The following is a 72089-nucleotide window of genomic DNA, read 5'->3' on the forward strand; positions in this document are numbered from 1 at the left end:
GAGGTGGTGCTGACTTGATTGACTGGCTTATGGAGGGGTCTTGATCCTAGAAAGCTTCCCCTCGATGAAGGCGCCCGCCCTGAGGAGAGAGCTTGACCTGCTTGAGAGCAAGGTGCCGAGGTGGGAGTTGTGACTGATTTTGAGGTAGTTGGGGGAACTGCTATTGGTAGTGGTACTAAGAAATGTGGTGTAGTAGTTGCTGCTGATGGAGTTGGTGTTGCTGAAACTATTGCATTTGGGCTTGCATGGCCCGCATGCATTGCATCAAGTCATCAAGCTGGTTCTGGCTGGTCGCCAGAGGGACAACGGTCGGTTTGACGAAGGTTGTCTCAATAGAGGGGGGAAGGGGAACATTCACAGGCACCACTATTCATGGTGCATTGAGGCTAGGGATTCTGTCCGCCGAGAGGGGGATGGTGAACTGCCCGATGCACATAGTGGCGGGCTGAGGGTGTTCCCCTACAACATTCAGGTCGATGTTACCTCTATCACTGCTGGAGGAAGCCATGAATGCTAAGTTTTCTTTGGAAGAGAGTTAAAGGTTAGGGGAGGCTTTTTGAAGTCTTCCCACAAACGGCGCCAAATGATGATGCACGATCCGGTCGGTCTTAACTGCCGGTGACCTTGCCTCTAATGGAGCTGAAGATGCCTGAAACAAGGAAGAAATAAGAGATTTCCGGGGAGGAACCCGGTGGGAATACTCCAAAGCTCAAGTTAATACTCTTGAGAAGGCAAGGGAAAATAAGAGGCTTTAGGACCAGAAAGCATAAATATCACATACCTCTCTCTAGGGGAAGAAGGCCTTTTATAACCACCTGGTGCACTCACTCCCAAGCTTCTGCTAGGTCAGGTATAACTGCCTCTGTGGGGGGCAGACCTAACCGCCACTGTCCTCTCTGTCAAGGCCATCTCTGCCACAATTGAGATGGCGGTAGCAGGTGGCCGTTACAGTGTGATTGCCATTTGTCAGATCCAGACCAGTCAGGTGTGCTGCCCCAGAGTACGGACTTGTCAGGTACGATTTCACAGTTGCGTGACCTGGACCCGAGTTGCCGAGGTGGTGCCCGAGGTGAAGTCTTGAGTTCAGATGAGAGTATGGCCTACTGTCCCGAGGTGTCGGGATATGACCCAGACTGACCCGAGGCTAGTCCGGGCTTCGCCCCTCGTGGGCTTGCTAGCTTCAGGATTCTTAGGGAGAGCTCGGGTTTCACCTCCCAGGAAGTGTGGGTTCCTTTTGGGGAGCTCGGGCCTCTTCTTGGGGAGCTCGAGAGCTTGGGCTTCTTCTTGGAGAGCTCGGGAGCTCGGGCCTCTTCTTGGAGAGCTCGGGAAGCTCGGGCCTCTTCTTGGGATATCGCCGTGCTATGTTACCATGTCAAGCTGGCGTTCTTGCTAGGTCACACCGGTTTCTTCCACGTGTCGCACAGCCAAGGGGTCGGGCCAAATCTACCTCCATCAGTTAGTATTGAAAATGGAAAATTATTTGGATTTTTGCAAAAAACATATTTATTGAACATAAAAAACCAATTATTCAAAGATAAGGTTGTTAACCAAAGAGTAATTAAAAATATTGAGTAAATAATAATTTTAAGAAATTAATTTTATTAATTAATAATCAGTTTGAATTAAAACGGATAGTTTCAACAAAGATTTTTAAGTAATTAAATTTTGCTATTAAATTATTATTATTATTATTAAGTAAATTATTTGTTATAATTAAGATTTTTAGTTAATTCATGGAAAAATAATTGCTCTAATAATTCTTTTAGTTTAACAATATTGAAGAATTCATAGTTTTATAATTTAATTTTCACTAAATGAAATATTGATTGGAGAATAATAATAGTATTAATTATTATCACATAATAATAATGTATATAATTAACACTAAATATATATAATTATATTTATGCTGATATGAACTAACTAACCTGATAGAATCAGTTTCTTTGAGATTGCAAGCTTGTATGAGTTGCAAATATAGAGAAGTTTAGAAAAGTTCAGTTGACCTTCACTCAAAGAAGTCCAGTTAACCTTCACTCAGAGAAGTTCAGGAATGACATTTGTTTAAGCAAAAAAATGTCTAATTTTTATTATTATTTCTTTATTTTTTGAAAGATTATTTGTACTATAATATTTAATTATTATTGTTATTATTAAGTATTTAACTAATGATTTTAAAATACTTTATCTGATGCCGAGTATTCAATGAGACTCTACTCCTAATTTACGGTATGAATTTAGAAAATGCACACAAAATAAATAATTATTGTTAATTAGCAATTAACAATAATTATTATTAGTAATTAATAGCTCTACTTAATTAATTAGAGGTAGATATTATTAGTAATCAATAGCTGGAATTAATTAATTAGTTTAGTAGTTAACAATAATTAATAGCACAATTTACTTTTCTTTTAGGAAAGGATTGAAAGTGGGAGCTTCCCACTTCTCACAACTCTGCATGGTGATGGGCTCCACTCTGCATGTTAGTGGGCCCTTTTCTTGAACTACCACTAATCAAAATTTGACAAGTATCCATTTTGTTTAAATCTTTGGAATGATAGGTGTTTGAATAGAGGAGAACCACATGTCTGGGGGAGGCTTTGGCTTGAAATCATCCCTTTTATATATACATATATATATATAATATTAGATATCAATAATTAATTAGTATTAGTAATTAATAAATTTAATTAATTATTATTAGTAATTAATAAATGAGAAGTGTATTTTGAATGTATATAAAGAATATATAAAATTAGAAGGAAGTGTGAAAACTATACATAAAATTTATGTGGAGCTCTATTTATGGATTTAGAATCCTTGTTTCTGATCCCATTTCTATTAAGATTTTTTGAAAGTTGTTTTTTTTTTTAATTCTATTTGCCTTATTGTCACTATCTAAATCATTGATATGAAGTAATTCTTTCAGTTTTTGGCTCTTCTGTCTGTTGTGGAAGTTGGTAGTTTTGGGTAGAGATCTCAACCTTTCGATTCTTATGCATTTAAACATTTCTTAGTAAATTAAAATGTGTAGGAAACCTATAGATGGTGTTGTGTTTTATGTTCTAAATATTGGAATTTTGTTTTGCTAGATCTCAAATAAGGTTCATCTCTTTTTGAAAATTGCTAGTAGTAATATTAGTAATTAATAGATTTAATTAATTATCAATAGTAATTAATAAATGTAATTAATTAATTATAAATCATTAATTACTATTACTTTGGTAACTAACAATAATTAACATTGCATCATACAACAATTAACAATAATTATTTTTTATTTAAAGACATTACTATTTGTAAAAATAATATATTTTTAAAATAGTAACTAAATGATTTTTAATAATAATGATAATTTAATCAAATTTAATTACCAAAAAATACATTTAGTTACATTTAACAGTAATTAATTAACAATAATATATAATTATAATATATATATATAAATACATATTTAATGAAGTAATAACTTTTGTAATTAATTTAGTAAAAAATAATGAATAATTGAAACTCTATTTTCTACCATCTATAAAATTTCCTATATTATTATATTTATTTTCAATTTTCTGTGTTTTTCTATAATTTTGGTGTTTATTCTACAATTTTTATTTTCTGAATTTGTTTTTCAAATTCTATAGTTTCTATAATTTGTTTTTTTTTTATTTTGAGTGCAATTTCAATTATATTTGTTTAATTGTAAGTAAACAATTTTTAAATGGTAAGTAGCAGTAATTATAGTTACAATATTTTAAAGTGTAATTAACAGAACTTTGATAAGTATAGTAATTTATTTTATATTACAATATTTTAATACATTATTATAAATACATGAAAAATAATGTAGTTATTAATTAACAGTATTTACGGTAATATTTAATTAACAACATTTATTAGAGTAATGTATTTATTAATTAACATTATTATAAACAATTACAATATTTTTAAATAAGTAACAATGTTTATTAAAAAATAGTATTATGTAACAGTGCATCATACAACAAATAACAATAATTATTTTTAATTAGGAGAAATTTTCATTTAATTAAAAAAATTAACAATGCATCATACAAAATGAAGCGAGATGACCTCAGACGCAAGGACAATTGACACTGATCTGGAATACTTGAGCACGACCTCAACAACTCAATCACACAATTTAAGGCGAGAAAAATGGGCCCCTTTGGCCCCTATTTATAGCCATCATAACTGAGGTTCAACGGCCAAGATCTACATGATCCAACGGCTCCTATGAAAATCGGCTACACGCCACTCAGGTAGAAATCAGTTGAGTGTGTGTTTTGACGTCCGTGGAGTTTATAAACAGTGTGATGTCCACGCGTACCTAATACGCAATCTGGGTCATTTCTTGGTCGAGCCAAGCAGTCATACAGTTCTGACCGAAGATCCGCCCTCCGTACCATCTAGACATTGTGCCAAATCCACTTGGGCCCGTCATGAACTCCCCACGCTGGGTCAGGACCCCTAGCACGAGGAGTGGGGATAATTGATGAGGGGTGATTTGGCACAACCTAGTAAGTAAAGGACACGTGGACACGACCTGCTAGCAGGATGACAACTCAGCAAGGAGAGCCGTTTCGTGAGATCCACGGCAGTTCAACTATATAATGGCATCGGCCCCCAAGACCCAGGTACGCACGATTAAGTGCATTCTAGTTCTCCTATTTCTCAAACTCTCAGCTTGCATATCACAATTACTGACTTAAACATCGGAACGACCTCACCGGGCTAGCCACCCTAGGTTCTCTGATCCTCCTTTTCTTTACAATTCGAGCAACCTATTCAACAACAAATGTTCGAGCTGCCCTACAACTAGGAGAATTCAGATTGCGCACTATCATTTATGATATAAACATTTATCTGATAAACGCCCCTCCAATAACCAGAGACGGAACCAAACACATACTAAATCTTCATGACTTCAGTTTGCACACTTGAGTTTGACAGCTTTTAGACTAGACGGAACCAAACACATACTAATCGCCTCTAGACTAGACTGATCGCCCATCGCCTCCCATCTTCTCCTCCAGACTGATTACCAGTGTGGTGTCTCTCCAATACAACCAGCTTTTAGAGTTGCGCATAAACTCCCCAAAGGGTCCCGACCTTAAACCCAAAGCTCTGCATTTTCGCCGAGCAACGGGGAGAAGAGGGTGAACGGTGAGGGAGTTTGATCGAGGATCTGGGAACTACGTAACACAGCAGACCGTTAGGCAAGCGAACAACTCTCGCACCCTCCAGCAAAATAAAAACCATGGGCTATCTTCGGAGAATCAAGCCATGGTAGTAAAACAAACTTACAGGCATATCCGCAAACGCCTCTTTCTCTTAACTTCATTGGATTTGGTCTGTGGTTACTCATCTGTTTCAACGTTTGGTTTCTCGAAGTCCAAACCCAGGATACCCATCTCTTCAGTAAATTCCAAAACCAGTAAATTTCTTATTTTCTGCAATTCTCGGATCACCAAACATGGAAGAAATGGTGACCTCAAAGAAGCTGAAGCTATCTTTAATCGAATGCCCTTTAAAAACGTAATATCATGGACAGCCATGCTCACGGCATATGCAGAGAATAGAAAAAGTGAGGAAGCCCGGAAATTATTCGATAAAATGCCAGAACGCAACACTGCGTCATGGAACGCCATGATCACGGCTTACATCCGAAACAATCAGATTTATAAAGCTTCTGAGTTGTTCTCACAGATGCCTGAGAGAAACCCCATCACACATGCTGCTATGATCACAGGTTTTATTCAGGTGGGAATGGTACAAGAGGCCGAGAAAGTGTACTTTCAAATGCCACCAATTGGGCGAGACCCTGTTGCTTCGAATGCCTTACTTACTGGTTATTTGAAGCTGGGTGAATTAGAAAAGGCAGTTAATGTTTTTGGTAACATGTATGAGAAAGACATCGTCTCTTGGAGCTCCTTGGTTGATGGATACTGCAAATGCGGTAGGATTATAGATGCGAGACAATTGTTTGAGAAGATGCCAGAACGAAATGTGGTTTCTTGGACAGCAATGATCGGTGGGTACCTGAAAAAGGGAGATTTCGAAGATGGGTTAAGTTTGTTTTTGCAGATGAGGAGGGAGGGTAGCGTAAAGGTTAATTCCACAACACTGACAGTAATTTTTGAAGCTTGTGCCAGTCTAAATAGATTTAGAGAAGGGATTCAGGTTCATGGATTGATATTGTCGATGGGTTTTGAATTTGATGTCTTCTTAGGAAATTCTCTTATCACCATGTATTGCAGATGCGGTTGCTTGGATGCTGCTTACAAAATATTTGAACTGATGGAGAAGAAAGACATTGTTTCTTGGAATTCACTGATTTCTGGTTGTGTTCAAAATGACAGAACGGAAGAAGCCTACATGCTTTTCAAGAAGATGCCAGACAGAGATGCTGTTTCTTGGACATCCATGATTGCAGGATTCTCGAATAAGGGGAAGATTGAGGAATCCGTCTCTCTGTTCAAAGAGATGCCTGAGAAAGATGACATTGCTTGGACTGCAGTTATTTCAGGATTTGTCAGTAATGGGGAATTTGAAAAGGCATTCCGGTGGTTCATCCAGATGCTTCAATGTTCAATCACACCAAATGCTCTCACATTAAGTAATATGCTTAGTGCTTCAGCATGTTTGGCAACATTGAACCAAGGCCTGCAGATCCATGCCCATGCTGTCAAGATGAACATGGAAACTGATCTATCCATCCAAAATTCACTCATTTCCATGTATGCAAAATGTGGAAATGTAGATGATGCATATCAAATTTTCAAGGGCATTGATGCACCTAATCTTGTCTCTATAAACTCAATGATTATTGGATTTGCCCAACATGGATTTGGGGAAGAAGCAATAACTTTGTTCAAGAATATGCAGATGAAAGGCTATGAACCAAATGGAATTACATTCTTGGGTGTTCTTTCAGCCTGTTCTCATGTGGGGCTTGTGGAAGAAGGATTGGAATTCTTCAAGTCCATGAGCACTTCATATCACATTCAACCAGATCTGGATCACTATACATGCATGGTTGATCTTCTTGGCCGTGCAGGATTTCTTAAAGAAGCAGTTGATCTCATCAACTCAATGCCATTCAAGCCTCATTCAGCAGTCTGGGGTGCATTGCTTGGTGCAAGTAGGATCCACTTGAATCTCGATATTGCAAAACTTGCAGCTCAGCAACTTATTGAGTTGGAACCCAATAGTGCAACTGCTTATGTTGTCTTATCTAGAATGTATTCCCTTGTAGGACAAAAGAAGAATGAGGAAAACCTAAGGATCGCCAAGAAATTGAAAGGGATAAGAAAGAATCCAGGTTGCAGTTGGGTCATAATAAATAACAAGCTTAATTTGTTTCTTGCTGGAGATCAATCTCATGTAGAATTCAAAGAGATTAAATCTATGCTGAGAATAATTGGAGAGGAAATAAGAACTCTGAGGTCATATATCATCAGTTAATTCCTTCTTTAAGACTTAACCAAAATAGAAATTGTCCTTCACTAATCATAGTAAATCATGAGAAAATATAGTTTGGAGCCACCCCATATTGATATATTGATTTCTTTTTTTTTTTTTTTTACTTTTCTTATGTGATTACCTTTCTATATTTTTTGTGCATTACTTTTGTGAAGGAGCATATGAAAAGTGAGTATGGATCTCCTTCCCACAGTAACTTCGCCCATGTCTACCCACATATCGTAGTCATACATGGGAACATCTTATCCTCATGCACGGAGAGATATTCTCAATACACGGAGGTGGTGTATTGTGGGTAGACGTGGGCAGAGTTACTATGGGCGGGAGATCGAGAGTGTTTGTTGACTTTAATCTTTCCTCTTGTACCCTACTCAGCGAGGCTTTTTTGGGTGATATAAACATCATTAAACAAACTGTGAAGAGAAGCACCAATACAGGAAATAACAGCAAGACATAAAAGAAAAAAAAAAACCGTAACAAAAAAAAAGAACAAAATAATCAGCAATTCAGGAAACTTTCAGAGTGGCCTTTGATTATCCAACAAAACCAAACCTTATTGCTTTCCATGGTCTTAGTTTTTATATTCCTATATCTTCAGTTAAATATCTTGACATTTTTATGAGAACTTAATTTCCATTGTGGAATCTGAGGAATCCACTCTAAACAGGAATACAGAATCAAGGATCAACGGGCTGAAATTAAGAGGCTTAATTATAGAATATTCAATCTATTGCCTCTTGATAAGACTCTACACTAACAGCAATGATTAAAGTATTGATATTGGGTATCGTATCGAACAACTTGGATATGGATACGGATACAGATACATTTTGAAAACGAATGAATACGGATGAAAAGATATGGAAACACGTGAATATGTTAGGAAAATACATATAAATTCCATAAATACATTAATATCATTACATTTAAGATCAAAATAATTACAAATAATATATAAATGCATAGAAAATGTATATTATAATTAATATATCAAGATGCATAGATATCATATAATTTTATTTATAATGCATTAATCAAGAGTCCAAGACACTAAACATATGCACCTATTATATTTTAATTATTATATAAATTATTTTTGTTTTACTTTTTTAACTTTTTTATCATTAACAAAAATTCAGCTAAATATTAAATTCTCAAATGTAAATTAAAATATTAATTAATGATTTATAAAAATATAATGTTAACTTAAAGTATATCAAATTTGTTAAAATTTATAATATACATATCATATAAAAATTCATAAATTTTATTTTCTAAAATAATTATTCCATTATTAATATTTTATTTATATAATTTTTTAAAATAAAAAATCATTTTTTGAAATAAATGCATATTAATGGATTTGATAGATTCAATTTAATGTTATTTTCTTAAATAATTTATAAACAATATTTTTATTTTTCATAAATAATAAATATGTTGTTCTTACTTATTAATATTAATTAATATTTTGTAAAAAATATATAAAATTTTAATATGCATATCATGTGCAAATTTATAAATTTAAAAATATTAAAATGATTATTCTATTCTTAATATTTTATTTGTATAAATTTCTTGATATTAAAATTCATCTTTTTATATAAACAAGGATATGCTAGATTATTTATTGTATTAGTTTATAAAACACTATTTTTGAATATTATTCTTTTGAAATTTTTGTTAAAGTTGTTAAATATAAACATAAAAATTTAAGTATTAAAATGATTACTCTATTCTTAATATTTTATTTGTATAACTTTCTTGATATTAAATTCATCTTTTTATATAAACATGGGTTTGATAGATTATTTATTGCATTAGTTTATAAATTAAATACTGTTTTTAAATATTATTCTTTTGAAATTTTAGTTAGAGTTGTTAAATATAAACATGTGATTTTTATTTAAATTGCATATAGAGACAAACGTTAATAAAATTTATTTTATTTTATTTATTTTCCCAAGAATAAACGTGGCTTAATAGTTTAGAATTTCATTTAAGGTACAAGGTAGCTAAACTGCTTTAGTTTATGGAGAAACACAGCGTATCAATGCATATCAGTCTGTATCAACCAATACAATCCGATAGAGGCTAATATACATTTGTATCACTACAATATATACGACTCACGAACACAAGTGTATCCCATACGCTATAGGTCGATACCAATTCGATATGCCCCGTATCATGTCAATATTTAAATCCTTGACTAAGTGGTAGGAAAGCAATCCCTCTAGTTTGATAGGTCGATACCAATTCGATATGCCCCGTATCATGTCAATATTTAAATCCTTGACTAACAAGTGGCAGGAAAGCAATCCCTCTAGTTTGTACCTTCTTTATATTGGGCATACGTAGCTAGCTAAACTGCTATAGTTTGTAACCACTCCGGATCGCACCCACAAATTGTTCCTCATCTCTACCCACAGGACACGACTGACATGTATTAGGAACATTAAATGATGGGGAGATATTCCTAATGTACAGCTGTAATGTCTTTGTGCACCTTCTACAAGTCACCTGCAAATCACACTGCTGAAAAGATAAAAGAAAAGAAATCCGTTGAACAATGAACCTTGCATGCATGGCATGGATTCAGGTTGTTATCACCTCCGTCCTAAAATGATCCAGATTGGAAGGTTCTAACTATTATACCATTGTCTGAAGAACTTAGAAGAACCACCGGAATAACCCACCAGATTCCATTAAAACTGCTGGCTTGTTATCTCCTACGTGAAAGCAATTGTGGTCTTCTCACCATGAATGACAGACATGCTCCTTAGATTTATTGGAGACCGAAAGGAAACCACGAGGATAATAAATATTTTGTATAAATGGCAAAATTTATGGTGCAGAAACTGCACTGTTAACAAATGTAAAGTGAAAGCATCAGTTAAAGTCTTATTAATTTGATGCAATGAGAAGCTAAGCATACATGTGATGTCTTTTATACTTATTTGCTTTATTTCTGCACCGCACTTGGACTCTGAAAATCTCAATTGATGTCTGAAATTGCACTAAAGAAATGGGGAAAATTCTTCACACTGCTGACAAAATAAAATTCTCCAAACACGAAGAAAACTAGATAGAGGGCATATATATATATATATATATATATATAGCAAAATATGACCAATCTCAGTACCAGATGTGTTGTCATGCTACAATATGTCAAAGAACACATAATTTAGGTGAAAGTACATGCTGTCATGTATTTACATCAAACAAATGATCCTGTTCTTGAAACTTGAGTTGATAGAGCATCTTCAAATTGCTCCCCATCATCGACTTTATCTGAGCTCAAGCAAGGTGGGATGTATGCCCTGAAGATAGATTCCATGTTTGGGGTCTCCTTCAAGTCCCGACAGGCTACTTCCAAAGGTGTGGATTGGAAGGATTTGTAGAATTTCTTTGAACAGACAAATCCAAACATCAAGGACAATACAGGAAGGGGTATCAAAATAGGTGTGTAGAAGAATTTCTTCACTCCAAAATAGCCAAGCATGGTAATTTGGTAGATGATCAAAGCTGCAAGAATACGTGAATGCATATGGGGCCACATCCGTCCATAGCTCTCATATGATGGGACATAAACTTTAAGTGCCTAGAAAAGAAATTGTGTCAGAAAAAGAAGGAACCAAAATAAACTTAGTAATCTTTTAGCACTACCAGGATGTGGAGGATCTGGTAAGCACACTAGGTGAGCACATTAAGTAAGGCACACAATCGGTATGTGATACCTGTCCCACAAGTGTGTCCAAAGCACATGGGTGGGCTCGGGGGCTCAAATGTGTCTTTCATTTCAATGATCCAGAAGAATGAATCTATCTAGCCCCACCTCTAATAGGACTTCAAAATATAATGTTCCCCATTAAGCAAGTGGTCAGCTTTTAATCCAGTTCTATCATACAGCTAAGAGAGTTTTTTCAGTTAGAATGACTATTTACAACAACATAATCACAGAACCATAATTAAGGTAATGTGTACATGGTTTTGACTCTACAATTTAGGACTTCTATTTTTGGTATAGTGCACTGAGTTATATACTCACCTGGTTCCGAAGAATAAGCCATCCAAGGCCAAAGTAAAGCACGCCAAAGGGAATGATGATAGGAGCTATTACAGAGTAGCAGAGGACAATTATGATGATTAGCATATCACTGGGAACCCTTGTTGCATAACCAAGGTCTCCAGGAGCCCAAGCTTCTTTTAACTCTGCTTCAGTTTTACAAAGAAATCTCCTCTTAAGGTGGTACATGACTAAAGGAACTAAGCGGAACAGCTCAAGTCCATAGCCCACGAAGAATCTGAGACCCAAGGACAGAAAATAATGGTCAAAGCAATAAGAAATTTTCGAATCTAACCAGAAAAAAAAAAAGAAAGGAAGAAAAAATCCATTAAGTGAAGCACCACTTGTGTCAGAACCTAAGTCTTGCTCTATAACAATACAGTACTTGATTTATGGATTTCGTTTTATAAATGGAACCAATAAATTTTTAGCAATAATTTGATATATGTAACTAAAAGAAATTAGCATAGCTAAATATAAAAGGTAAAATAATTACCACCAAGGATAATAAATGTCCATGGGATCATGGTATAGTGGGGTACCAGAGGTCTGTCATTGAAAACAAGGAATCTGCAGCCTCAAACTTTATAGGGGCCTTTTCATATATCATGAGTCATCTGATTTACAAACTGTAACTAATGCACATAAATCTTATACATGGGGCCATGTCATCATCTACCTATTTTTCACTATATGCCTGTTTTGTAATGATCCAATTATCTTCCCTCTACAATAAGGAACCTTTCATTGGCATCTTCGACCATTGCAGGTGCCTCTATGATGCCCAAATCAACATCATTTTTCATAGGAATGTATCCTAAAGCATTTGAACATGCCTATATGATGCCAAAATACAGATGTGGACATGGATACAGATAAGGGAAACAGGGATATGACACTTATATCCCATGTAATATGCTTATATCATATTTCTATATCTAGTTTTGAATCTAAATGACATTTTGCCAAAATTTATGTCTTGTCGGATTATGTCAAGTTCTTAACATGTATACAATTTTTTAGAGTATGATAATTTAAAACAAACTATAATTTTACATATTTTAATAGTTTTGATTCTATGGAATACAACTAGAAGTGTCCATGCAGTACCCAGTGCCGTATCTAGCTAGTAAGTATAGTGTCTGACATCTTGTACACTAGGCAAACAGGTATCTAGGTATCATAGAGGGTGGAGTGTATGGCCAACCTGGTAGATCCTGGATCAGCTACAAGATCCCACCACATGGGAGGAATAGGTGGATTCATGTAGGCAAGTACCCTATGTTACTGAACCAGTGAACAATTTTTCTATAGGCCAGGCCTATTTGGGGATGTGCTTCCAGGCACATTGGGCCAGCAGTAGCAAGTCCGGCCTATTTTTTAAGTAGGCTTCTATAAATTTTCCAAGCTTAACTCATGAGCCCATATAAACTATGCTGGCTGGGCCAGGCCTAAAAGCCCATTGCACCAGCCAAGCACATTTGTAACCCTAGATCATGTAGTCTACAATAATGTAGACCCAATACCACATACTAGCAGGGTCTTTGATGACCCACAATAAAAACAAGATCATCAACTGACTTTCTATCTATTTTGGTATGGGGATGTCTCTGCTAATCCCATATGGTATAACCCAGACAGAAATTTTCATAAAGAAAACAGAAAACTGATGCCCCCTGCTTGTATGTGTGCTTGGATCTCCTACCAACAAAAAAACATTCCAACATGATATGTTATCTGCACATCTCATACATGGTTGGTCCCACCTTGTCAAGTTTTGACAAGCATGACAACAAGTTTTGACTCTAAAAGCAGCCACCTTGTCCAACAAAAAAAAAAAAAAAATGCCAAAGGTTAACTAGTCTACCCCTCCCAAGAAACATTTTAAAAGGTGGAGGTGGCATGATATGTTATCTGCACATCTCATACATGGTTGGTCCCACCTTGTCAAGTTTTGACAAGAATGACAACAAGTTTTGACTCTAAAAGCAGCCACCTTGTCCAACAAAAATTAAAAGAAAAAAACACCAATGGTTAACCAGTCTACCCCTCCCAAGAAACATTTTATAAAAGGTGGAGATGTGGCATGAGGTGTTCCACTATTTGGAGGTGTGGGGTGTAGTTCAGAAGACAAGAGGTGTAAGCCTCCCAAGAACAAGGAGGGTGTAAGACCCTTTAAGAGGAGGAGGGAGAATAAAAAGAAGGAGGGTGGTCTCATCTTATTTTTCTTTGTTTCCTTTTTATGAAAGATTGTCTTGTATTAAGAAGAAAGAAGATGCATAACACTAGCTGAAAGGATGGAGGTCTTTCCCTTCCATTCCTTTTCTTTTCTTTCTTTCCTCCTTTTTTTCTTCTCTTTCTTTCTTTCTTTTTCTTTTCCTTTTCTTCCCTTTCTTCCTTTTTCTTTTCCTTTTCTTCCCTTTCTTCCTTTTTCTTTTCTTTCTTTTTGTATAAGGTGTATGTCCCTCTAGCACGCCTCATGCAAAAGGTGCTTGAACTTTGAGATGTACACATCAGAGACATCAACACTTCTGGCACCTACAAGTGTATGCTTCCCACGCCTTATAAAACATTGCTCCCAAGACTCTAAACAGCCTGGACCATCACTGGGTAATGGCCCTTTTATATACTCTGTAGAAAGGACACAAAATAAAGAGGAAAAAATAGATATAGGGAAATTAAAGTATAAAACTATAGGGCATCTGTGATACATCAAATTTGAAACATGTTGCATTTCAAACCTATATTTTAGACTCCTGATTTCTGAAATCTTTCAAAATTCAAGGTTCTTCATGTAAATTAATAAGAAAAAATTGAAAGTAGTTTCATTTCAGGTGCAGAGTAAACTACAAGGAAGAAAAGGATATAAACTTACTTCAAGGCCACAAAAGTCAGAAAGAAGGTCGCATTTCCAGGTAGGCCAGTCCCAAGCAAGGACACAATCTTGTTTGGATGCTTCTCAATATCCTTGAATGTTTGGAAGAGTGTTCCACCAACTGTTACTCCAATAAAAACATTTAATACAGTGAAATAGAAATACTTTCCTGAGGCAGCTCTCACAGCATGACTCTCAGAAGGGATCCCTTCAGCCTTGGATAGAATCAGAAGAAACTTTGGCAGCAAGGCTAAGAAAACTATAAGTGCAATCTGAGGCAGATAAGCTTCCAATACCGTCTTAATTGCATTTTGGTTCACAATTGGCTTCAAGAATGGTAGAAGCTTTCTCAGATTCTTCAGAGTTGTAAATGCAGAGATAAACCCAATTGGGATCATGTAGAAAAATATGGTTAATGCCACAATCACATAAACAATATCCTGCCGAATCTGTCTGTCATAGAACTTCATATTAAGATTACTCCATATTACTTGGCGGGGTTCAGGGGCTTCTGTCACTGTCCATGTGTCAAGCATTTGGGCATGAAGTGACTGAGCTGCAGAAGCTGCAGCCAACCTACTATTAAAGAAGACAATGGCAGCAGCTTGCTGTTTCTCTTTGAGGGTCAGCTTCTGTTCGGACTCTAATTTTGGGATAAGTTCATTGATCTTCTCATTGCAGTAATTTATCGTGTCTACCTTTTTACCTCTAAGACCAAGAAAACCAACTCTGTTTGTTGGTCTTGTTCCTTCTGGTTTGCCTGTTGTTTTAGATTCTGCAAATATGGCTTCAGTATGGGCAAGCTTCTTTCTGTACCCTTCCAATTCTTCCCAAATTTTGTTGACCTACAGAAAGTCAAACGAAGAAAAACCACAAAAGAACTTCAAGCAATGCCCAAGACACCAAATTAACAACTTCATCAAGCAGGCAAGCTACTGACTTAACAGATGATTTTAGATTGTCAGAATAAGCATGAAAACAAGATTAGTGATCTATTATCATGCTTACAGTCCTGGCTCTACTTTCAGACAAAATGATCATGGGCAGGGATGTTAGGGATGAACAACTTGTACTATCTAAGAAATAAATGCCTAAACTTGGTTTTGCAAGAAAGTTTAAAATAAATGTATAAGCTTCCAAAGTTTGTTGTGCAAGCGGAATGACAGACATTGCTACAGCCTTGATCTGAAACTCAAAACTACAATATCTCTTAGTTCAAGACACTACTTACATAACAAGTCAATTTTTTGTTCATAATCTTATTTTATAAACATTGCCTAGTCAAAAGATAAATCCAGGGATGACAAGTATGGGAACATGTATTTGAGTCTAAGAGCACCCTCTTTGTGAAAAAATGACAAAAGGTTAGGTTATCCAAATCCCACCCCTCTCATCCGGTGACCAGGACTAGGACTAGCATTGGGTAACACCCTTTTCTTTCTATGTTTCAAGCATGCATAAATTCCCTGATTTTCCAAAAATATATACCAAAACATATGATATCTACATGGGTATCTCTGCATTTTTTCTTAGACACTCAAATAACAGGTCAGACAAAGAAATATATTAGTATTCTTAATGCATAGAAAAGTAGTGCACAAAAGGGTCACAGTATCACACCTAACAAAATTTATCCATTTGCAAATGTTTGTATTGCAAGGTTCCTCAACCTCTTCACTTTCTTTCTCTCCATTGACAAAGTTACATTGTGAAGATATATATGCTTGGGATAATACAAACAATCAATATAAAAAATAACAAATTCCAGAAGGGTAAAACTGCGAAGAGTCCTGAAACAAAATAGTATGCACAGAAACACTGAACCATTACAAGCAAAATACCCAACATTTATTGAGAATTGAAGATTAATACCTCTTTATTGTCTGTGACAACCATTGATCTGTAAAATGTGTCTGGATGGATCATTTTGAAATATGAATCAACCTGTTCTTTGCGAGTTTGGCCTTCAGAAACTGGAGGTATGTCCCTCACAAGAATGGCAAATTGCTCAGGTTTCACATGTGGAGCCATCAAAGCAGCAGCTCTCAGCTCGGAAACATGCTTGTATGCCTTCCATAACATATAGAGTGTAACAAATGAAACCCAGTAGGTTCCAATGACAAATGCCCACAACCTTGGACTTTTTGCCTAAAATAAATAATAGTAAAATCAATAAAAAATGCTGGGGATGTGGTGAAATCTTGGAAAGCACTGTGTTTTCCAACGCAGGACCTCATATAATCCCACAAGTGGAGAATGCAAAACATGCTTTGATGTTTTACAAAATACACCAAAAACATTTCAAACATCAACCACCATGAAGTGCAGAATCCTTGGTGTTGAAAACTACAATCAAACCTTCATGAAGTAGTCCCTGTAGATATAACTTTACATTTACTTCCAGATTGAGGACTGATGATGGTTATGTAAAAGAACTCCATGCCAAAACAGATTGAAAAGCAAAAGACAAATCAAAAGCTAAGATCCTTATAAAATTAGACTTTAGGTAGGAGCACAGAATTTATTGACAAGTTGTACTTGTAAGGAAACAAATGTGGACTCAATGGTTTATATTACACAGAAAAATAATATGGGCTTTAACAGTCATTCCTTGGTGCCTAGATGTGGACATTAAAGAGTGCTTTCTCATACTGATGTGGAATCTGAATTATCAAATCAAAACAGTGAAGCTTGGCAACAGCATAACTATACTGTATAAATTGGTTACACTCTCTTCGGAATACTAGAAGTCTGTATCTTTCCACTAATGAATGAGGAGAATACAGAAGTTCATAGAGAAGGCCACATATCTTACTTTGACATTTCCCATGGATAGCTTCTCAAGGCTGCTGAAGTTCCTATTACCGGTTGTCTGACTTAAGCCCACACTATCATCAGTTGCAGCAACTGGTACAAGAGCCGGAAGCAGCACCAGGCCAGATAAAACCAATATACCCAATACTGGAACATAGATTTACAATTAGAAAGGACCAAATGACCATGTATACAATTTTTCAAACACAAAAGCATATCATATAAGCATTTATTTGGTATGCTCATAATTGTTTTCAAAATATAACTTCTTACTCTGCCCTTTATAACTAAACCACTGACTCCATAATACAGAACAGAAGGTATTTATTTCTAAAATATGTCTTTTGTCTTTCTCTAAATACTAATTTATTTTTATAAACATTGGTAAATATAAATTTTAACTAGATTGAAGAAAGCCTCCCTGCCATCCATAATGGTAGATAGCAGAGTACAACATAACAGCAATTAGCAGGCTAAACCTTTTTCTTTGATATTCCACACAGAAGCTGGTCTCTAATCTCTACAAATACTGATATTACTTTCGTATTGCTGAATTTTGGTGTCAATTCTTTTATTGCCCCAGATTTCCATGTAAATTCGTTTCCTATATCATTATTCTTTATTCCTTGTTGACAGGTGTATAGCTATGACACACATACATTTAAGGGCATGCCTGGAGGTGTAAAGCAAGGAATTTAAGCTACAAATTGAAGTGTCTGATACAACAGGGCACCAGGTACATGTGTTCAGATTATCAAACAAAGTAGGTCCATATATATGCTGTCTTACAATTGCCAGTCCCAAGCTTGGATAAAGGAGTGTTGTGTCAGGTTGGCAGTTGGCTTTAAAACTTTGGCAAAACTCTTATAAATATGGATGTTGAATTGTCTTTTCTTGCTCATGCTAGAGTCCCCAGAAGCAACCCGCTACACCTTAACCCAAGTATTGTAGAGATATAGTGCAGTAGTTGTGTGGTCCCATTTCATATTTATGCTTGTTTTATGTTATTTATTCTATTTCTTTCTCATATAGACAGCAGGGGTATTAGGAATCCAGATTTCCTACTCACTTTCTCTAGCCACACCCTACCCACAGTGCATCGCAACCACACATCTCACAATACAAGATGGTGACATGTGGCTGCAATTCAAGGCAGGTGGAGTGTGGGTGAGAGTAGTGGGCAGGAAATCCAGTTTGGGGTATTAATGGAATTGTACTCATGTTTTATTTACAAACATATAAATAGAAGAATGGAGCAGTATGACCCCTTTTCTCATTCTTTTTCTCCCCTTCTCCTCTCTTCTCCTCTCTTCTCCTCTTCTATTCTTTACTTCTATTCTTCTCTTCCTTACTGAATTCTCATCAAAACATAAATCAGATATAAATTCTTTCATCAGCCAAGTGTAAGAAATGAGCAAAGGTATGCTAGGGCATTCCTTAGAAGTGACACACCACAACAATGCCCAGTTGTGGTGAGAAATAGGCAAGAGCTTCCACACCATAATTTAACAATGGATATGGCACTGAATGGCAAAACAGGACTCATGTCACTCACCCCATATAGTTGGGACAAGGCTTAGATAATAATAATATGGGGATAATGAAATGAAATTATCCAAAATTCCAAGTATTATACAGAAATTCTAAGGCATTTGTAGATTATACAGTTTATTACTAAAAAAAATCATATTATTTGATATAAACGAACAAGCAGAGAAACCATGTGCATTACATGTGGTATAGAAAGACAAGAGCTGCTTTATGCAGCCTTTCTGCATGCATCAAAGCCTCCTATAGAAGTGAGATATCCACTCTACATAGATAACCTTATAATACTTGTTAAGCAAAAAGGACCTTCCTGAGGCTGAACTGATTTTTTCTTCTGTATATTTCCTTTATGCAATGAACAGTTGGAGTCCTACCATAATACTGAAGATATGGTTAACGCAATTTGCTGATAACCAATCTACTGGTATTCACGCAATTTGCTGATTGGTTAATTCTTTTTCAGGTATGATATCTTTATGGTACCATAGAAACTATCAAACAGTTGAGAACAAGAAAGTAAGGTCAAATTTGTAATTCCACAAGAGTAGCTATGTAACTAGAAGATAATAAATTGGGGCCATGCATATCTCTTCTCCAATGTAACTCCTACCACCATATCTGTCTCCCCTCTAATCTAACTCTCTCACATTGAGTAGTGCACTTGCCTCTTCTAGTCATTTATTCTACATGCGTCTTATGGAAAATATTTAAGACAATACAGGAAAATTAGAAAATATTTAAGATAAGTACATATCAATTTCTACTTTTCATTTATTCCAGGAATTTTTCAGAATTTCATCCAAAATTTTTCAGTCAAATATCTCACTACTTTGTTTATTAAGTTCATGGACCCAGTTGTTATTCTTAATTCTGTACTTCTTGTTCATTTTCTTATTTCATTTTTTTCTTGCTCTCTTTTTTCCTCTTCTTGTTTTTGTAAACCTAGTCCACCCTAGCACACAGAGGTTTATTAGAAGGAACAAGAATATCTGCAAATTGATCTTCCACATGGAAGACAACTTCTTTGAAGGAATTATATGCAACAACTATCACAGTTAAAAAAATCCCAAGGAAATATCAAGATAAGAACTGAATTAAGCACTAGAAACATCTTAATTAAATATCTGGAAATGCCTTGAAATGCATAAGAATAGCTTTTAAATTGCATAAAACATGTAATAAATTGGTACTTCAAAAAAAAAAAAAAGAAATATTTTAATGTTTTAAAGAAACAGTTGCCATTAAAAACATCTTATTTAACAATTGAAAGCCGCTTTTTTAATTCCCATCACGTCGTCAAACTCAGAAAGTCCCAGAAACGCCAAGAGAAAGAAAACGAACTACTAAGGCTGTGTTTGGTTTGATAAAAAAAAAAAAAGGAAAGAAAGAAAGAAAGAAAAAACAAGAGAGAAACAGAAAGTTGAAGAAAAATTCTCAAGATTTCATAAATTTTGTGAAGAACTTTCCCTCAACCTTATGTTTCTCTCTTATTTTCTGTCAAACCAACCATGGCCTTAGGAGAGGAGTGAAACACAAAAAGGGCTATTTTCATAAAAAAAAAAAAAAAAAAAAAAAAAAAACAATCATAAAAATTATAGGACAAAAGGGAATTCATTAAGAAAAAGACCCATCCTTAGAATCAACTAAAACAGAAAAGAAAACTGTAGGATATTTTCATAAAAATTATATAAAGAACAAATAAATAAATAAATATAAAAAAGGCAGGGAATCTCTAAAATCCATCTCCCAAAACAACAGAGCAAGTTAATACGTAATTTGGTGCTCAGAAACCAACACAAAAAGTATGGTAAATCTGCTCAGAAACCGGCAACAACCAGCACCTGAACCATAATAGAACAATTTCACCAAGAAGAAAAAAAAAAGTCATCCAGACCCATCAAATAAGAAGAAAAATTGCAGACAAACAAAAATAAGAAAGAGGCATGGTGAACCAAGGAAGAAACAGAGACTGACCAGTGCTCAAGAAGACAAAGTACACGGCTGTGTCGACGCCGGACATGGAAATGACGTCTGCTTCAGTGGAAGTAACAGCCTCTCGAATCCAAGTAAATGGGTTCCTCGACCTCGGTCCCTCGCAAGGCTCCAACCCTTTGAGAATCCGGTTTGGATAGTAGACAACATTGTTGGAAGGTTTACTGGAAAGCCATGAGAACAGTAGCATCAACACCACGAATATTATAAACGAAGTACCCAGAGACGTCAGAAATGAATTTAAATCCATCTCTTCTCTCTTCTAATCCCCCCTTCTTCTCTTCTCCTCTTCTCCACTTCTCTACTACAGTACAGCTTTAAGCTTTTGTTCAGTTGTGGTGGATGTAAACCTCGTAAAGCAATTCCTTTCTCTAAAAACCAGGAAAACTAGCCGTTGATTTGTCCATTAAAAGCAAGTAAAGTAACGGTTGGGTGTCGGGAAATTAAAGGAGGAGACCGAAGGGCCATGGAGATTGATGATGATCACTGTTTTTATAAGCCATTTTTTCTGGAGAAATTAAAATAAAAATAAATAAGAAAATATCTGTCGAGACATGATTGATGAGCTGTTCTCTGGGGCCTACGTTACCCTTTTCTTCTCTAATTATTTTATTTTATTTTATTTTTAGTAATCAAGAGAAGCCAGATCCAATGAATCACAATCTTTTAATTTTTGGTTTTAGGAAAAGGATCGAATTCGAACAGACTCAACAGGACACAGGAGTTGAGTGTGAAGTCCAAATGACGAAAATGTCCTCCATGTATAACTGTCAACACCTAATATGCTAGAAATGCCCTTCATTTTAAACTCAACTGGATAGTATTGCCTCTGGTACATTTCTTCTGAAGCAACCATACAAGGCCCTGAGAAGAGGAAGGACTAATGTCAAGAAACAGTTATACGGTCAAATTACCGGTTCATCCAGGGAAGTGAGCCGACCACTCTTGTCACTTGTGGATAATTGGATTTTAGCTAGTTTGCCAAATTAGTTAATTAGAAAGTTGGACAGACCGGGAGGAGGATTTGGGAGTTTTCTGAATTTTGAAGGATATTTATGTCATTTAATTAAGGTACTTTGTCCATTTTACGAGAGCTGGGGCTTGTCTTTTTCGCTGTGGCTTTGGAATGGGAGCTGTCCAGCAGTGTTACGTGGCAGTTAGAAAGCAAATCGCTTCCTTTCCGAGTTAAAAACGTGTCGCCATCTGTCTGCTCTACCGACAGGATATGCTCTGACCACGTTCCCTATCATATCGCAAGAATAAGTGAATAATAAACAAACGGTGCCTTTTGGTCTTACTATTTAAGTAATTAATTAGATTAATAATATGGTTCGAAAGACAGAATTACCCTTATGTCCCACCTTTCTTGCAATTATAACTAATGGTTCATTTGTCTTTTCGTTTGTCCAAAATGAGATGTGAATCTTATTTATTGTTGCTTTCTTTCAACTAATGATACCCAATAAAAAACGAACACGTGTAGGAACGACAACGTCAGGAGCAGGTACGTCACCGTCGAGCAAGACACGGACGCGACACGTGAGAAGATAGGGAATGGTAGTTGGAAATTGAGATATTTCTGGTGTCAGGTCCGGTCACTGACTCACTGTGTGTACATAATAAATGGAACCTACATAACTAACAAAAGTAAGAAAGGGACCACGTCAGCAATGTTTAGATGGTCGGCATGAGAATGGAACGAGCGACGGAGAGAATCAGTGTCTTCTCCTAACAAAACCCGTCCCAAGATCGAAAATCTCACCTTGAGATGAGACCGGGACTCAGTTATCATCCACCGTAAGAGTGTAAGACTGAGCCCACCCTTCCTGAGAGTCTGAGACGTAGGTAGCTCAGGTTGGAACCGTGTTGGAACGCATTCTAGTGGAAACAGATCCGGACTCTGCGAACGAACAGGAGGGCTCAGAGAGTGAACGCGAGTGAGAGGCCAGTTGTTAGTATCGCTGCTTGGTGCTTGCTTCGGATGATAATCCAACTGACAGGCCATCAACCAGGAGATGGAGACACGTGGCAATAATAATTATGTGGATAAGCACAGCAATTGACCAGTTGTGACTTGAAAAGGAGGAGAGAATGGTGGGCCAACGTGCCGAGGATGTGGATGTGGGAATGCCAAAGTTTCTCGTCAGGTGAGGGATAATGGATAGTGCCGTGACTGCCGTCTGCCGGTGTGCCGTGTCCTTATGGCCCACGGTCTGGACACGGGAGACGGAAATTTGGTTTGGTACGTTGCGATTCATGGGACCAGCGAACTTGGATTCAGTCCTCACTCATCAGTCAATTGCAGCTGTGCATTTAGGATATCTCCCCATATACAAATAGATATTTCAAGCACACGGTTGCAAGTGGCCGTGAGTAAGCAGAGCCTTGTAAGTACTGAATCTAATCTCGGGTCCAGCACACTGTTGCTGGCTGCTGGTTATACACAATAGGCTCCACATTGTTTAATGCAGTGTTTGAAAGGAACGAAAACCTATAAACGCTTTTCCTTCCATTCCCTAATTTTTTCCTTTAAACCAAACACAGCGGGTAGATATCAATGAACTTTTAGTTTGGCCGGATTCCAAATCCCAAATTATAAACCATAAACATAAAGGCTTAAAACCATTAAATCTTAGGCGCCTAAATCTTAAACTCTAAATCTTAAAATTTAAATTATAAACCTTTAAACCCTTAAGTTGTATTTAGTTTGAAGGAAAAAAAAAAAGGAAAAGAAAGGAAAAGGTAGGGAAATCATCAAAATCCAAAATTATTTTGGATTTATTAAATCTTAAACTCTAAACCCTAATCTTAAAAGTTAAATCCCAATTCTAAATCTTGAAATCCTAATTTAGAAAATAATACAACTTTGAACCCTAAAATTTAAGTAAGAATAAAATGCATTGGTGGAACACATATCTTAGGAGCAATATATGAGTTCAATTTTGCTAATATAGGGGGTTAAAAGAGAAAATCATGACTTTAGATTACTACACTGGCCCAACCAATAAATCACTTCATCTATTTCATGGTGAGACCATGGCAACAAGTTGGGATCTCTTATCAATAAAATGTGTTCCAAACCCCTACCAACTTCATCTAACAGGGATCCACTATAAAAGTAGGACCTGCCATAGATAAGATGTGTGGTGTTAAATCCAATTGGATTAAAGTATCATCGAATTTATATATAATTGTTATAAATTTATAAAATTAAATATAAAACAAAAATCACCTTAAATGGTGATAATTAGTTTGTTTGAATCACATATCCAACATAATTCTAAAGAATTTTAATAGCAAAAAGTTATCAGATCGGATTAGATCAAGCAATGAACTTAATAAATTTAATTGAACATATTTTTAGATCCAATTATGGATAAACAGATATCTGTGCCCAAATTTAAATGAATTGGATTAAATGTAATTATTTGTGGCCCTGCCAAAAATAGTTTTTTTAAAGGACAAAATTAGGGTGCAAATGAATTGACTGTAAATTCTGATTTATTTTTCTTAGTAATTTGACTTTGTTTTAATTGTTTGTGGAGTAATATGAGGCACAGAATCATGTTATCTCTCCACTATACATGAAAGATAATGAATAGGGGAGTAAGATGCAATTTTCAAAAATGAGGTTGAGGTATGCGCTTAAAATTTTGCTCTTGAATATCGAAATTAAGATGTGTCTCAATAACATTTTTGAATTGTTTAGGAGGTGATTTTGTTTTAGCTATTAGGCATTGTATGCCCACAATCAATCAATTTTATGTATATTATTGAACAAAATCAATACACTATTATTTCAAGTGTGTAATTGTCAAAATTACCCCTTAATTATACATTTATGAGAATTATGTAAGTTTAAAATAAAGAAGTTGGGAAATTTATCGTATTAAGGTTGACACTCCTATGCTGCCAAATTGGTAGAGCAATTTATCTCAACTATTTGGGTTAGGCCTAAGATATAATGAGTTGGTGTTTAAGATGTTGGATTTTAGTCTAATAAGAGATTAAATCCAATGGGTTTGATTGGTCAATTACATGAGAAATTGTACATGCACACTTGATTGAAATATCAGTTTTTCTCTTACAAAACCTAGTTTTGAACTTGTCCCACATTGGAAAATTATAAGTTTTGTTTTCAGTATTTCAATAGAAGTTGATTTACACTCCTTAAAATTAATAGATGAGAGTATGGGGATTCGATACCATGCAACGCGCGTGCGCGTGTGTGTGTGGCGCAATGAGGCACTTTAGAGGCGCACTTTGCTCGCACTACGCGCACACCCGCGTGGCTCGCGATGGGCGACTTTGGTTTTGGTGCGTTGCTGACCGTTGATCACCGTTGATGAGATCAACGGTCACGATTCGATCGGGTGTGATCAAGAGGCATAGTTCAAAGTTAACAATCACTAACTATTAACTACTTTTTAAACAATCACAATGTTTGAAATTGTGATTTCTTCATACCTCTTTACAAATTATTTAAGGAGCATGAATCAGACTCCAAAACACACAATTCGAAATTCACACACACTCTCTCTCTCTCTCTGTCCGGTCTGCTATAGTCTCACAGAAGGTTTCTTTGGAGACTCTTCAACTTTGCTAGTTGCAGATTCTTGCTCTATTGTATATTGGGAACAAATTTGCCTGTAACCCAACAACAAACTCAATGAAACTGAGTGGGGGCAAATAACGTTCTAAAGACAATGTCCTCAGACGCACCTCAGAGCTTCTCCTCCAAAGTTACAGTGACCCCATTTTCTCCAACATAAGAAACACTAAACGGGACAATTTCCAGTTTAACCTTCGACACTGGAGATAGAGGGGTAAAGCTGAAAAAAGTTGCACTTAATTCCCTAACTAGATAAATGAATTTGCATTGAGTGTTGAACCAATCTACTTTTGATATGCCAATTAGTGAGATCCTTATAGGGTCAAATGCGTGTACTTGAGTGAATGATTATTGTGATAGGATCAATTACTTTGTCAAATAAATAGAATACCATGTATAAGTGCACTTTCTTTGATGAAAACTTAAAATTGTCTATAGTAGATCTTAACTTGTTTTGAAACCAATTTTACAAAATATACTTATAATTATAAATGATTTATTTTAATGAAAACTTTGTAAAATAATTTTAATCCCAAGATCCATCTGAATAGAGGGTGTAACACTACATCTTACAATCAGGGAAAAGGTCATTCCCTGTCAACAGTGTTTAAGTATTATTGATTGAAATATTAGCTACAAATGTCTTGTTGGCTAAAGCGGAACTAGGGAGGACCCAAGGGAGCCATCCCCCCTAGTAGTGGATTCATACCTATAACATGTGTTACTAACCTATTATTTTGCAAAATAAAAGAAAAATAAAAACAAAATAAAAAACATAACTAAACCAAGATTCAATCAAAGAATCTGATACCTAATGCATAAAATCACGTGGAATCAATTCGAACATTGCCTAAAACAAAAACTTAGAACCGTGGAACCAAAGACTTGTATAGGTTACATGTTTGAACAACCAGATTTTTTTTTCTTGTTCTTGTCCACTGTTCAAGTTTTACTTTAAAACCAAGATTCAATCAAAGAATCTGATACCCAATGCCTAAAATCACTTGGAATCAATTCGAACATTTCCTAAAACAAAAACTTAGAACCGTGGAACCAAAGACTTGTATAGGTTACATGTTTGAACAACCAGATTTTTTTTTTCTTGTTCTTGTCCACTGTTCAAGTTTTACTTTGAAGATTGAACACTGCCCAACAATGCAAATTATTCATTAATTTGAACAGTTGAAGTTGAACTTATGATATTTTAAGGAGTTTGACTATAATGCAGAAAAGATATGATATTGAAAAACTTATAACCAATCAACCAAGGTCATAAAAGTGGTAATAAATTAGGTGGGCTTCATATATTTTACCTTTTTAAATTCTTGAATTGGATACAAAGGCTAGTAGACTACACAAGTGCATAGCAAGTAAATTGTGAAAGTTTTTTTTTTTTTAACTTTGAATCTCTTCCATTTTTAAGGTTATTTTTATCATGTATCTGATTAATTAGAGGAGTCTAAGAAACTAACTTTGAATTTTTTTCTAATTTTTTATTGTTAGTTCGTCATTGTGTGCATACTGGAATTCCTTCATTCAACATGTTGGAATATGGAGTACCAAAAAAAATTTTACATTACAGATTTGAGATATATTTATAAATTATTTGATTTTTTATAATTTTTATTTTATTTATTGGTATTTTTTATTAGTTTTCCTCTATGCATAGGCCACGACCTACCCAATGCACGCAAGCACTTACATGACTGCACTTGCACCCCCTACCCACTACCTAGCCCACCTGCCTAGACTTGACCAATGCCCAGCCCACCCACCTTGGCCTAGCCACCCAGCCCCCTTGTAATTAACAAGGAAAACAACAAGGAAAACCAATTTAAAAAAAAAGAAAAACATATAAAAGATTAAAAACAATTGCAAAACAATAGGAAACACTCAAAAAATGTTTTTTTTTTCTTTTTAATCAAGTAGTCAATGACAATAGAAAAACACTCAATAAAAAATGTAAAACTACTTAACATTTTGATGAGTGAAACACTTTTATTATTTTCAATATATCTTGAAATCAACATAACAAAAAATATCTAATGAAAATAAATGTATAAACATAATAAAAAAATAGAATTTAGTTAAATTAGAACTATTGAACTAATCTAGTAAGAAAAAAAAAACATATAATTTTGAATTAGGAGCTAAGGAGATCTTGAAAATATAAGAAAAATTTCTGGTATATTAACTTTAGAATTTTGGATTTTAGAATCATACATTATATTTTATTTTAATTATTAGCATTTTTATTATGAAAATTAGGATCTGTTAGATTCCCTCGCAAGAAAAAATCCAGACTCCACCCCTGCTTGTCAGACCAATTACTTAATGGGCATTTCTCATTTCAAACCATTAGGCTTGGGCTCATAAGATGGCTAAAACCTAAGTCAAAGTTACATTACTTATTGAGCCGAATTAGGCATTACGACCAAGATTGAATGTTCTAGTGCATTGTGACAAAGTGACACTCGACCATGCGGTTATCACCTTAATGACCCTGGCCTTAAAGACACCCGATGTGTTGAGTCGTTACGAGGAACTTCCCTTTCCGCTTTGGAAGAGACATCGACTATAAGTATGGATCCCTAACCACATGTACCCTTCTTACACACTCCAGTATTCCTATTTATACTTGGGCTTTCTAAGATCTTGACTAACTTGACTGTTGGAGTCCTTGTCTTTGGGACCAAACCCCCAAGGCCTCTGACATCTTTTTGTATTGATAGGTGGGACCCTCAGCCTCATCAACCTCAGGGATTACACTTTTGACCTTACTACAACATTTGGCAACATCAGTTTTGGGGCCTTTGGGCGTTTAAACACTCTCCTAGCCGATTAGAAAAACTAAAAATTAGGAAACAATCCTAACCAACTTAGGATAAGGGAGATCTAATTAGTTTCCTACTTTAACTCCAAATTCCAACAAACTAACTACTTATTCAAATTAGAAAGTTAGAAACAAGTTTTCCTCTTAAGTAATCCTAATTATCTCAAACTTTGACCAGCCACAAAGACATTAGCGGTGTCTTAGGAATATCGTAGTAAAAGCTGGTAGTGTGTCTTTAGCTAGGCCCTAGGCCTGGTTCTCAAAACATCATTTTACTGCATCGACTCTACATATACAAATGACCTAATATAGCTTCTCCAAACATCAATACAGCTTCTTGAAATACTTAACCATTTGCGGCGAGGTTAAGTAGTCTCGTATTTGAAATATCATCATTATCATCAACCAAGCCTTATCTATGTCATTGGCTACATGAATCTTGCTTTGTGGTCTGTTCTGGTTAATGCCATATCCTTTAAACCATTATCACTATTTCTACCTATGTCCTTTTAGATCAACCCTTAGCCGTTTTAGCCCCTTCAACTTGTGTATCAAATCACTTCTTGCGGGTGCTCCTGATGGTCTTCTATGCACATGACCAAACCATCTTAATCTATTTCTATCATTTTATCACCTATTAAAACCATTCTAATTTCCTACAATGGCATAAGTTTTGATCCTATAATTTCTAATTTTTTTGCTCATCTCCTATTTGAAGATTTGTGACATCCAACAAAATTTGAGTATGGATATAGAAATTCTAGACTCCAAGCCTTGTTGCTTTAGCTGATCCAGATTTGAATTTGAGTGGATTCATAAATAGGCATATCCAATCCATTTGAATATGGCTAGACCAAATCTAACCCTTTCATCCTGCAAATACATCTATATAGGTTAGATCCAAATATAAATTGATCCACTTTTACTCAATGTTTTCAACTTTTTAATCTGACAAGTATGAGTGGACAACTAATCACTGAATTGGGTTTCTAATTTAGGCCTTGTTCTTTTGGTTTGGTTTCAACCTCCGATGTCTTAAAAGCACTATTTTTTTTTAAATATCAGGATGTTCTCTAATACATTTTGTTTTTTAGATTTTATTTTATACATTAGACTTGACAACATTCTTATTATTTGCCCCCAAAATGCCCTTCTATTTTTTGGTCTGTGTTTATTAAAATCCCTAGCATGGATCTCTCTCTCATTTAGGTTGTATTTGGTTTGAAAGAAAAGGTGGGGAAAAGAAGTGGTGTTCAAACTTGAACACATTGACACAACTTGATAATAACAATGTAAAGCACAAAACAAATGCCTCTTGATAGGCTGATAAAAACAAATGCAAATATATCTATATCAGATGCAAAAGTATGTATAATACTATAGGCTCAAACACTTGAAGAGATTCAAGAAACCTCAATGGGAAACAAACTTTTCTCAGTACTAAGAATTGATTAAGCTAAAAAATCTCTTCTTTCTAAAACTCTTTTGCACACAATATGCTCTCTTTTCACTTATCAAATTTCTATTGATTAAGCTTTTTTTGTTTTCAATCTAAAACCACTGATTTCTAGTGGTAGAGAGCAAGTGACCATTATAGATCTATTGGAAAGGATTAAACCATATTTGAAAATGTTTAGAGAAAGCTCCCAATAACGTTGAAGGCTTAACAAAAGAGGAAATAGTTGTTATGCCTTCAAACAATCAAAATTTTCACCAAGTACTGGACTAACACGAGCTAGTGGTTGACTACTACGTAAGGAGTCTCTTCTCATTGATAGTTGACTACATCCTCCTATAGTCAACTACTAGCCAATACTCAGTCTTGGCTGTGAGACATACTTGACTATTGATTTTCTATAGTTAAATACCAAGCAATATTCAAGTGGTACTAGCATCAGCTATCAAAGATAATTGACTATAGCCTCAAGGGGAATGACTATTGAGTGACATAAGTCTTGACTCTAGCTTCAAGGGTTGTTGACTATTGATCACTCCTGACTCTAGAAACTTTAAGATTTTGATTTCAAAGATTAGTTGATTATATTTTACTATTATTTAACTAATATTTTAGTATTCCTTGGATTATTGTCACCTTTAATAGATCGGACCTTGGTTTCTGTGTTCTTGCCTACCACCTTGACTACCTTGTCACCCGGTTCTTCCTCTCGAGTGTCCATGAAGGGGTTAAGCTTGTTGGCATCAAAGTTTGGAATAATTGCTAGCAACTACCCCTGGCATAGATTGAACCCCTCTAATAAAGACTTGCCTTTGAAAGATCAAATTCGGATAATCTCCTTATCTGATATATATATATATATATATATAATAGTTGAAAAAATACATGTATTTTTTGTTTTACTTTATTTAAACTATTATATTTTCTTTTCCTTTTAATAATTTATTAATTTTTAAAAATGAAATCTTGGATCAAATTTGGGTATTTGACATCTTGATCATATTCGAATTTAAATCAATATTTATGAAATATGATCAGAACTTCAAATCAGATCTATAATGTACCAAATCAGATTTGAATATACCTTGATCAAATCCGATCTGATTTGTTTGCATCCCTTTGGCAATGAACACCTAGGCCTCGACTTTATGGACCCTAGATTCTGCCACCTTTGGAGAAGAAAGGGCATTGTGGCATTCCTCCATCTTCACTATACCTCTTCTTGTAGCCCATCCTCCTTTGATAGGTGGCTTGCCTCGGCATCGGCCTACTCATATGCTCGCTCTTGGGCTGGATCCGATTGTAAGGGGTGACTACCAACAAAAATTACATGTAAAAAGTTTCTCCCTACATCAGCTCCCTTGCCTAACACCAAGTCAATTAGGGGAGAGTTGGGTTTGGCCTCTAAAGACTGCATGTCTCTAGGCAGAACACTGCCACAAGTTAGCTCTTGTCCTAAAAGAATCATAGTGATGGAGTCTCTCAACTTCGTTGACTAACTTGTCCAAAAGTTGACATAGTTGGCAAAGGGCTCATGCTCTCAACTATCAGCTGAGCCATTGGGGGTATCAAAGAGAACCACTTGGGGAGTAAACTGAGGTGTAGTCATTAATGAGCCTTCACCATGGCCAATAACTTGCTTCTTAGGCAATATTTTCCCCTTCTATAGTGTCGAAAGTCCTCTTGTTGACTACTACTGCCTTCTTTCTATCCATGACAACTACCTTAGCTTTTTTCTTCTTCGAAGTGGCATCTTTCTCGGCATTGTTTTTCTTTGTGGTGTCAATAGCTACCACCTTGCCTTTGCAAACCTTACCCTTTTTCTTACTAGCCTTGTCCGTAGTCACCCTCATTGTTGCCTCAACATCGGCGTTCTTGGTCTCTAGTGCCACCTTCTTCCTAATAGATACATCCATGTCTATAAAAGCAAGAAACTCAAAGTTAGTACAATTCATGCATAAATCAAAATAAGTTAAGCAAGAACATGTATCCACCCATATTAGCTGAATCGAGGCCAGCCATCTACTTAGACACTCCCTCCATACCTAATACGGGTTAGTAACCCCTTCTCCTCTTCGGTGTTGTACAACTAGAGCTTCTCAAAGGTGATGTTTTGGTTTCCCCACCTCATCTTGAAGGACCAAACCCTAGGACAAGACAAATAGAAGTATTTTCCCTTGAAGTTGTGCATAGAAGATAAAGACCCCTTCAAAATTTTCCCATCTCAAGACTTGAAGTACCACCATCCCTTGCCCGAGGGGTAGCTCCTTGTAATGTACAAGATTCTAAACATATTTAGGGTAAGAGGAACACTTTGAAGATGAACTATGGAGTGAATTCTATTGATGGTCTTGATGGAATTGGGCACAATTTGACTCATGGTATGTTAGGAAGTCTCCTCTACCTCATCCTTGGATTCCTCCATGTAATCATCCTTGGAAGTGGAAAAGGAAATGTTGGGGTGGACCACTAAGGAAGATCATAAGCTTCACTATCAGAATCAGAAGACATGATGAGGGATGTAGGGACTTACTAGAGAGTTTAAAGGAAATACGAAGACAACAAAGACTTCGAAAAACATACACTAAAAAGCATACCAAGGTGATATGAAAGCACTTGAATGAAAACTAAAGCAACAAATGATAGGTCTCTCGTCCCCTTAACCCCTCCTTTTTAAAAAACTTTAACGGTTGAGATCCTTCTAATCCAACAACCACGATAACATCACTTCTGATGAGGGGTGAATTGGCCATCCAATAATATTGTGCCATGTGGCAAGTTTGAACCATTTTATTACACCTTGGCACCACATGTGGCTGAACCTCATCTAACTAGGTTGTCCTAAATTGGCCTCTATGAATCAGACCTCGACCAATGCGAGACTTATAAGTCGCTCAATGACAACCCGAACTACACCACCTTGAAGGCATAAGTCGATGACTCAAGCGACCGACCTGTCTCCCCGACCTAGGCCACTGACAACCTGTGTGGTTAACCGACCTCTAGCATATTGGCCTACGTGACGTATCCAACCTCATCTAGTCACCTCACCTATTGGTTCCAAAGCACATGGTGATACGTCACCCACCTGGTAGTGATGAGTCCGGTTCCATCTGCTTTGGAAGGAACCGAATGATGACCATCACAATGTTGATACGGCGTGCACCAAAGATAATAGGCTAATAAGGCTTATTGTTCCTAGATATCTAGGACATGCCACTTAAGCCCCGATGTCTATATAAAGGAACCTACAAACCTTCACAATGTATGCAATCTCGTGCAAAACTTGCACTCACTCTCTTTCTTTGCTCTCAGCAACCTTAATCAACTCAACTAACTTAAGCATTGGAGTGCCTTCTCAAGGTTAACCACCCTAGGTACTCTACTTCTCACTACATAGTCTTCATAATGTCTTCACCCAAGAATAAGGAAACTAACTCGACAAAACCTCTGATAAGGGAAATTATAAACAGCTGAGCCTTCAATGGTTCTTGTCGACATGGATCATCAATAGTTCTAGAAGCTGATGCATTACATGTGAAGCATGGCTCTGCGCATGCAGTCCTAGGAGCATCGATTCGTAGCTCTCAAGTCAATCATCCTTGAGTACCATTATAGGTACAACCACTACTCTAGAACTAGGACCAAAACTAGAACATGAATTCATCATGGCCAGTCACTTTGCTGGAGGAATAATGTCAACCTCACGACGTGACGGAGGACCTTACTAGGACCCGTACTTCCGAAGTGCAGGACGCTACTTATGCCCTTGACGAGGAGGGCAACAGAGCAACACTCCTCCGTTAAGTTGGACAACTCGGCTTTGTTATCAGGGTCTAAGTGGGACAGGCGAAGGAGGCGCCCTAGACGCGAGCCCGTCTAAAGACTGAGAAGTCAGTTGGTCAAACACCTTGAGCACGCTCTAGTTCACTCAAGCATCACCCCTATCAGTTGAGATCCTTGTCAAGCCTTGGCCCAAGGACTTCAAGGTCTCGAACCTAGAGACCTAAGATGAAACCAATGACTCAGTTGGCCATGTGGATAGCTTTCAGGAAATGATGCTATCTGCATGGAAAAAATGATGCTAGCCTATGCCTCACCTTCCTGACCACATTCTACCAAGTTGCTTGGATGTGGTATTTAGGTTTGGCACCAGGTTCCATTATGACCTAGGACCAATTTGTGAACATTTTCACCACTCACATCGCCACAAGCTAACATAGTCCAAAGACTGTCGAGCACCTCACAACGGTCTACCAGTGCTTCAACAAAGATCTCCGGGAGTTCATACGAAGGTTCAACCTAGAGTCCTTGCAGATCCAGAACCACAACCCTGCCATGCAGATGATCGTGACGATTTTTAGTGGTCGAGACCCACACCTGAGGCTCTCATTGGCAAAGAATCCCTTGGAGGACATGGGAAAATTTCCCAAGCAGGCCTAGAAGTACATGAACAATGAGGAGTCGTTTCGTGCATAGGAAGAGATAGCCAGAATGGGAAAGAGGAAGGAATGCAATGATGACCGAGGTGAAAGTAGCAACAAGAGAAGCCAATGAGACAACAGGTCCTCAAGGCGCTCTAGGCTTCTTGCCCATCATTCTAGGTTGTCTCCCCAACGCTCTAGGTCATCTTCGAGACATTGTAGGACTCCCCCTATGAAGTACAAGAATTACACCTCGTTAACGCAAGGATGAGGAGATTCTAGTGGAGATTAAGTCGATTGACTACCTGAAGTGGCCACCTCACTTAAAGGGAAATCCAATGAACAAGAACCAACATTGGTACTTTAACTTTCATAAGTAGAAAGGGCAAGACATAAAGAACTGTCAGAACCTCAAGTGTGAGATCGGGGAGTTGATCCAGTGAGGATATTTGAAGAAAATCAACAAGAAGGAGGACCAAGCTGCTGAGCCACCAAGGAACCCATCAAAGTACCAGCTCCAGTAGATTGAACAACCACTCGCCGGGGTCAATAGTGGTAGGGTGCAAATCATCGATCGGAAGAGCAGCAATGCATGACTTCAACAATGAAGAAGACAACCCTCTGAAGAGGTTGAGGACTGAAGAGGTGATTGACTTCACTGAATATGATACATGAGGGGTCCATTACCCGCACGATGATGCTCTAGTGGTGAAGCTGATCATCCATAATTATGAGAGGAAGCACACTCTAGTCAACAGTAGAAGATTGATAGACATTCTCTTCGTTAAAGCTTTTGAAAAGATGAAGTTGGATAGAAAAACCTCATCCCTACCAACGTACCATTGGTCAATTTCAGCGGGGGCATCATCTACCCTCTCGAAAGAATCAACATGTCAATTACAATGGGGACCGTGCCAAACAGAACCTCTTTTAATCATGATAGATTCTTGGCCACCCCATCCTACACACACTCCAAGTTGTGGTATCCACATACCACTTGGCCATGAAGTTCCCCACCGAGCAAGGAATTGGGGTAGTGCAAAGGAGTAGTTAGAGTCCTTGAAATGTCACGCAGTGGCCTTAATGGGCAAAGGCAAACGGTCATTGGTAGTTGACCTAGAACATCTCCCAGAGCTTAGCAAAGGTTGAGGTCACCTAGTGGAAGACGTTGTCTTGGTGCAGGTCTCAAATACTAAGCCTGAGAAGATGGTATAGATTAGGTCACGCCTCGAGGAGCCTCTATGCACTAAATTAGTAAGTTTTTTATGTTCTAGTAGTGATATTTTTGCCTAATCGGCTACAGACTTGCCCGACATAGACTCCTTTGTTATAACTCAAGCTTAACGTAAGTCCTTTGGTTAAAACTGTAAAGTAAAGGAAAAGGAACTTCACCCTAAAGCAGTGGACCATTGATGAGGAGGTAAAGAAGCTCCTCAATGCCATATTTATTAAAGGGGGATATAGATGATAAGGGAAACTTTTGGGCCCTAATATCAATAAAAATAATCTTTTTAATATAATTTCTAAAATAGGTTAACTTTTTTAAAAATATATCAAATAACTGCAAAAACACTGTTCATCTTTTTCCTCTTCCAATCACTATTCATCTTCTTATAACACCGCCGAAGAGGTTGCTATGTCCATCACCACAACCACCACCAGCCAAGAGATGATGCTGCTTCATCCCCGACTCAGCCCAAAAGAGTTTTCTGGCCACAAGAGGACAATTAGATACTACCACATCCACATCCTTTCCTTTCAAAGAGGAAATATTCTACAATCAACACACCAGTAGTGAAGTCGAACTAAAAGAGCGGATCTCTAGCTTGGAATCATTCCTGAAGCTTGAGCCTGAAGCAGCTGAGCCGATGGGGAGTGTGGAACCGGAAGCCACACACGGATGCCCTTCAAAAGAAGAACTCATAGCAACTCTGCTCCAAATTTAGATGCAGAGAAGAAGAAAAAAGAAGGAGGAGGAGGAGGGCAAAGAGAAAGATAGAGACCAAAGGTGGGGAGATTTGTTTGGTGGTCTTAAGGAGGAAGGAGATGAACAGTGTTTCTACCCTTTTTTGATATTTTTAAAAAAAGTTACCATATTCTAGATGTTAAAAAAATATTTTTATTGATAATAAGACCCAAAAGTTGCCCTTATCAACTACAATCCCTTTATTAAAGAAGTAGAGTACTCGAGCTAGATAGCGGACTTGCAAGCTTTTGAACCGAGCTAAGCTCGAGCTTAAGCCTCTAGTTCGAATCGAGCTCAAGCCGAATTTGAATAGCCAAGTATCTCGGCTCGCCTCGAATCCACCCCTAGTCTCAATTACTGTAACTGAACAAGGAAAAACCCACCGTTACATCACTGTTTGTTCAGTGAAAAATCAAGTTTTGAGTAATTCCAACTAGTAGTGACCTAAGAAAATCCTTGATGGTTTTGAATGTAGGACAAATGTAGAGGAACCTCTTAAAAGAAACACACTACTTTATCTCAGTTCTTCCTATCGTAACTTCATTGTTTTCTTTTCTTTCAAGACAAAAGAAAAAAAGGAAAAGAAAAGACAAGATTTCAGGCGAGTTTGGTGTGTCAATGACCGGAAGAATTGTATCTTGCTGAAAATTTTGCATGACATTTGGAACTGTCATTTTAAAAACTTAAAGGATATTTTTGTCATTTCACATGACATCTAACGTTGGTTAATGGTTTTGGCCTAAAATAGCAGTCTTTGAAAGCTCAAATACTGCAATGGCACGTTTTAAAGTTCCATTACAAAAATGAGACTAACCCCAAAGTACAAGATACTAATATGCAATTTACCATTTACCCTAAAGATATCAGGCATGAGTTTGACAAAAAATTGCAACTATGTTAATTTTATAAAAGATTGCCTGAGGCAGCGGGTCAAGCATATCTTAAATTCTATTGGTTTAGACTTCTGTCCTTCCTGCCAAGTCGTAAATTGTTAGGACCATCTAATTGGTAATGTTATTATTTCATTATTTGTTAGCAAGGTTCAAAGTTTTACATATGTTGTGTATTTATTAGTTTTTAAATCCACTAATGTTAGGAGTTAGAATGTGATTACTTTTGAAGGGTAATGCAACCTAGAGACGTCCTGAATCAATTTTTGAAATTTTAAAATAAAGTACGGGAGATGTTTCCAGTGCACACTTTTTTGACTTCTGTGGGCCCCATGTTCTATGATGGAACCCATGAACACAAATTACCAAAAGCATCTCAATCTACATTCTCACTTAATTTCTTTAACATTCATCCATCTACATCCATCTAAGCATTTGTAATTTTACTACTCATTTCTTAGCGGGGGCTCATATGCGGGTTTTTGTTAAGCAAAAGTGAAACAATAAAAATACATGAATAGATAATTTTTTATATTTGAATTTTTAAAATAATTAATAATTATTTATGTTTAATATACGTGTTTTAATAATTTTTACAATAAAAATTAATCATAATTAATTTTAACTAAATTAATAGTCTAATCTCTAATAAATGACAATACTTTTTTTTTTTTGTATTTAGTGATATGCACCACACTAAAACACCTCACCCAAGTCGATGTTTTTCTTTTGGTATTTGCCCAAAGTCTGATTGTGGGAATTAAATTCGCATCTATGCTGGAATGAACCATGGAACCAATTGAGCACCCTTTAGTTGACTAATAAATAACAATATTTTAATCTCTAACAGTTATTGAAATTTATTAGTCAAAATACATAATTTCTGAAAACAAATTTATAACAAAAATTCAATAAATCCAATAATTACAATAAATTAAATTTCAAAAATTTAATCTCTAATAAATATTGAAAATTCAATATTAACAAACAAAACAAAAAATATATTTATACATAATTACTTAAAATATATTCTTCACAAAAATACAATAAATAATTACTGAAAATAGAATAAATATAAATTTTAGTGTATGTATATATACATATTGTGTTGTGTGTGTGTGTGTGTTAGTATATATATAGATATATAGATAGATAGATATAGATAATGATTTCAAAACTACTATCAATAAATATTAGTTTTTCTGAAAATTATTCTCTATGATTATTAATTGATACAAGTGAAAGTATGATTTTATTATTAGTATAATAATAACTGTAATCATTATTTTAATTTTTAATATATATTAAAAATATTTTTTTTGAAAATTATTACATATTTTTGCTATTTGGAAACCTTAATACCACTGAATTATTTAATTTTTTCATTATTTCAATAATAATTAAATTTTTTAAATTACTTATACCTTTTATTTTTATTATCAAATATTATTAAATTTTTATAATCATTTTTATTCTTAAAAATTTTTTAATTTATTACATAATTTTGTTATTAAATGTATTTATTATTTAAATAATATTTAAATATGAATTAGTTAATAAATTTGTTATATTTAATATACTTAACTTTTTTGTCATTTAAGTTTTTATAATTTTAAAGTTATTTCATAATAATAAATATTTTGTCATACAATTATTTAGCTAATGTAATATTTTGTTATTTAAAATATTTACTTATTAAAATATTTAATTTTTTTAAATTTGTATTATTTAAACAATATTTAAAATTTTATTTAGTTATTAAATTGATAATTCGTAAATTTATAATTTATATTTTCATTATAAAATTTAGTTCTAAATTTTCTAAATATCTAAAATTATTAATAATCCAAATATTATTAAATACTAGCAACATTGAGAAATGCACAAGAAAAAGATGTTATTAAATACTCTGACACTGCACAACCTAGGTGTAGGGATGGCAATTTTCCCCATCCCTGTCGAATACCCAACCTCCTCGACCAGGTGGGTGGGGATGGAGACTAGCTTAACGAGGATAGAGTGGGGATGGGATTAATAAGAACACCATCACATGACATCAAGGGGAAGAAGGGTTATGAAACCAAACAGTTCATTGTCCAATAAAAATTGAACGAGGGAGCTTAAAAAGGGGAGCGGGAGCTTCAATAGTTGATCAGTGTTGAGTTTCATTACCCTTCTTCCTCTCTACAAAATGAGTAAAATGGTCAAAAAATATTGTAAAGGGTAATTTTGCCATTTTGAAAGTATTTAATGCACACCTGATGTCATGTGACAATGTTAACCAATAATAGAGACCTATTAAACACAATTTGAAAGTTGAAATATTGTTCAAGAATTCTCCCTATTAAATGTGCATATATTACATTAAATATATAATATTAATATTATGTGTTATATATCTATATATAAATTATTATTTACACTTTAATTTTTTCTTTATTTTAGATAAATACCTTTATGAAAACAATCTTTTAAATAAAAAGTTTGGGGATTAAGGTCCCCTATGAGGAACCCATTTCCATTAGGCTATGTTTGGTTTGAAGGAAGAGGTAGGAAAAAGAAAGGAAAGAAAGGGAAACCAATACAAGGTTTGTAAAGGTTTCTCTATATTTTCCTTCAAACCAAACATAGCCTTAGAGATCAAGGTCAGAGATGGAGAACAATTTAAAACTCAAGGTTGGGGACAGGGAGTGTGATCCCTACCCCGAACCCACCCATTCCCCTAAGCCCATAAATATAGTTCCAATAATTATGGCAATTACAAATGTAGTATGCAATAATTATGAAAACTATTAAAATTTCCCAATTATGTATCTAAATAATTGAAAGTTTTATAATTTAACTTTCACAAAATTGACCTACCAAAATACATGATTTTAGTAATTAAATTACCAAGATCACTAATTATTGCTCAAAAAGTATAGTAAATATCAAAATTACTGGAAATGTAAAAATAAAATTATATTTATTGAAATTAATTTTCCACAAACAAACTACTGATAGTATCATTAAATATTAATAAATTGACCAAATTTTCTGAAAATATCAATAACTAATTATTTCTAAAAAAATTACTGATAATATCAAAATTACTAAAAATGTCAAAAAAAAGTGTTATATTTATTGAAGTAAATTTTCCAATTAAATTTACTAATAAAATTTTATTATTAAAGTTGTATTTATTAATATTTTAATTAATCATTCATTTTTTAGTAATTATTGATTTCAATTACATCCCAATTTTTTAAATTAAATTACTAAATCAGTAATTTTCATCAAGTATTTTTTAATAATTAAATTTTCCAATTTACCAAAACTACGGAAAAGCATAGTTTAGGTGTTAATAGTTACTAAATAATATTCAATAATATTAGTAATTATTGAAAATATCAAAAAAAATCAACAATTAATTTAACCACATTTTCTAGTTTTTAAATAGTCTATTGGAAATGTAAGATTAAGAGGTGTTTTGTAGAAAATCCTTGGTGGGAGAGATAGTTTAGGACAAAATTTGGGAGGGATTGGCTAAGTGATTGGGAACATAAGAGAGGGAGTTGGCGTGAGCTGTCACGTACATGGAAAGGCTGGGAAGGGAGAAGAACGGAGAAAAGAGAAAAACAAAGGAATTAAGGAGATAACAATAAAGGGGGTTTGGAAAAATATAGTATAGATACTATAGTTATTTTTTTATGTTTTTAATAAATATTTTAAAGTTATTACATAATTTTGTTATAATATTTAAATAATTTTAAAATTTAAAATTCAAAAAAAAATTATATAGATATAGATTAGAAGGTGAGGGAGAGAATAGCAATGTAGGGCAAAAGACTAGACTTGCATTGGTGCTAAACACAGCCCGAGTCCGGCCAGGCCCATGAGGCCATGACCACCCCGATTTCTCGGAGAAACTAATTCTCAAACAAATGGAAGGATGGCGTGCTGATTACAGCCCTAAAAGAAGAAAAGATTGGTTTACTTGATAATTCATTATGTAAAACTAGTTTCACTCAGAGGTCTTACAGGAAATTTAACGAAAAATAACTTCTTAGAAAAAAGACATCTCCTAGAAGATGCATTTCCGCTGAAGCTATAGCTGCCATCAAATATTCCCCACACTGGGAAAGCCCAGCGCCCTCTGCAAAACAAAGAATACACAAAAACATTGATCAATATCATTGCCCAGCAAGAAAAACAAATGAAAGAAGGATATTCGCTCCCCAATGGTCGTAAAACAATGTTGTCTTAGAAGCATCTTGCTATCGTAACGGCGATATACTAGGATTAGAAGTTCAACTTACATATCTTGTTGAATGCTACAATGTCACAGCTCTGAATGTACTCGTTTGCTGGTTCAGCAGTCAGGTAATCCTCAATAAGGTTATCGATGGATACCAAATCATCCACAATTGTCAACATGATTTGCATTTTCTTTATACCATATCCAACAGGTACAAGTTTAGCTGAAATTACCAGGATACAAGTTAATTGAACATCCAAACATATTTTAACTTTTCTCTAACTTGGTTTGATGCGTTAATCACTGAATGGTAAACGTCAAAAAGATTGAGGTGGGCACTTACAGGCTCCCCAAACCAAGCCTTCCATCTGAACACTTCTCACTGCTTCTTCAAGCTTTTTCATGTCTGTCTCATCGTCCCAGGGCTTCACATCCAACAAAACAGAGGATTTTCCGGCTAAAGAATAAAAAAAGAGAAATAGTAACAAGGCTCAATGCAGAGAGAATAAATAAAACAAAACTACAATAATTGATTTGTTCTTCTAGATTGCAAATTTTCAACAACAAGAGCATCAAAGATTGTGATTTAATCAAAAGATGAATATTCGATATTTAACACAACTTAGGAACTTTCAGGAAAAAAAAAAAGAAAAGAATCTTAGTTATTTACATACGACACATGACAAAATATCACAAATCTTTTATGTAAAAGAAAGCAGAAACTCACACTCTTTCTTTTTGCCTGATGCTTTCATGGATGCAGCACGTTCTTCAGCAGCTTTCTTTTCTTCCTCAGTCTCTTCACCAAATAAGTCAACATCATCATCATCATCCTCAGCAGCTGATGCCTGAAACTCAAATTTCCTATTAATGCATGAGTATATAATTTTTTTGGTAGAACTTATACTATATCTTGAAACTAGAAAAGGAAATTAACTAACAGAACAAAGAATTCCATATTTCACACTTCTGAATGTAACAAGGATAAGAAACTCTTAAAAACACTAAATGCTCATATTTCCTTAACTGTTACTGTTAGAAATCAAGGCTAACACTAATAACTTAACAAGTTTTATGGCAACAACACCATCCAACATTACTATAGATTATAAATAAACAAGTAATTGGATCCAGCAAAAAGGAAAAATGAAATTTTGAGTAAGTTCACATGTATAAACAATGAACAAATACAGAAAAGTTCTAAGCTCACCTTTGTGTCAGCCACCGGAGGAGTTGCAATGGGCTCCTCTGTAATGGAAGCTGATCCTTCCACTTTAACTCCCTGGCCTTCTCCAGAAACACCACTGTAGTCAAACTTAAGAATTTTAAAAACTACGGAGAAATGGCAAACGAAAATATGACAAGGATTGTGTTGTAGTTAGACTTACGAAAGTCTTAAAAGAGCATCAATGTGGTGGTACCACCTACAAACATTCACATATTCAGTCAAAGGAGCTTTTGAAAGAGCAGAATAGACAGTAATATCATCTTTTGAAGCCTGGTACCTGAGATTAAGAGGGGGAAACATGATATTAAATGATGAAACCCAAGAAAACCAAGAAACAAGGAAATTTTAAAGCAAAATGATATACCCAGTAATGTAACTCCTAGTCAGGAGATACTCATCAAGTTTCTTTATGCCAGACTCCGCGTTAAGGTTGTAGAATGCAACTGCCATGGCTTCGACAGGCTTTAAATGATTTACTACAAGCACAACAAAGCAAAAGATAAGCTTTTTGTAGAGTACTGAAAAAGAATAAAATGTTGAAGTTTTAATTAATAGTCAATCCAATTCCTAGGCATTGGTTCTTCTCATAAATATATGAACAAATTAGAAATTAAGAAAAATAAATCCAAATTCAATGCTTTTTACAAGCATCTACATTTAATACCACTTTTGTTCAGCAATCCATATTTGATACTTATTTAGTAACAGAAGGCATCCTAAACATAGGGAGGGGCACCTAACATTGGCAATGGACCTAGCTAGGGAAGATGCATTCAACTTGTTTAAAAACATCTCATTCATGATTTGTATGGCAGATAACTATTAGCAACACCAGGCCAAATGTTGAAGTTTTAATTAATAGTCAATCCAAGTCCTAGGCATTGGTTCTTCTTAAAGAATTGCTACACATGCACTTGAATAAAGCAAATGAAGGCACTCTCATAAATATACAAACAAATTAGAAATTATGAAAAAAAATCCACATTTGATGCTTTTTTATGACTATCTACATTTAATACCACTTTTGTTCAGCAATCCATATTTGATACTTATTTAGTAACAGAAGGCATCATATGTGAGCCCAAACGTACCCAATGACCTCAGTGATCATCAAAAAAAAAAAAAAAATGTCCAATCAAGAACTTGCCGACCCCTTTCAAGACCCCAGATAGCCAGGGCAAACATTGGCAATGGACCTAGCTAGGGAAGATGCATTCAATTTGTTTAAAAACATCTCATTCATGATTTGCATGGCACATAACTATGGCAACACCAGACCAAATGTTGAAGTTTTAATTAATAGTCAATCCAAGTCCTAGGCATTGGTTCTTAAAGAATTGCTACACATGCATTAGAATAAAGCAAATGAAGGTACTCTCATAAATATACAAACAAATGAGGAATTAAGAAAAATAAATCCACATTTGATGCTTTTTTATGACTCTACATTTAATGCCACTTTTGTTCAGCAATAGGAAGGGGCACCCATGTTCAATCAAAGAACAAACCAAGAATCAGGAATTAGCCTCATCTGTGAGCCCAAAAGTACCCAATGACCTCACTGATCATCAAAAACAAAAAATAAATGTCCAGTCAAGAACTTGCCGACCCCTTTCAGGACCCCAGATAGCCAGGGCAAACATTGGCAATGGACCTAGCTAGAGAAGATGGATTCAAATTGTTAAAAAAACATCTCATTCATGGTTTATATGGAAAATTTCTATGGCAACACAAGACCAACAGTGGCATTAGAAATAATCAAGGTCAATCAAAGCAAGCCCCAACTCCCCTGCCCAAAACTTACAGGACATCCACCCCAACAACACAAACCGTGTATTTACCATGAAATTGAGAAAAAACCAAAATGTCAAAACAAATCATCTAAAATCAAAAGGTATAAAGAAATGAAAATTAGGAAATTTCATAAAAAAATGAAATCGGAGATTCAGAATCATGGTATTGAAACAAAAAAAAAAAAAAATAGAATCAATTTTTATAGAAGATGGCACATTTGGCTTCAGATCTGTAGGAGATCAAAGGTTGTCAATGGTTTGTCCGTCACAGTTAATTCAGAAACACAGACCAAAGAGATTACTCATCATCTCCACCCTTAACCCAACACCCCCAATTTAGGTGTTTACAGGGAAATTGAAAGAAAAAGCAAAAATAAGAGAACAAAGTTTCTAAAATCGATCATAAAGCAATGAGAATTAGGAAATTTCATTAAAAAAAGAGAATCAGAATCGTGGTAATTGCAACATACCAAACATAAAAATCAGTTTTTTAATAGAATATAGCATGTTTCGATTCAGAAACACAGACCAAAAACATTACTCATCATCTCCACCCATAGATCAGATCCTTTATTCAGGAACAAAGCAAAAAAATGAATTAAAGAACAACAAATACAGGGACAAGTGAAAAAATAGAATTCAGTTTTTAATAGAAGGTAGCATATTTTTCTGTAGGTACAAGGCAGATCAGAGGTTGGTAATGGTTTGTCGGTCACGGTTAAATCAGAAACATGGACCAAAAAGATTACTCATCATCTCCACCCACAGAAATAGTTACTTTTTCAATTAATCAAAGAAAAAGAACAAGGGTTCAATTGATTCATGGGAGCAAGGGTCTGGAATCAAAATCAGAATGGTCTGTTCCAATTCCAACCATTTGTTTGGGCAGAATCGAAATCTCAAACACATTCTTGGTGGAATGGCATAGCCCATTTGAGGGAATGGCCATTCCCTCCCCCTCCCTTGGAAATGAAAATCTATTCCAGCTGATTCCAATTCCCATTTTAAACAAACAGGCTGAGGGAATAGACCATTCCGATTCTGATACCGATTCAAACTGCAAACCAAATGGACCATAACAAATACCAGATTAGTAAGACAAGTTGAGAAAAATTAAACAAAACGAAACAATTTGAGAAAACGAAAAAACAATATTGTAAAAAGCACAAGACAAAGGAACTAAAGGGTTGTCCACAACATTATGTACCCATTTCTCATTTGTACTCAGATATAGAAACAAATAATGCACCAAATACACATTAAGATTCTATTCTGATTGCAGAATCAAAAAAATCGCTAAAAAAATTTATTGGCTAATAAAGAATAATAAATAACATAGCAGATTTGATAAATAAATTCCACACATTTTTCACTGAAAAAACCAAGGAACCTTTTCTAGAAATCAATTGGCCCAAAGAAATGGGATTAAAAAAATCTAGAAAAAAAAAAATCAGAATAAGAAGAGCTTAAAATTGCAACAGAAATGAAACAACTAAAAGAAAAACAAAATAGAAAAAAAAAATAGAAAGGAAACTTCGTTAATTTTTAAAGATGGGTGTAAGAAAAAGTTGGTAAGGAGCCACAAGTCAGCTAAAAGATTGCTCATCATCACCTTCAGAAATCAAAGGAATAAATTAGAGAGTAAATTAAGTTAAACAAAAGAGAACTCTAAGGGGTTTCAAGATATGAATCATCAGAGACTTAAATACAACGAATCATTAAGTATCATATTGTTGCAGTTTTCTCATCAGATGATCCTCCTCACTTTTAGAACTAAAAATATATCAAAAAAGAAAATAAAAAATATTATGCAAATTAATAATAACAATAACATAATGTAAGGAGAATCAAATATAAATGAAACAATTTATAAAAACAAAAGACAAAATTACAGAAGGGCCTACAGAATTATATTCCCAATTCTAATTAGAAGTACATTAATCAAGGAACCAATAAACAAATTAAGACTTTTTTTCTGATTTCAAAATTAAAATCATCACTAAAGAGCATTTATTGATCGTTGATGAGAATAGCTAAGTAAATTCAGTAGAAATTTTTCCGAAGAGCATACATCAAGACAAATTCTCTGGAAATAAAACAGCCAAAAGAAAGAGAGGACAGTTGTAATTTGAGAAACAAATCAATATCAGAATTATCATATAAATGAACACGCTTATTTAGAAAGAAAAACAGAAACTGTTTTTTTTTTGAAGAAACAATATGGTTTATTATAGACTAAAGGAAATCAGGTTGATAATGGTTGGTCAGTCAAAAAAGTTCATTCATCAGATCCTCCCCAGGATCTATTCCTTTCAGATATCAAAGAAAAGAACTGAGAGTGTAGTATATTCATTAAAACAACAATCATTATATGGAATGAAGATGAGATCATCAGAGACTTAAATACAACAAATCATGAAGCATCATATTGTTGCAGTTTTTTTCTCATCAGATGATCCTCTTCAGTTATAGAACGAAAAATATATCAAATCTAAAAGCACATAAAAAGAAGCAGCAAAACAACAAATAAAACAGAAGAAAAGCAAACAAACTATAATTAGTTCACAAAGTTCATCCAAAACAAAGACACAAAGTTCATCCAAAACAAACTATAATTGGTTTTGAGCTATAATGGGTGTGGGCCTTGGCCTAGGTTTGAACTTGGCTCCAAGCTGAAATGGACTTGGACTTAGGTTACACAAGGCCAACATGACCTTAGTTGAATTGCAATTACTTGAGTTTGAGTTTGGGCCCGTGCTAGGCCTATAATGGTCTATGCCAAATTGGGCTTGGACTATAGCTTGAGTTTGTGCCCAAGCTTGGTCTATATGGCCAAGGCCAAATTGGGCTTGGATTGGAAATGGGCTGGGCCTAAGCCTATTTGGCCTTGGCCTAAGTTAGGCTCCTAGGTTGCTATGTGTTCCAAACTGAAATGGGCTTGGGCCTAGCTTTGGCCCTTCCTCTTTAAAACCTTCTGACCCTCTACTTCGTTATTTGATCTTCTTTTCTCCATTTTTTTCTTCCTTTTCGATTTTTCCATTGTTTTTGGGGAATATCCTAAAGAATTAATCATGGCTGAATTTTAACATCTTTGATATGACTCTATGTTTACACATATTCCACCCCACACGCTAGCTAATTCCCTACCTTGACTCCCTACTTCACCATCTGATATAGATTTGTAAAAGGATATCGAAATTTGCTATTTGGGGCCAAAAGGGGATCTTTGCAAACCTAACGAGGCAAGGTGCCTATGGCCCTTGGGATGATGCATAGATCTCAAAAAGTTACCCAAAGTCAAAAAATCACCCCAGTTGGACATCTAAGCACAACGTTATGGCTTCTAAAAGTTTGCACATACATTGAGTATGTGTGGGCATCAAGAAACAGCTCACTTGGGCTGACTTGGAGTCACCACCCATCATTTGAAAGAATTGGAGGTAATGAGACCTCCAAGAGTTATTATCCAAAATCATTTTGTTTTATAGTGACTCAAAAACCCAAAGCAATGGTCCAACCAGTCCAGGTAAGACTCAAATGGGAAAGGGAAGGGGTTAGACACCCCTCTCCCGTTTCCAAATGAGTGGGGCCCACATGGGCATTCCCACAGCAAGCACAGTCACCAAGTATAAACAAACTAATGAGGAGCATTGAACCACATAGAGGCATTAGTCAATGAACACAACACAAAGATCAATCAACAAAGTTAATAACCTAAGAGGGACATAAACAACAACATGCAATGAAAATTACTAAGGCTGCATTTGGCATTCCTTATTTTAAGGACTTAGCTCCTTTTTGCAGTTAAAGACCCAGTGTTTACAGGGCATTTTAACTGCAAAAAAAAGGAGAAAATTCCTTAAAATAAGGAATGCCAAATGCAGCCTAAATCATATAAAAAAGGAGTTAGATAACAGGGGGTGGGAATTACCCGGTGGGATAAACAGACCTACCCAATGATGTAAAAAGCACAAAATCGTTAATATGAATACAGTATGGCACTCACGTAGTCTAAAGAGAAGACAATGTTGTTTGAATTATTCATTAACAAGAACAACCAAGAACGAGGAATATCATCTAGCATATAGCACTTAACAAATATCAAGGACAATGGAAATAGCAAAAGAACCTACCAATTTGAGGAATATTGATCATGAAGAGGCAGGCAAAAATCAGCTAGACTAATTAGCAAGAGAAGAACAATCTCACGATAAATCATACTGATTGATTCAATTAAAAATACTAAGGGTCAAGTAAATTGGCAAACTCTGGCAAGAAGCGAATTTAGAGAAAAAAAAAAAAAAAAAGGTTAACTAATTCCAACAATGAAGCGAGTCATGGCCACAGGAACTAAATTGGTCCTAGTGAAAATTAGAAAGCGATAACCAGAAATCATAACCAAAAGAAAAGGGACGGAGAAAGACAACTGGAAATTAAACAAATTCAGAGAATAACATATGTTGCAACGATGGAAACTAAAGGAGATTAGCAGATTTTAACCGGCCAAGCACTTGGTGTTAAACAAGTTGACTTAATAAAAAGGGTTTTGGCCAGAGGTTGGGGTTCCGCACTTGACATTAACTGGCCAAGCACCTAACAGTCTCGGTCGGTCAGGCCTGAGACCATCCTGTAACTAGTCCAGATTCGGGAATGAAAAACGAAACAAGAACATGTAAATGCCAACTTATTATAAAAAAAAAAAAAAAAAAGACATGTAAATGCCTAATTATTATCAATTAAAATACAACAAAACAAAGAAGCTAAAATAAATAGATATTATGGAGGATGAATGGGGAAAACGCTACCGCGGCTGTAGCCTATATGCTCGAGACTTCGACGGAGAAGATGATGAACTAGGCAAAGCTCCCTTGCGGTTGGATTTTATATTAGGGTAATAAGGTAGTTTCGTAATTTATGAAGTTTAGGGGGATTTTCGCAATTTCGAGTTTAGGAGGGTCAAATCGGAATGATCATTGAATGGTGGAGATTTTTAGGTAAAAAAAGGTTGAGATGGGCTATGTCTGTATATGGAGGTTTTGTGTTTTTTTTTTGGGTAAAGTAAGCTATAGACTAAAAGAATTTCATCGAGGAAGAAAGCAAGCAACAAAACAGGAAAGAAAAAATAGACTAAGAAAAGAAAACAAACTAAAACAACAGAAAAAACAAGCTAAACCAAAAAAACTTAAAAGACGAAGAAAAGCCAATCCTAGCTGCAGCCTGCAGCATTAGCACAACTGTTCAAGCTTCTTGCACACTGATGTAGGCGCAGATGCCTCCGTTGGTTATTAATATTAATTATTTCCAAATTTCCTCTTTGTCCTGTCATATCAATAACTATCTATAACGGGTGAAGCCCCCTCCACCGAGTTCACCTACCTCTAAGCGGTCTTTAACGACGTGACCCCTTAAGGTAATTTATATAACACCTGAGATCTCCTATTCTCCATATGGCGTCGTCTAAGCGTTCATGCCTCATGCCTCGTTCACACCTCACCCTTTCCTAATACTAACTTGACCATTGAAGTCTTCGCATGGTCTCTAACGTTTTTCTCTCCATAGGATCGACCCACAAGTCTTCGGCCAATTCGGACATCCCTCACCTCGACCTTAAGATCACTCAGTGGCACCCAACTTAGGAGCGAAAATAAAGTGTTGTCCTCGGCCCATTCCAAGTATCAGCAATTGGTGTCGTTTATGGAAAACGTTGTTAAGACTTCCCTCAATTCAACTTAAAATTAAAAGAATTAAACTCATAAGCCTAAGTATCAACCGACATGGTGAGAAACACTAGGAACACTCAAAACCTGGTCATGACAGAACAACTCCAATCTGTCATCGATCGGCTGGACCACCTTGCTCAACGGATTGACAAGGCATAACCCCATGCGGGAGGCCACCCCCAGGGCGCCCGCGCTGCTGGGAGCTCGAGCCACCAGGGCGAGCGCGTGTCCGCGGACCCCTTAGCCCTCGACCCAATCAACTCGTAATGGGCCAACCCTTCAGAGTTCGATAGTAGTCGGCATGCTAGCCAGCCACAGAGAACCTCCAAACCCCCAGCCAAAGGGGGGAGCAATCAACATAGTCCCGGGATCACTGCTAAGACCCCGAACAACATCACCACCACTGAAGAGAGAACTCCCGGGACAAAGGCGAGGCAGTCTAGCCATCACTACCCCCACTCGAGGGCTGAGGGCCGATGTTACGCCTCTCCCTCATGCATACCGGATCTCCTGGACCTCCTGAATGATAGGTGGGCCAAAAGGAATGGACATTGCCCCACTTTCGAATACTCCAGGGTCCAGGCCAACCCCCACTGAGTCTATGAGGACTAGGACGGGGCTCAGGCCCCCATCGACCAACGAATCATGGACCTGCAAACCCAACTCGAAGCCATTAAGGACGAGCTCTACCAAGCCAGAGAGAGCCAAGCAAAGGCCTCGGTTATCCAGAGCCATCAATCCGGAAGGATGGATGCCTTCACCTCGGACATCATCTCTGAGCCTCTCCCCTCACACTTCAAAGCACCGGCGTTGGAGATGTACGATGGTACTAAAGGGATGAGAGATCCATCATATGGATGCCTGAAAACCTGTAAGAAGGTTGAGTGAAATTTCAAAAATTTCTCTATCTCCCATGTGGGAATCGCATTCCCTATTTTAGAAAACTACATTTTCAAAAATCAATCTTGAAACCAAACCGGACCACATCTAAAACCAAAAGGGAGTAGAGGGATATACCTGATACGGAGTAATGGTAAACCCCCAATGAAGGTGTTCACGCCCAAGGAGAAGACCAAAGACTGTTTCCACTAAAGATGACGCGGTGTGAGGTGAAGCATAATCAACAGGATGATTCTTCAGCAAGAACCAAGTTCTTCAGCAAAAATATGATGGACGGCAGGTGAGCACGACTTCAGATTGCCTTTTCTACCAAAAGGCAATATCAAGAACTGTTCCTCATCACTCCCACTAGTGGAGATCGAACTGGTAGGGCGGCAAGAGCAGGAGAGAATAAGAGAAGAAGACAGTGCAATCAAACTGTGTTGTCTCTCTCTATAATTCAGCAGAAGATCTCCTAATTCCATTAAGAATTTCCTAATCCAAATCTTTTATTTGGATCTAGACTTTCTTTAAGAGATAAGGATAATCCTTTATCTTATCTACAGATAAATATCAGTCCTCATAATCTAATTAGGAGTTTTCTGATCCAAATCTTTATTTGGATCTAGACACTCTGAGTGGATAGGAATAATCCCTTATCCTATTAGTTTATCCAAATCCCAGAACTGCCCTCATTTAATTAATCTTATTAATCCAGTTCGAATTGAGTTTTAGGCCCATTAAGTCTATGTGCTCACTTAACCTCTTAATCTGCTGCCCAATTGGCTATCCTTGTATGGTGTGGGACCCAAACATTGATCTATACATCAGTCACATGGGTTCAACCCAGTCTCTGTTACAACGCCTGGCCGAATTCACTGTAGGAGACAGTGAACCCCTGAGTCCATCACCATGGGCTCTTAATGGGCCCAACATTTATACTAAATGGTCCTTGGGTCAAGCCACCTTATAAAAACCAAGGACTGTGGGCATATGCAAGATTAGCCCATCAGGTATTACCGTGAATGGTTTTACACTTAACCTCTCAGCCCATAATGATCAAACACTGCCCGACAAGAGAAGACCTCTCCCTCGGCTGTAAGGTACAGTGCTGCACTTTCTACTCACATGGATCCCGGGATGAAAACATTTTGCAAAAATTTTTAAACCATAATATATATATGTATGTATATCTCTATATAAATATATTTTGCAAAACAAATTTCAACGGTTGAAATCGACTGCCGGCAGTTTTGGTTTCCATCAAAGAGAGAGTGCATCCCCGATCATTCACTTTGTCTGACAAAGGGGTTGATCCTGCCACTATGATCACCCACTCAGATGAATTCTTGGACTATCCCAACATACTCGGGTTTTGATACCCTCTAAGGATCTCACTGGTTGGTATATCAAAAACAACTCAATCCGACATCTAGTGTAGTATCATAATCGAGTTTAGAGGTCAGGTGTAACATTCCAATTTTGCCCATCTATCTCCAAGGTCCAGAGCAATACTGGAATTTCGGTCCGGTTCAGGGTTTCAAGAAAGCCCACACTACATGTACCTCATGTCTCACCCTGGCAGCTAAGACAAATCACCCCAACCAACTTGGCGGCACATCAGTGTCAACCTTGGTAAGATAAATCTTCCTAGATCTATCAAAGGGCTGTGAAGATTCTAAACTAACACGAGTCTCATAAGTGTCAAGTTTAAGAGTATTACACAGAAACACACCATAATAACATGAATCAAATATGTACTTTATTCATTTACATTAAATGTCATAATGTACTTCATTCTGATTGGAGCTAAGGGCATACACCGTCTAACAACTCCCACTTGCACTTAGGCCTAATCGGGTATAAGCCAGAGTCTCATTCTTTCCACGTGTTTTTCAAACACTTTCTGTGTTAGTGGCTTAGTCAATGGGTCTGCTACATTTTCCGCTGACGCTACCTTTTGAATCAGGACATCCCCTCTTCCAACTATCTCTTGCATTACATGGTACATCCTCTCGATGTGCTTCGACTTCAAGTGGGCTCGTGGCTCCTTAGCCTGAGCAATGGCTCCAATGTTGTCACACAACAATGGAAATGGGTGATGTACTGGATGGAAGTACTCCCAATTCCTGAATGAACTTCTTCATCCATATAACTTCTTTGGCAGCTTCACTTGCGGCAATGTATTCGGCTTCGGTTGTGGAACCCGCCGTGGACTCTTGTTTGCTGCTTTTCCAGCAAACAACACACGATCCTATCATGCTTTAATGCCCTCAATCTCTTCGGGAATCTTGGGATACATTCCCTTTGAGAGAGTGACTCCATGCTTGAAAGGAACGATTCCTTTCTTAGAGTTCTCCATGCTATATTTCTTGACTATTTTATCAATATAAGCAGACTGGGTAATCCTATTATCCTCTTTGATCTATCTCTATAGAGTCGAAAACCCAATATGTAGGAGGCTTCTCTAAGATCTTTCTTGGAGAATTGTTGTGAAAGCCATACTTTCACCATAATTAACATTCCTACATTATTCCCAATGAGTAGAATGTCATCTACATACAGAACCAAGAATGTAACTGATGCGGCACGATCCAGACACTCCTACCTGGCTGCTGACTGGCTCCTTGTTGGCAATGGACGGCACCTGAGAAGATGAAAAAGAAGGATTCTCGGGGATTTGCCCGATGGGAATACTTCAAAGCTTAAGTTAGAACGCTAGAGAGAAAGAAAAGAGTGTAGGTTGTGCTAGATCACTATGCTTACAAGGTTAGCTCATGAGTAAGTAAGATAATTCAAGTTCATATGAGAATTTCAGAGTGAGTGAATGTGTCTCTCCCCTTCGCCTAAAAGGATTTTATAGGGTGTTCTTGTCAGATCAAGTGTAACCGCCATTGGGCTCCTGTCACAGCCGTTACCTGCCAGGTCTGCGCAAGTGATCATTATAGTGTACTATCCGCTCGGCTGAGTGACATGTCCCAAAGGGGCAGATACACCTCCATTTGTCGAGAGACGTGGGTGCAGACTGTCAAAAGGACAAGGACTGCACTGCTAGTCAGGAGACGTAGCGCAGTCTGACTGGTATGGTCTTGTCAGATGGAAGCTTCTTGAGAGCGTCGCATCACTCAGTCGCAAGTTACTTTGTAGTGAGCTACTTTGTAGCAAGCTCTTAGGGGTACTTCGAGGTGACCCTCATCAAGTTTGGTCTTTGGGGCAGTACTTCTGCCTAGGTGCTGGAGCGAGCTGGTTTCCCTAGCTCGCGAGATGAAATAGTCTTGGAGTATTCCCTTCTCAGTAGCTCGGGGGACCTAGAGCTCGTGTTGTAGCGAGCTCCCCTTATAGAGAGCTATGACATAACGAGCTGCTCTACAGGCTCGCCACTTAGTTGTGGTCAGGCCATGATGTTGAGTTGTTGCTTGTGCTGAGTTAGGTCCACGTGTCATCGTCTTAGTAGGTCGGGTCAAATCATCCTCCATCAATTGCCCCCCACTCCTCGGGATAAGAGTGCTGCCGTAGCGTGAGGAGTTCATGAAGTGTGACGGGTTGATTTGACCGAAATTCAAACTTGATTGACTACTCACATTAAATGCGTGCACGGGAATCAGGGGATTTTTGACTTTTTGAATACCGAAAATGCTCTGAAGTGGCTCTTAACTCCGGATGTCGTGCAACCGCCATTACCTCAATCATGGGAGACGTGCAGCTAGTCACATTTCGGTTTCAGAAGGCGTGTGGTCAGCTTGACTGTGAACTGTTAGATTTGCCTCAATCTGGGCCATTGATTCAGAGGCACAGTGACTATAAATAGGAGAGCCCCCTAGGCCGCATTTCCTTTCATGCTATCTTGCTGTCTTTGGATTCTGAGGTCACGCATCCATCTAGTCTACTCGAGCTCTTTCATTCACTTCGTTTCGTCTTTTTTGGTGATTCTCAATCACCGTCAATCATGTATGGGTATCTGTACCATACTTATTACCGGGACGGAAACCAGGATGATGACACTCCTTCGAGCTCGGGGGGAGCTTGGGAGCAAGTTCTGGAGGCTCGGGAAACCTCCGGTGATGTGGCCTCTACTTCTTGGGGGAGGGAGACTAACACCTTCGGTCCTTCCTCTATGACCGCGAAGAGACTCAGGTCTCTAATCCGCTATTTTCACCTTCCTGGGGACCTCGTCTACAGTCTCCCCATTGGTAACTTTCCTTGGGTGCATGGTCCCGATGATATAGTTATTTTCTAGGAACAGCTTGAACCCGGCCTGCGTCTTCCCCTGCACTCCCTAATAGTGGAGGTGCTAAACCACTTTAATGTTACCATCGATCAACTTCATCCCAACGTTATCCGGAACATGGTTGGGACCATTTCTTTGTGTTATGAGTACTACCTCCCCTTGAACCTTAACATTTTTGTTTCTATTCTCTATATAAAAAATGCCACTCCTGGAGTTCCTCCGGAAAAGGCGTTTTTACTACCTTTCTCCCCGCCACGGCTATAAGCTCTTGTACGAGCTACCAAACAAGATTCCTGCCTGGAAGTGGGATTATTTTGTGGTCCGTAACCTCGAGGGGTGGCCCTTCCCAACTTCTTGGAGGGGCGCCATCCAGGACCCCGGGGCCGAGCTGGACCCTGAAATTCAGAAAACGATGTGTCCTGGGCATCAGTAGGCTTCCTCTATTCGAACTACTTGACTGAGGAGAAGCTCGCACAGGCCGGCTTGAGCCTGGGTAGGTTGCCTTTTTAGGTCGCGTAGTGCCTTGTAATAATATTGTGTATACATACATTTTGTTTCTTACCGAACTAATATCTTGTGGTTTTTTGGCAACCATCATGTCTAGTGTTGACGCGCACCACCTCCTCTCAAGCAACTAGAAGCGCAAAGTGAAGAGATCGCATCCTGATCAGACCCCCACCTCTGGGGGTACTGAGTTCGGGTCTGCGGAGCCAGACTTCACTTCTCCACCGCCTGAAGTTCCGCTGCCTCCATCTGAAGGAGGTGCTGGTGGAGTTGGCCTCGAGGAGGGCGAGCTCCTGCAGTAAGGGGTGATTTCTCCTAGTCCTTCTCATCTGTTTCCCTACCCGCGGCTCCCAATGGGGAACAAGGAGGGTGTTAATGATTATGTAGTGGCCAGGCGGAAGAGCCGAAGGGCGATCTGCAACGAGGAGATCGCTAAGTGGGGGGAGATGGACCCTGGGGATCTCACCACGCTCGCCGCCTCTCACTGTATGGTGGTAAGTGGTCCTTCCCCTCTCCTTGTTTTTTGCTTCATTTTGCTACCTTCTGACCTTAGTCTCCTGTTGGCAAGTGAACTCCGCCATCCATGCCATGACCCTCCAGACGAACATCCACTCTAGCGACGCTCGCAATCAAAGGGTCATCGTTCAGAAACTCCAGGGCGAGCTCCTTCACACTTGCAAGGGGAACAAGTCCCAGGAGCAGCTCATCCAGGACCAGGAGGCACAGATCGCCAGGCTTTCCGAGGAGAGCACGCGCTACAGGGAGGAGTCGTCGAGGGTGGTCACAGAGAGGGAGCTCCTTCGCCAATAGGTTCAGGACTTGGAGTCCACACTTCTGGACCGAACTTGGAACTTTGACACCATGGTGGAGGCTGAGTGGGAGAGGGTGGTCTGGGACTTCAAGGACTCCTAGGAGTATCATGACCTCCAAGTGGAGTATGGCTCGAGCTCGTACCGCTTCGGATTCAAGCTCTGCTGCTGGTTGGTTCGAAAGAAATTCTCTGGGCTCAACCTTGATGGCATCACAATGAAGGGCCTGGCTCTTGAGACGACAAACCAGGTGGAGGAAGAAGAGCCTAACTCCCCGGAGGATGAGGATGAGGTGGAGGAGGTGGACCCCTAAGGCTGGCGGCTCTACTTTTCTGTTCTTCTGATTGCTGGTGGCTCTCGGGTGCCAGAACCCGGTCTTGTAAAGATCTTCTTGGGCGGTTGTGGCCTTTTATATCTCTTGTTGAACTTTCTAGAGCTATTTAGCTCGTTTTTTTTTGGAATGGTAATGAAATTTCTTTTTTCTTCAAAATATGGCGTGCTCCCTTTATTTTTTATAAAGTGATCTCATCACTCGAGCTATTAGAGCTTCATACCCGAAGTAGGACCTTTCGGTAGTCATTATCCTGAGCTGTCCCTTAACATTTAAGGCATCTCTATGGTATTACCGTGAAGTGATTACCATGTATGCCCGAGCTGTACATTCGTTGGTTATTCCGTAGTTCAACCAACGTATTGAGATGAGCCATGCTTCGTAAGGTTTAAACCTGAGCTGCTTACACCTCTAATATTTCATACTTTGCCTTCGCCACTGAAGCGACTGTCTTTCTTGATGCCGAGGTCTTTGTTAGCTCGGTATTTTAGCCCTTAGGCTGAGGGGGTGACTTATAGTCTGCCCTTGAAGTTTGCCCATGCCATGGAGGCGACTAAGTCTTATAGCGCCGAGGTCGTGGTAGCTTGGCATTTTGGCCCTGAGGCTCTGGGAGTGACTCATGGTCTACTCAGTAGTTTGCACATGCCGTAGAGGCGACTAGGTCTTATAGCGCTGAGGTCGTGATAGCTCGGCATTTTGGCCCTTAGGCTCTAGGAGTGACTCATGGTCTACTCAGTAGTTTGCCCATGCCGTAGAGGTGATTGGATCTTATTGTGTTGAGGTCGTGTTAGCTCGGCGATCTGGCCCTTAGGCTCTGGGAGTGACTCATAGTCTACTCAGTAGTTCGCCCATGCCGTAAAGGCGACTGGGTCTTATTGTGCCAAGGTCGTGTTAGCTCAGCGATTTGGCCCTTAGGCTCTAGGAGTGACTCATGGTCTACTCATTGTTGGCCAGTAGTATCCCTATCATAGTGCTTTTTGGGTAAGGGCCCTGCCCCCCAAGTGTCTGCCGCACAAGCCCTCATGAGTGTTGCGGAGCATGAGCTCGGCTTCGGAAGGTTGCAAGCAGCGCAAGTAGGGGAGCATGTAGGATCTTTGGTACAACTGTTCGCCTATCATGACGTATTTGGTTGCCTAATGCTCTACCCTTCTGGCGGCATTGCGATCTGCAGGGAGGGTCCTGTGTAGCAGGAAGCTCGCAAGCGGGTCAATCCAACTCGACTCTACTTGAATGACAGGAGCGACCTCCTCTGCCCCCCCACCCCCCAAGAATGCTAGGCTGAGGTAGGTTCTTTATGTACACGGTTCTCATCGTATTATCATTGGTGCTGGCTAACCGAGACAGGGCATCGACCTCAGCGTTTTCAGACCTCGAGACTTGCCTGATGAAGTGTGACTGGAAGTTGGGTAGAGCCTCTCTTACTTTGTCCAAGTACGCAATCATAGTCGATTCGCGAGCTTCGTATTTTCCTGTGACCTGATTGACCACGAGCTGGGAATCGCTGCAGATGATAATGTGCTTGGCTTTCATTTCTTTGGCTAGAGTTAGCCTGACGATCAACGCCTTGTACTCTACTTCATTGTTGGATGCCACGAACTCAAAGTGTAGTGTGTACTCCAATTTTGTGCCACTTAGGCCATACAGAACTATTTCGGCTCCGCTGCGCTGCTGGTTTGAGGAGCCATTTACGTGAAGGATCCAGGGCTCCTCATCCCAATTCGCTCTTGGCCTAACTAGGAGAGATGCTGCACTGGTTGCTACCTCAAGGTGCTCAGACTCAACCGGCCTGGGGACTTCGAAGCTGAAAGTGCACTCTGCAACGAAATCTGCTAAGGCTTGGGCCTTAATAGTAGTTCGCGGCTTATATTGGAGGTCGTACTCGTTGAGCTCAATAGCCCACTTCGCCAGTCGACCAGAGACCTCGGGCTTGAGTAAGACTTGCCTCAGAGGTTTGTTGGTGAGGATGATAATAGTATGAGCCTGAAAGTATGGACGGAGCTTTCGGGCTGCAACGACCAGTGCGTATGCCAATTTTTCTATATCTGGATATCTCATTTCTGCTCCCTACAACACTTTACTAACATAGTAGATAGGTCGCTGGACCCGATCTACTTCCTTTGTTCTTACCGAGTTGACCACTTCTCACTTGCCGAGAGGTACAACTCTAAAACATCGCCCTCCTTCATTTTTCGGGCTTAGGGCGGCTATTTGTGCATTCAACCTCTAAACCTCCTTCATTTTTCGGGGTGGTCTCATATCCAAGATGACCTTTATTTTGTCCGGGTTGGCCTCAATGCTACGCCAGTTCACAATATACCCCAGGAATTTACCCGAGGTGATGCCAAAGACACACTTATTCGGGTTCAACTTCATATTGAATCTACGCAAGATTTCAAAAACTAAATTCAAGTCTTGTACTAAATCACATGAGAACTGGGTTTTGACGACCATGTTGTCTACATAACATTCTACTTTCTAGCCAATCAATGGCTCAAACAATTTGTTTACAAGTCTTTGAAAGGTCGCCCTGACATTTTTTAGCCCGAAGGGCAAAACCTTGTAGCAGTACAGGCCGAGCTCGGTTATGAACGTAGTTTTCTCTTCATTAGTAGGCGTCTAGAAGCTCAGCAACTCATGTCTCGAGGTCGCGTCCACCAGACGGTCGATCTTGGGAAGTGGGAAGCAATCATTTGGGCAAGCTCGGTTCAGGTCGGTGTAGTCGATGCACATGCGCCATTTACCGTTAGCCTTTTTTACCAGAATGGGGTTGGCCACCCAGCTCAGGTAATAGACTTCCCTAATAAATTCGGCTGCAAGGAGCTTCCCAACCTCCTCATCGACTGCCCTCCATCGCTCTGGGGCTAGGTTGCATTTCTTCTGTCTAACGGGCCTAACTACAGGATCAGTACTAAGTTTATGAGTTATGATGCTAGGGTCTATGCCGAGCATTTCTGACGTAGACCATGCAAAAACATATAAATTTTCAAGTAAAAAGCGTAATAGTTTAGATTGCAGGGGCTCCTTAATGGAAGCACCGATCTGAAGAGTTTGGGCTGGGTCTTCCGCCGAGGCTGAGATGGAGACGGTTTTTCTGTGGACGTAGCTCGCTCCTCGCTTTGCTCCGTAGGTTGCTCCAACTCGAGGTCATCAGCCACCTTGGTTTTTCCCTTAAGGGTGGCGGCGTAGCATTTGCGAGACTCAAGCTGGTCACCTCACGCTACCCCAATGCCAAAATCCGTGGGGAACTTCATGGCCAAGTAGTAGGTGGACACCATAGCCCGTAAGGCATGGGTAATCAGCCGACCTGGAAGGGGTTTGCGACCACCAAGAAGTCGCGGTTGAGCCTCACTATGCTAGGCCAACTGCCGACTTCCACAGGTACTGTTACTCTTCCCAGGAGTCGAACTTCCTCTCCGCTGAAGCCTACTAAGGCCACGCACATGCAGAACTCGCTGAAGTCATTGATCTTCATCTTTATGATGAGCGCATCATCATTGGGGTAGTGGACCCCGTGCACGTTGTCCTCTGTGAAGAGGATGGGGTCTTCTGTTCTTGGTCGCTTCGGTGGGTTCCACTCTTCCCTGCCGGTCTCACGAGCTGATGCGCGAGCTGCTGCTGAGGTGCAACTCGCCACAATCGAACCTTTGACTATGACATGGATGGTCCCCTGAACTGGTCTCTCTTTGGGGAGCTGCTTCTGCGGTTGTTCCACTTGCCTGCTAGACTCGGGAGCGTCTCTACTTTGTTCCCCTTGTCGACCTACTTTATTATTATTATTATTATTACTTTGTACAAAATTCCTCAAATATCCGCGATGGATGAGTTCTTCTATCTCATCACAGAGGTTTTTACAACTTTTGATACTATGACCGTGATCTTTATGAAAGCTACAATACAAATTTTTATTCCTGGCGCTAGGGTATCTGCAAACAAGCGTCATTGAACTGCTTGATGTAGCTCTAGATGGACTCCCTTTCCTTTTGCACTATGCCGAGGAGGCTCTCCTGAGCTCACGGGCACCTTTTGTTGGTGATGAAGTGAGAGGTGAAAACTTGCATGAACTGTGCCCAACTTCTTATCGAGCCGTGCGCGAGGTTTTGGTACCAGGTGCGGGCTACCCCTTTGAATGTGGTGGAAAAGGCCACACACATGCAGGACTCGCTGGCTCTTGCCAGGTGCATCTAGGACTGGAAGGCGTCCACATGGTCATTTGGATCGAAAGACCCATCATACTTATCCAAAGGAGGGAGCTTAAAGTCCCTTGGGATGGGGACAACAAGGATTTCTGGAGATAATGGGAGGAAACTGAGAGGAGTGGGGTAGCTTTCACTTTACCTGAGCATACCTCCTCTTTTCCTTTGAGCTCGGGAGAGACTCGGGTAGCAATTCGGCGAGCTCGCCGGCGTCTTCATTGTTGCTTCGCTGGCTCGGCTTTAGTGCTTAATGCTTCAGTGTCGCCGAGCTCGACGGGCTTAGACTGCTGGTGGTGACTCTGGACTGAAGGGCCTTGCCTATAGTCCACGGCCAGGACCTCGAACGGATTCTCCATGAGCGGGAGCTCGAACTGCAAAGGCCGAGGCGATATAGGCTTGGTTGGTTGGGAGGCCCCCGACCTGCCCACAGGCTGTGAGGCGGGGGTAGTTGGCCTCTCCTTCTTGCTATAGGAAGAGGCCTGGCTCTTGGCGGGATCCTGGGCCTGGGAGGCCTCTTCCCGATGAGGTCGCTCACTCCGGCGAGAGGGCTTGGTCTGCTTTGTGGCTGGATGCTGAGGGGGAAGCGACGGCTGGGCCTGAGGCAGAGAGGGGAACTGCTGTTGGTATTGGTATTGGGAAACCTGGTACAACACTTGTTGTTGGTAGAGTTGGAATTGTTGAAATTGTTACATTTGAGCCTGCATGGCTCACATGCATTGCATTAAGTCCTCCAACTGGTTCGGGCTGACCGCTGGGGGCACAACTAAGGGTTCAACAATGGTTGCCCCAACTGTGGAAGGGAGTGGAGCGACCGCGGGTGCCACTGCAAGAGGCACGTTTTAGCTGGGGACTTCGTCCATGGAGAAGGGGACGGTGAACTGTCCAATACAGATGGTAGGAAGCTGGGGCTGCTCCCCAGAAGTGTTATGGCTGGTATCACATCCGACGTTACTAGAAGAAGCCATGAATGCTGAGTTTTTGGAAAAAGAAACTGTGAAAGCTTAGAGGAAGGCTTTTAGAAGTGTTTCGCACAAACGATGCCAAATGGTGAGGCACGATCCAGGCACTCCTAGTTGGCTGCTGACTGGCTCCTTGTTGGCAATGGACGACACCTGAGAAGACGAAAAAGAAGGATTACCAGGGATTTGCCCGATGGGAATACTCCGAAGCTTAAGTTAGAACATTGGAGAGGAAGAAAAGAGCGTAAAAGGCTAAGAGAGTAGGTCGTGCTAGATCACTGTGCTCGCGAGGTTAGCTCGTGAGTAAGTAAGATAATTCAAGTTTAGATGAGAATTTTAGAGTGAGTGAATGTGTCTCTCCCCTTCGCCTAAAAGGCTTTTATAGGGGCGTTCTTGTCAAATCGGGTGTAACTGCCACTGGGCTCCTGTCGCAGCTGTTACCTTCCAGGTCTACGTAGGAGATCGTTATAGTGTACTATCCGCTCGGCTGAGTGACACGTCCCAAAGGGGCAGGCATGCCTCCATTTGTCGAGAGACGTGGGTGTAGATTATCGAAAGGACAAAGACTATGCCGCCAGTCAGGAGATGTAGCGTAGTCTGACCAGTACGATCTTGTCAGATGGAGCTTCCTGAGAGCGTCGTATCACTCAGTCGCAAGTTACTTCGTAGCGAGCTATCCTTGCCGCAAGCTACTTTGTAGCAAGCTCTTAGGGGTACTTTGAGGTGACCCTCATCAAGTTTGGTCTTTGGGTCAGCTTTTCTGCCTAAGTGCTGGAGCAAGCTAGTTTCCCTAGCTTGAAAGCTGAAATAGTCTTGGAGTATTCCTTTCTCAATAGCTCGGGGGACCTGGAGCTCGCGTTGTAGTGAGCTCCCCTTATAGTGAGCTATGACGTAGTTGTGGTCAGGCCATGATGTCGAGTTGTTGCTTGTGTTGAGTCAGGTCCACGTGTCATCGTCTCAGTAGGTCAGGTCAAATCATCATCCATTAGTAACCTTATCCCCATTGGTTTTCTTGTAAGCACAAGGCTCATTCGAATTTTGCTCAAAGTCAAACTGTTTGATGGTAGAGTCAAACCGGATGTTCCAACTCATAGAAGCTTGCATAAGTCCATATATGGATTGGTTTAGTTTACATACAATGTGTTCTTGATCTACAGCTATGAAACCTTGTGGTTGTTGCATATAGATGCCTTTAGTAAGATTTCCATTCAGGAACATAGTTTTGACATCCATTTTCCAAATCTCGTAATCGTGGTATGTTGCTACAGCTAGCAGGATCCTAATGGATATAAGCATGGCCATGGGCGAAAAGGTTTCCTCATAATCGATTCATTCTTTCTGAGTGTATCCTTTTGTCATAAGACAAGCCTTGTAGGTCTCAACCTTACCATCGGGGCCCTTCTTCCTCTTATAGATCCATTTGCAACCAATTGCTTTTACTCCAAGGGGCGGATCTACCAAAGTCCAGACTCTATTGGTCTTCACTAAGTCCATCTTTGCTCTCATGGAATCTACACGTTTCAAGGAATTTATGTCCAACATAGCTTCTATATAAGTCATGAGATCCTCCTCACTGGTCATGGCTTCCTCCAAGTAACTTTCTTGGTCATACCCGTAACGAACTAGAGGCCTGGAATCCTGGGTAGATCTCCTAGGTTGGTTATTAACTGGAGCTTATGGGACATCTCCCACTACCCCTGAGCTCTCCTCATCAAAAACAACTTCTTGACGATGATTGTTCAGGATGTAATCATCTTCCAAAAAATGGGCATTTTGACTAAAGAACACCTTCTGTTCTCTTGGGTCATAGAACAAATACCCTACAGACCTTTTGGGTAACCTACAAATAGGCAACGACTGGTCTTGGATTCCAATTTGTCAGCACTCGTTCTTTTAACATGTGTCGGGCAACCCCAAATCTTCAAGTGTCTCACACTTGGTTTCTTACCAGTCCAAAGCTCATAGGGAGTATTCGGAACAGACTTGGTTGGAACCTGGTTCAACACGTATATCGCAGTCTCTAATGCATAACCCCAAAAGGATGTGGGTAGCTCTGAGTGTACGAGAAGTGATTGGACCATATCCAATAAAGTCTGGTTCCTCCTTTCTAACACATCGTTTAGCTATGGTGTAGCAGGAGGAGCTAGTTGTGATACTTTTCCATTGGCCTTTAAGTAGTCCCCGAATTCGTTAGAGAGATACTCGCCACCTCGATCTGATCGAAGGGTCTTAATTTCTCTACTTAACTATTTATTGACTTTTTGCCTGAATTCTTTGAAATTTTCATAAGATTCAGACTTATGTTTCATTAGGTACACGTAACCATACTGTGAGTAATCATCGGTAAATGTTATGAAATAAACGTACTGGTTACATGTCCTAACATTCATGGAACCACATATATCAGTATGTATAAGGTCAAGTGTGCCTGTCGATCTTTCAGATTTACCATTAAATGGTCGTTTTGTCATCTTACCCTGAAGGCAAGGTTCATAGGTTGGAAGATCTTCTACAATTAGAAAATCCAAAGGATCATCCTTTACCAACCTTGTGATACAATCTATGTGGCCAAGTCGGTAATGCCACAGGCACGTGGGATTAACTGTATCATGGGTTACTTTCTTAGGGTTATTATCTAGCATAGTTTCGGTTATATTTGTTTCTAGAGAAAGATGGAGAACATAGAGACCATTCTCAAGCTCTCCATATGCGAGGAATTTTTTATTTCTTTTGATAGTAATCATATTATTAAAGAGAATAGAATATCCATCCGTACACAGTTTTGAAACAAAAATCAAATTTCTTCTCAAATTGTGTACATAAAGACAATCTTTTAATGTAATTGATCATTCTCTGAAATATAATTCTATAGTTCCTATGGTTGTAGCTGTAACACTTGCAGAAGTCTCTAAGTAAAGAATCACTTCTCCGTCACTCAGTCTTCTGCTTGTCCTGAACCCTTGCAATGTATTACATGCATGAGTAGAAGCCCCAGAGCCAATACACCAGGAAGTAGAAGTTACCAACATATTGGTTTCTATGACAAAGGATTCAAAATTACCTTGTTTCTTGGTCTCCAGGTATTAAGGACAGTTCCTCTTCCAGTGGCCGGCCTGTTTGCAGAAGTGACAAGTATCTTATGCTTTGTCCTTCCTCTGCCTTTTTGGGGCTTGCTAGTTTTCTTCTAAGGCTTCTTCTTTGCCTTCTTCTTATTCTTGCCCGCTTTGCCACCCTCAACAAGCATGGCAATGGGTTCCATCATTCTTTATCAGTTCCTCGGCCCTCTACAATATATTGTTGAGTTCTTGGATACTAACATTTAGCTTATTCATATTATAGTTCATGATGAACTAATTGAAGGAAGGAGGCAAAGAGTTCAGGATGGCATCAACCTTGGTGACATGATCTAGCCCAAATCCAAGAGCCTCCAGTTCATTGATGTATCCCATAATCTTAAGACAATGGTCATGAACCAGTTGGTTCTTGGACATTTGTGCGGTCATGAATTGTTTCAGGACCTTCTGACAAGTAGAATTATTTGCTCCTCATACATTGTCCTTAGACTATCAAAGATATCCTTGGACAATTCGATCTGATTTAATTGTCGCTGCATCTGATTATCTAAGGAGGCTATGATATAGCTCCGGACAAGAGAATTTTTATCCTCCCATTCTTGATAGTCCCTCCTGTGGGCCTCAGAAGCCCTATCACCAGGATGTTTCGGAGCTGGGTTCTTAGCTACCTTGTCCAATTTCTCGGACATTAGGACCAGCATAAGGTTACGATACCAGTCAGTGTAATTTGGGCCCTTAAGCTTATTGTTGTCCAATAGTTTAGCAATTTGACCGTTTGCCATTTCTAATAAAGGGCAAAGCAAATATTAATCCACAACCTCATTTAATTCATGTTATTTACATAGATATGGCTTTTAATCTATGTTCCATTTCCATTTATTCATCTCTAAGATTTTCCTCCTATCTCAATGACAGAGACTGCGAATTATGTCTCTAGAAATGTGGGAAATCTACATAGGGTGCATGGATCCAACTGTTTCAGCTACATAACCCCACCACCTTTTGTGAATGATCATATCCACTCATCTTATGAGCTTTCCCTTTGGCCTCTGTCAAACAAGGTTCATTGCCATTTTAGGTCAAACCTTTCTGTCCAGTAAGTGCTTACCCATCATATTCGTGAACTCCAAGGTATTGTGAGAGAGATTTCCATTTTAGGATAGGCCCCGCCCACATCGGTCTATGACGCCCCTATCATCTTATGAAACATTCCAATAGATCCAACAACAAATGGATAACCCAATTTTATGGTGCATTTCCTCATTACCGAAGGACCCATCTTCATGTTAATGATGGAAGGCCTTTAGAGAGTTTATCATATGAATCTCCCTATCACATGCACTCATATTTCAGTGGAGGGAACGGAATATTATGCCCTAGTTAGGTCAAACCAAAGTGGCTCCCACTGACTTAAAAAAAGCCAGATTTAGATGGGCCCTAAACGGTTAGGGTTCCGCACGGTTCCTCTTTGGGAGAAAGCTGGTGTGGGGCCCACCACGAAGGGAGATCATCCAATGATCTTAAGGACACCATGGCAATGATGTTTATTCATCCATGGTGTGTGCAAGAGCCACTATCGAATCAACATGGGCCAAGTACTTATGGCCCATGAACGTTGCACATCACACATCCATACATCACATGCATGTAAACCATAATTGATCCAATCAATTAAATAACTGTAACACCCATAATTAAAGCCCATAAATTTTCATAATATTACTGATTAACATGCTGAACTGCAAAGAACAGTTTGGCCAATATAGCTTTCATGCTGGAATGAGCTAAAGCAATTTTAACATATTAAAACTGGGTTTTATAGATGTGGGCTGAATTGCATCTTGCAATTAACCATAAACTCTTGGACCCATATGTAAAAATTTAGGGCTGAGAACAGCCCCCATCGAACCACAGATTTGGTCCAACCAGTTTGGTCGAATCTGGTTCGAATGAGTCTAGGGTTTGATTTTTAATTCAAGATTTTAATTAAAAAAAGATGATACAAGAAAGAGTGCATCCCCGATCATTCACTTTGTCCGACAAAGGGACTGATCTTATCACTATGATCACCCACTCAGATGAATTCTTGGACTGCCCCAATGTACCCGGGTTTTTACCCCCTCTAAGGATCTCACTGATTGGCATATCAAAGACAACGCAATCCGACATCTGGTGTAGTATCATAATCGCGTCTAGGGTCAGGTGTAAAATTCTAGTTTTGTCCATCTATCTCCAAAGTCTAGGGCAATACTAGAATTTTGGTCCGGTTCAGGGTTTCAAGAAACCCACACTGCATGATAAATCTCACCCTGGAAGCTGAGACAAGCCACCCCAACCAACTTGGCGGCACATCAGTGTCAACCTTGGCAAGATAAATCTCCCGAAATCTATCCAATGACTGTGAAGATTCTAAACTAACACAAGTCTCATAAGTGTCCAGTTTAAGGGTATTACATAGAAACACACCATAATAACATGAATCAAATATGTATTTTATTCATTTACATGAAATGTCATAATGTATATCATTTTGTTTGGAGCTAAGGGCATACACTATCTAACAGGCAGGTACCACTGACCCGAATGACCACCTTGATTGGTGACGAGGATGAATGAGTTCCTATTCATGAGGATCGACTCCCCCTACAACGCCATCATCAAGTGGCTGACCCTCCAAGCACTCAATGTAGCCATCTCCTTTTATCGCCTTACCCTCAAATACCCCACCGAGCATGGCATTGAAGTCATTTGGGGGGACCAGCAAGTCGCCTGCTAGTATTATGTGGTAGCACTAAAGGGAAAAAACAAGGAAACATTGCCACACGAGGGCCTCGACCTCAGGGAGGAGCCAGTGAGTTGAGGCCAACCAGCTGAGGACCTTGTCTCGGTTCCCCTAGATGAGGTCGAGCTCGAGAAAATAGTCTGCATTAGGCCCAATCTTCTCTCGGAGAGCCTATACTAACTAGTAAGTTTCCTCATAACTAATGCCGATGCCTTTGCTTGGTCAATTGCTAACATGCCCAAAATTGACTGGTCATTAGTCACAGTTGAGCATGGACCCGAGCTCTAAGCCAATTCGGTAAAGAAAGAGGAACTTTGCACCGGAGCGTTGGAAGGCCATAGGAGAGGAAGTTGATAAGCTATTCGATGCTAGCTTTATTCGAGAGGTACACTATCCTAACTGGTTGTCAAATGTGGTTATGGTAAAGAAAGATAATGGGAAATGGTGAATCTGTATTGAATTTATAGACCTCAACTGAGCTTGCCCCAAAGATAGTTTTCCTTGGCAGAGGATAGACCACCTCGTTGATGCCACCGCAGGGTAGAAGCTACTCAACTTCATGGATGCTTTCTCCAGATACAACTAGATCAAGATGCACCCTAAGGACGAGGAGAAGTCCTCCTTTCTCACCTAGCTTGGCACATACTGTTACAAGGTCATGCCCTTCGGCCTCATGAACATCGGGGCCACTTATTAGAACCTTGTCAACAAAGTTTTCAAGAACCAGATGGGGAGGAACATTGAAGCCTACGTGCATGACATGATGGTAAAAAGCCTGAAGGCCGACAAGCACACCTTGGACCTTGCCGAAACCTTCGACACCTTGCAGAGGTACAACATGCAGCTCAACCCCAGCAAGTGTGTCTTCGGCGTCACATCAGACAAGTTCCTAGGCTTCATCATCACCCAACGAGGCATAAAGGTCAACCCAAAAAAGATCCAAGCTATATTGGGCATGACACCACCTCGGACAGCCAAAGAAACTCAAAGACTTTTCGGCCAAGTGGCCACCCTCAACCGTTTCATGTTGAAGTCAGCCGACCGCTGACTTCACCAAATGGGTCAAGGCTGAGCCCTTGGCCACCATCATCGCTAAAATGATACAAAATTTCTTCTAGAAGAACATCATATGTTGCTTAGGCCTCCCCCACATGCTAGTCACCGATAACGGGAAGCAATTCGATGACATGAGGTTCCGAGAGTGGTATGCCTCCCTCAACATCAAACAATAGTACACCTTGATAGGCTACCCTGAAATGAACTGCCTAACCAGGGTCACTAACAGAACTATCCTAGAAGGACTGAAGACTAGGCTCAACAGGGCCAAAGGCCTATAGGGCGACGAACTGAACAACGTCTTGTAGGCATACTGGGCAACACCTCAAACAGCCACGGAGAAACCCCATTCAACCTAACTTATGGTACCGAGGCCATCATTCCAGTAGAGATCGGCTAGTTGATACTTCGAACCGAGGCGTACACTGAAGCCGAGAATAGTGAAGAACTTAGAACAAATCTATACCTGTTGAAAGAAGTTCGAGAGCAACTATAGATAAGAGTAGCATCTTACTAGCAGAGAGTAGCTCACTACTACGATTTAAGGGTGAAAGAGAGATACTACCAAGAAGGAGACCTTATCCTAGAAAAGTCATGGTGCCCGAGCCCGGTATAGGCAAGCTTGGCTCCAACTGGGAGGGTCCCTCCAACTCAAGAAAGTCGTCGGCCCTGGCACATTTTGGCTCGAGCACTTAGATGGAAGACTAGTCCCTCGGACATGGAACTCGAAGAATCTCCGAATGTACTACCAATGAATGTAATTCATATTGACTGAATAGTGAATACTAGTGCAAAGTTCCTCCTCCTTGGCTCAATGTTTTAGTGTACAAGTTCTCATTTGAAAAGTGGCCAAGACCCCTCAGCCACACGATCGATCAACGCATACAGCCTCCCTCGAGGCCCCCACGCTTAGACTGAACTATGGTCGGGACACACGGTTCTTACGAACCAAACGCCTGCCTAGCCTTTATAGTTAAGGCAGGGATAGGCATGGGCTTCAGCTAGAAACATCGGCCAATATTCTCGGCCTATAACGAACAAACATTTAAAATAGTCTAAGTACTTGGAAAAATAGGAAATAACAAGCCAAGTCTTCGGCATTAGTAGGCCACCTTGGCACCACACACTTACCGCGACAAAGGCCAGGTGTAGCACAGCCTCGAGCACTTCGGCAACACAGCTCAGCCACAACCAATGCCATTTAACTTCTTAAAGTGAGTGACTAAGTAATGAGCCACTTCAGGTAGTGACTTTTGCTACTTGTGACCTCTCGGAGGAGGGCATAGACCCCTCAGTAAGAGAGAGAGAGAGAGAGAGAGAGAGAGAGAGAGAGAGAGAGAGAGAGAGAGAGAGAAGAGAAAGAAGAGGCAATAAAGGCACAATGTATGCAAAAAGGGGTATTCCATTAAGTATTCATTGATCTAGTGCTTACAGTTGGACTGATGCCATCTTCTTCTCTTGTCTTCTCCTGCTATTTCCGCCATTGCCAGTTCGATCTCCATCTATAGGAGTGATCAAGAGGGGTTCTTGATATCACCTTTTGGCAGAAAAGATGATCTGAAGTCATGCTTACTTTCCCTTCATCAGATTCTTGGTGAAGAATCAAGTTCTTGCTGAAGAGCCATCCTACTGATTCTGCCCCACCCTACGCTGTGTCATCTTTAGTGGGAACAGTCTTTGGTAATCTCCTTGGGCGTGAACACCTTCGTTGGGAGTGACTGTTACTCCGTATCAGGCATATCCCTCTCCTAACTTTTGGTTTTAGATCTGGTTCGGTTTATGTTCAAGATTGATCCTTGAAAATGCAGTTTTCTAAAATAGGGAATGTGATTCCCACATGGGAGAGAGAGAAATTTTTGAAATTTCGCCCAACCTACCTATAGGGTTTGGCCATCCATATGACGGATTTCCCATCCCTTCACCCTCGGTAGGAGGGGCAACAAAATCCTCGGCAGTGCCAGCGCCAGCAAGGGCCTGAGGCCGAGGTGTCCTCTTGGCAGGTGTTGATGTCCTCTCGGACGGTGCATGCATCATTTACATGGGCCTCCTTGGCGTCTACCCCCGGACTTGTGATGGGTTGTTGAAGCCCTCAAAATTAGTACTAGTCCCACAATAAAATATTTGTAGTAAAAGTGGTATTAGGTCAAATCCCACAGGGAGATAAACAATAATCTCTTAGCCGAATGGATAATATAATTGAGTAGGAAAATTTAATAACTAAAATTAAAAGAATAAGAAAACAATAACAAACTAAACGAAAAAGAGAAAATCAGTCTTACCGAATTCTGGTTCAAGGGTTCGGGTTGAATCGATTGGTCATCGATCCTAGGTAAATTTCAGTATTCTTGCAATTCAAGCATTTAACCTTAGAATTATTAGGATAGCCATAATAAACCTTGTGTTTTCCTAATTCAGTTGACCAAACCCAGCATTTGATCAACACTTATCACCACTCAACTGGGTACGATAGCGTCCATGTTAAATAGTGATAGCATTAAGATTTGTGAAAACATTTAAACCAAAATAACAATAATTGAGATAGCTGCAATTACTGAATCTTGTTCCATCGATTCCTTTAGGTAGAACCATATTAAAACATTGGTCAAAGGCTGTCATGAACAGTTGACCCAAAAAGATATCAACCTAGTTGCTATTTGTACCATTATTTGTGACAATTACGGATCACCGAAATCATGGATAGCAGTATAAAAATCAACATTAATTCAGTTTGTCAAACTAATTAACATCAACATCCAATAAAAATATGCACAAGAATCAATGAATACTTGAATTAAAAGGCAAGAAAATAAATTAACTACTGAACCTCACAATGACACAATCGAACCTCCCCCCTTGTACCAGAAAAAGAAGCTTAGCTGCTCATGATTTGCGCAATCTCCATGCTTTGCTTCTCCATAGCCGAACTGCTTTCTTGAGCTTCTTGGTCTTCTTTGTGATCTATTGGATCTTGGAGTGAGTGATGCTAGAGCTTGTCCGCCCCCCTCTTTATATAGCCAAAGGAGATGACTGTTTTCCAACTCCTTCTAGGAGATCATCTTATCTTAAGGGAGTCCTGATATTCTTTGAACTAATCATATCCCATCTCTTATTTAATCCCCATCCTTCTTATCTTTATAAGATTACATTCAGAATTTAGATTTAATAAGACTCTCTCCCTCCTTGGAGGTTACATTTGAATTAGGACTTTAGGCTCTTGCATTCGAGTCGGGCTTCTCTGATAACTTGGGTTGCTTCCATGTTCTTCTGCGAGTTGGGCTTCAGCTGTGAAATGGACCCGACTACGAACTTGCTCC

At 38.7% G+C, this 72089-nt stretch overlaps 3 protein-coding genes and 2 non-coding genes across 6 annotated transcripts; 1 reads left to right on the top strand and 4 right to left on the bottom strand.

Moving 5' to 3' along the window:
* The first annotated feature begins 4895 nt into the window (after positions 1–4895).
* Positions 4896–7567, top strand: LOC148865939 (Tetratricopeptide repeat (TPR)-like superfamily protein). The gene has a single exon (XM_088976885.1). It carries the CDS (start codon positions 5302–5304, stop codon positions 7480–7482), a length of 2181 nt encoding a protein of 726 aa, XP_088833011.1. The 5' UTR covers positions 4896–5301; the 3' UTR covers positions 7483–7567.
* Positions 7568–10482: 2915 nt separating this feature from the next.
* LOC148865940 (hyperosmolality-gated Ca2+ permeable channel 3.1-like) lies at positions 10483–21302 on the bottom strand. The gene is made up of 6 exons (XM_088976886.1): positions 20784–21302; positions 17263–17408; positions 16320–16595; positions 14448–15292; positions 11555–11810; positions 10483–11107 (listed from the first exon to the last, which is right to left on the bottom strand). Exons 1-6 carry the CDS (start codon positions 21049–21051, stop codon positions 10724–10726), a joined length of 2175 nt encoding a protein of 724 aa, XP_088833012.1. The 5' UTR covers positions 21052–21302; the 3' UTR covers positions 10483–10723.
* Positions 21303–40949: 19647 nt separating this feature from the next.
* LOC148865941 (elongation factor 1-delta 1-like) lies at positions 40950–49505 on the bottom strand. 2 transcript variants are annotated; one of them, XM_088975612.1, is made up of 8 exons: positions 49046–49505; positions 42812–42923; positions 42608–42724; positions 42430–42523; positions 41947–42067; positions 41563–41676; positions 41281–41442; positions 40950–41117 (listed from the first exon to the last, which is right to left on the bottom strand). In XM_088975612.1, coding segments are annotated over exons 2-8 (696 nt in total). In that variant the 5' UTR covers positions 42898–42923; positions 49046–49505; the 3' UTR covers positions 40950–41115. The 2 variants fall into 2 exon arrangements, with proteins under 2 accessions (XP_088831738.1, XP_088831739.1); XM_088975613.1 differs by having other exon boundaries at positions 42608–42643; positions 49046–49439.
* LOC148865942 (small nucleolar RNA Z199) lies at positions 45929–45998 on the bottom strand. Its single transcript, XR_016111736.1, has one exon. It is a non-coding gene; the product is annotated as a small nucleolar RNA Z199 (small nucleolar RNA).
* Positions 46627–46699, bottom strand: LOC148865943 (small nucleolar RNA Z199). The gene has a single exon (XR_016111734.1). It is a non-coding gene; the product is annotated as a small nucleolar RNA Z199 (small nucleolar RNA).
* Positions 49506–72089: the final 22584 nt, after the last annotated feature.

The sequence above is a fragment of the Nelumbo lutea genome, chromosome 3, assembly GCF_056320005.1.
Source record: "Nelumbo lutea isolate HS-2025 chromosome 3, American lotus-T2T, whole genome shotgun sequence".
NCBI classification, from domain to species: domain Eukaryota; kingdom Viridiplantae; phylum Streptophyta; class Magnoliopsida; order Proteales; family Nelumbonaceae; genus Nelumbo; species Nelumbo lutea.

Excerpts from the sequence above, each read along its gene's own strand:
- LOC148865939 (XM_088976885.1), top strand. The coding sequence starts at position 5,302 with ATGGTAGTAAAACAAACTTACAGGCATATCCGCAAACGCCTCTTTCTC.
- LOC148865941 (XM_088975612.1), bottom strand. The coding sequence starts at position 42,897 with ATGGCAGTTGCATTCTACAACCTTAACGCGGAGTCTGGCATAAAGAAA. Across the intron at positions 42,068-42,429 it reads CTCCGGTGGCTGACACAAAG|GCATCAGCTGCTGAGGATGA; the intron begins GTGAGCTTAGAA and ends TTTGAGTTTCAG. Across the intron at positions 41,677-41,946 it reads ATCAGGCAAAAAGAAAGAGT|CCGGAAAATCCTCTGTTTTG; the intron begins GTGAGTTTCTGC and ends TTTATTCTTTAG.
- LOC148865940 (XM_088976886.1), bottom strand. The coding sequence starts at position 21,051 with ATGGATTTAAATTCATTTCTGACGTCTCTGGGTACTTCGTTTATAATA. Across the intron at positions 16,596-17,262 it reads TATCCATGGGAAATGTCAAA|GCAAAAAGTCCAAGGTTGTG; the intron begins GTAAGATATGTG and ends TATTTATTTTAG. Across the intron at positions 11,108-11,554 it reads GGCTTATTCTTCGGAACCAG|GCACTTAAAGTTTATGTCCC; the intron begins GTGAGTATATAA and ends TTTCTTTTCTAG.